The sequence below is a fragment of the Anomaloglossus baeobatrachus genome, chromosome 7 (genome assembly GCF_048569485.1).
Source record: "Anomaloglossus baeobatrachus isolate aAnoBae1 chromosome 7, aAnoBae1.hap1, whole genome shotgun sequence".
Taxonomy (NCBI): domain Eukaryota; kingdom Metazoa; phylum Chordata; class Amphibia; order Anura; family Aromobatidae; genus Anomaloglossus; species Anomaloglossus baeobatrachus.
Genome location: NC_134359.1, coordinates 61,258,127 through 61,330,215, shown reverse-complemented (window position 1 = coordinate 61,330,215; position 72,089 = coordinate 61,258,127). Strand labels below are relative to the sequence as shown.

Genomic DNA, 72,089 nt, shown 5'->3' with positions numbered 1-72,089 from the left:
TCACAATTGTGTCCCACTTGTTGTTGATTCGTCACCATAACATTAACATTTTTATCTTTATGTTTCAAGCCTGAAATGTGGGAAAAGGTTGAAAAATTCAAGGGGGCCGAATACTTTCGCAAGGCACTGAATATTAAGCACTAGGGCCTTATAAACTCAACATTTACTCTTGTCTGTGTACTGTCTGTTCTACAAACCGGATAAAAAAAATTGTTTAAAAGAACTGAAGTCTTCAGTGGTTCATACCTTTTAATGGCTAACTGAAAAGATGGTAATATATAGCAAGCTTTCGAGACTACTCAGGTCAGACAAGTTATGTGAAGCAGAACTATCGGTATTGCAAGGGGAGAAACTGGAGCACACTGACAAGTCTATACAGCTATTTACACACATGTATTTTCTCCATGATTTTTTTTTATCACAAATCATGGAAAAATCAGTCATGTGCACAAATTAAAAATTTGTCTGTGGTGTCTTAAAAAGCACTAAGGGTATGTGCGCACGTTGCTTTTTACCTGCTTTTTTGCTGCTTTTTCTTCTGCGCTGTTTAATGCCAAAATGGATGTGTTCTTCTATTCAAGCAAAGTCTATGGGAATTTGGGTTTCTTGTTCACACTATTGTTGTTCAAAATGCTGCCTTTTTGTGGCAGAACTTTGGTCAAAAACTCAGCTTTGCAGTGCAAAACCCAAATGACAAAAACAATTGACATGTTGCTTCTTTGAAAAGCTGAGTTTTTGACCAAAGTTCTGCCTCAAAAAGGCAGCATTTTGAACAACATAGTGTGAACAAGAAACCCAAATTCCCATAGACTTTGCTTGAATAGAAGAACACATCCATTTTGGCATTAAACAGCGCAGAAGAAAAAGCAGCAAAAAGCAGGTAAAAAGCAGGTAAAAAGCAACGTGCGCACATACCCTTATAGACAAAAAAGACTGACTACACTCCTCGACCTGACGTGTGAACAGGTGCATAACTGAACATGACATAAAATACAAAAAAACAGTTTGCACTCTGATAATGCTAAAGTATGGAAACCATGAATATGTGAACATGGACCATGCAAGGTGTCAATTCGTATTGAATAGATGATGCCCTACAATTTTTTAACTAACTTTTTTTCTCTATCTCGTTCCATTTTCGAGATAAAAATGCTAACTCTGTTGTTTTCCACCAGGTGGTGCTATAGGTGGTTTCATTGCGTAGGGCATGGATACTTTACTATACCTAGACACCGCTTCTATGCCTATAGCTGCCGCCGTTCTCAAGTTAATGGTGGTGGACAGGATATGGGTGGACACACTGCATGTAACACTGCTGGATAAAGCTACAGACTTCAAAGATTGCAGGGTTAATAAAACCCTTCCATACACATCACATGGCCGTCTCGCCATACACTGCCATACACAGGAACGCTCCTATGTTCTGGATCAGAGAACTGCTGTCAGACATCTCTGGTGGCAGCTTATCTCTAGAGAACAAAATGTTCAGCAGTCCAAAATCGGAAATGCTGGATCCTTATCAGTGTCCACATCTACAGATTGGGTTGGCTGAATCTGTCAATCTCAGCAGGTTTGGTCAACATTAATTTAATCTATATGATGTATATGAAGCCTTAAAGAGGTTTTCCCATGAATAAACTTCAGTTTAAAGTTCACTTTAATCAATATATCTTGGAATATTAATAATTTCTACAATTGGATGTATTTAAAAAAAATGTTCCTGTGCCGAGATAATGTTATATATGTGTCCCTGCTGTGTACTGTGTAATGGCCTGTCCAGGGGTGGGATTCAAATTTTTAACAACAGGTTCTCTGTAAACCCCGCCCATTTTGTAACTACACCCAGCGTGGGCCTGGCTACCGGAGGAATCTCCAGTAATGCCAGGCCTGGATTCAGATACCTGCATTTCACTCCGGAGCTCTCACCTGAGTTCCGGCGTGCAGCCAAGACTGTATCACGAGCGCCGAGTGATTGATTCCCCGGCGCTTGCGGTTCAGTTCATGTCAGTTGCAGACAGGCCGGGGTGATCTCCAGTGCTCTCACCTGAACTCCAGAGATCAGCCCGGCCTGTCCGCAGCTGTCATGAACTGAATCGCAAGCGCCAGGGAATCAATCACTCAGCGCTCGCGGTACAGTCTTGGCTGCACTCTGGAGCTCAGATGAGAGCTCCGGAGTGCAATGCAGGTACCTGAATCCAGGCCTGGCATTACTAGAGATTCCTCCGGTAGCCAGTCCGACGCTGACCACACCCATTTTGATGCACTTTCCTCAACCAAAAAATACAAGTAATTTAAAGTAAAATCTCTTTCCCCTTCTTACCCTCCTATACCTTCACTCTCCTGTCCAGTACCAGTTATTCCCATCACTGTCAGTCATATTGTATTAAACGTTTTTTTAAAAATTATTACTAAAGGAGCCCTGCTAAAATTGGAATGGACACACAGATCCCATCCCATGTGGCTCCTTTCCCCCTACATATCCCATCCCATGAGGTTTCTTTCCCCTGAAGATCCCATTCCATTATGGCCTCTTTCCCCAGCAGATCTCATCCCATTATGGCCTCTTTCCCCTGCAGATCCCATCTTGGCTTCTTTCCCCTGCAGATCCCATCATGGCCTCTTTCCCCAGCAGATCCCATCCCATTATGGCCTCTTTCTCCTGCAGATGCCATCCCATTATGGCCTCTTTCCCCTGCAGATCCCATCTTGGCTTCTTTCCCGTGCAGATCCCATCTTTGCTTCTTTCCCCTGCAGATCCCATCATGGCTTCTTTCCCCTGCAGATCTCATCATGGCTTTTTTCCCCTACAGATCCCATCATGGCCTTTTTCCCCTGCAGATCCCATCCAATTATGGCTTCTTTCCCCTGCAGATCCCATCATGGCCTCTTTCCCCAGCAGATCTCATCATGGCCTCTTTCCCCAGCAGATCCCATCTTTGCTTCTTTCCCCTGCAGATCCCATCTTGGCTTCTTTCCCCTGCAGATCCCATCTTGGCTTCTTTCCCCTGCAGATCCCATCATGGCTTTTTTCCCCTGCAGATCCCATCATGGCCTCTTTCCCCTGCAGATCCCATCCCATTATGGTCTCTTTTCCCTGCAGATCCCATCCCATTATGGCCTCTTTCCCCTGCAGATCCCATCCCATTATGGCTTCTTTCCCCTGCAGATCCCATCATGGCCTCTTTCCCCAGCAGATCTTATCATGGTCTCTTTCCCCAGCAGATCCCATCTTGGCTTCTTTCCCCTGCAGATCCCATCTTGGCTTCTTTCCCCTGCAGATCCTATCATGGCTTTTTTCCCCTGCAGATCCCATCATGGCCTCTTTCCCCTGCAGATCCCATCCCATTATGGCCTCTTTCCCCTGCAGATCCCATCCCATTATGGCCTCTTTCACCTGCAGATCCCATCCCATTATGGCCTCTTTCACCTGCAGATCCCATCCCATTATGGCCTCTTTCACCTGCAGATCCCATCCCATTATGGTCTCTTTTCCCTGCAGATCCCATCCCATTATGGCCTCTTTCCCCTGCAGATCCCATCCCATTATGGCTTCTTTCCCCTGCAGATCCCATCATGGCCTCTTTCCCCAGCAGATCTTATCATGGTCTCTTTCCCCAGCAGATCCCATCTTGGCTTCTTTCCCCTGCAGATCCCATCTTGGCTTCTTTCCCCTGCAGATCCCATCATGGCCTCTTTCCCCTGCAGATCCCATCCCATTATGGCCTCTTTCCCCTGCAGATCCCATCCCATTATGGCCTCTTTCACCTGCAGATCCCATCCCATTATGGCCTCTTTCACCTGCAGATCCCATCCCATCATGGCCTCTTTCCCCAGCAGATCCTGTGCCATATGCCTCCTTTTCCCATATAGTTCCCATCTTTATGCGGCCTCCTTTCCCCAAAGTTCCAATCTTCCCACTCCCTGCATCTTCGGCTTACTGAGCGCTTACCTGCTCCAAGCACCGGCGGCCTCTCCTCTGTCTTCTGTCCTCCGCGGCACTCTCCAGGCACACTGACGCCAGCAGGCGGCAGCAGGAGGAGCAACCTCACCACACTGTCGTAACCTCTGCAGCGTCAGCGTGTCGCTTCATGCCAAGTCAGAAGTGCGGCGCGTGCGGGGATTCATTTGTGTTAGTGTCTTAAAGACACTAATACAAGTGAATACAGGGAACCGAATCACTGGAGCCGTTTCTTGCCGGTTCGGGGAACTGGCTGCTATTTTAACAACCGGTTTGGCTGAATCCCACCCCTGGCCGTGTCTGACCATACAGGGACATGGTCTGATCATACCACAGCTCCCGGGCATCAGAGAGGACTCAAAAGAGAGTGAACAGATATTACAGCACGGGATCATAGCAGATTCTTTTTCTGAGGTAAAACATTTCTCTGCCTATTTAACAAAAAAAAATGTTTTAACTCAAATAATTATCTGTGATCCCATGCTGTAAATTCTGTATACTCTTTTACGTCCTCCCCGGCCCAGGAGATGTGGTGTGATCAGACCATGTCCCTGTACGGTCAGACACAGCCATTACACAGTACATAGCGCGGGGACACATATATAAGATTATCTCAGCACAGGAACATTTTTTTTAAACACATCCAATTGTGGAAATTATTATTATTCTAAGATCTATTGATTAAAATCAACTTTGTTTGTGGGAGAACTCCTGTAAGTCCACTGAAACACCTGATCAGATTACAAAATTCAGCACACATACCATAGCGGTGGGGGACAATAAGGAGACCTGAAATGTTCTCTTTAAAGTTAGTTTTGTATGCTAAATTTAAGGTAAAATGTCATTGAATTAAGGAATTGGCCTGGACTCCGCTACAGTAACAGTTGGTAAACTGACAGGTTCCCTTAAACAATAGTTCTCTTTCTGGTGACATAATCCCTTGAAGCAAAATTTTTTAAAGCTGCTTATTATTTTCTTACTTCCCTATTAAAGGACACCTGTCACCAGATGTGGCCCCTATAAGCTGCAGCCACTACCACTGAGTTCTTATATACAGCTTTGCAGAATACTGTATATAAGAGCTCAGGCCGCTCTGTAAATTGTAAAAAACACTTATTACACTCACCTAGGGGGCGGTCTGCTCTGATGAGTGTCGCTGAACTCCGGTCCGGCACCTCCGCTCTGCAGCGATCACCGACCTTCTTCTACCCAGCCCAGTGTGGATGACGTGTCTTATGTCATCCACACAGGCTGGCATTGCGGTCCTGAGCAAGCACAGCTGAGGGCAGATCAAAGTATTGTAGTGCACATGCACGGGCGATCTTTAACCTTTCCTCGCGCATGCACATTACAGTACTTTGATCTGCCCTCAGCTGTTCAGATCAATGTGCGCCTGTGTAGGACAGTAATGCCGGCCTGCGTGGATGATGTAGGACACGTCATCCATACTGGGCTGGGTAGAAGGACGGTGATCACCGCAGAGGCACCGGACCGGAGAGCAGCGACACTCATTGGACTGGACCACCCTCTAGGTGAGTATTATAAAGGTGTTTTTTTATGTTACACATAGCGGCCTGGGCTCTTATATATAGTAATCTGGAATGAGGTATATAAGCGCCCACTGGTGGTGGCTGCAGCTTATAGGCCCCAAATCTGGTGACAGGTTCCTTTTAACCTCTGATGTGAAAACTTCACATTTAGGAGGGGTGATAAGTGTAAGATCGGTGGAGATCCAGCTGCCATGACCATTTGTATCTCCCACAGTATTGTAGATTGCTAGTTTATATTCTGCTCCACTACACATGCAACTTGTCCGCACTGCCGAAATGAAGATTGGAAATGATGCCCTTGTTCTGTGCAGGGGGGCTGCAGTGCAGCGCTATTCAAATGAATAGGGCCAAAAGCACAGAATGACCACCACTGTGTGCAGAAAACCAGTGAAGGGAACATAGTGGTGAATAATTACTGCAGTCCCTTCACTTCTCCAGATTAGTCAGTCCTCTCTGCATGTTATCACACCCCTGTGGGCGTGATAACATGATTTGCAAGAGTCGGCGTCATACTCAGCTCTCTGCAAATCTCACACGAGCATGACTTTCTTCACTAACATCATCATGCCTCTGAAGCTGGGTGTATGCGTTCCAGCTTTAGAGAAGCAACTGCGCATGTCCAGAAGTGAAAGTGCCGTCTACTTCACTTTTGGACATGCGCAGGACTTCTCTGAAGCTGGAAACGCATACACCCAGCTTCAGAGGAACAATGAAGTTGTGAAGAAAGCCGCGTGCATGTGCGAAAGTTGCAGAGAGCTGGTAAAGACACCAGCTCTTGCAAATCATATTATCACTCTCACAAGGGTGTTAAGAGGGCCGAATAGTCTGAGGAAATAAAACGCCCCATTGACTAGTCAAAAGACTAGTTGGCATATTAAAAACAGGGTTTATACTTTTTTAAATATGCGATTAGATGTAAAGAACACTACGGGGCTGGTTAGGCTGGGTATGTTGTAATATTCTACAAATGTTGGTGGGTTACAGGGCATAGGGGACCTGTCAGGTTCCCTTTAAACCAGTGTGGCTGCCATCGGGTATCAGGCTCTGGTCACACGTGTGTTTTCAGATTTATATTTTTATATACTGTATGAACTGCACTCCCACCAGATGACAATGACTTAAAGGGAACCAAACATCAGGATTTTGGTATATAAGGTAAAGCTAGTGCAGTACTGGCACTATCAGGCACAGTGTGTACATACCATTAATGGGCAGCGCGGATGTTTAGGCTTTGAAATCCAAGTTTGTGAAGTTTAAAGATTCATCATCTTTTTGACTGACAGTTGCACCTCTGCTGATAATTTCCAGGCGGGTATTCATCTGGATTCCACCCCCCCCCCTCCGCCTGTTCCTCCCTCTCTCTGGCTCTATGCAAATGTTTCTATTTAGTAACATGGCGTCGGAGTTGGCGCCTGCGCATAGCGCTTATCTCTGGCACCATGTTTCTGAAGCCCCCATTACCTTGTCTTGTGCCTGAGAGGGCGGCGCATGCGCCCTCGCTTCTTCAGATCTCGTTGTGATTGCGGGAGCGCGCGCGGTCACAACAGGACTGAAGAACAGCTGATCTTACCGATTAGCTGCAGCAGACGTCTGCTACGATATCGTAGTAACAAACTCATGTGAGCCCCAATGCAGATATCACTTGAATAGCGGAGGAGAAGGGGGTATATTATTTTCATTTTACACTGGGAAATACAATATTTAAGTGGTATCCAGGTGTTAGAGAGGCCAAGTCAAAGGTCAAGACCTGAATCCAATCGAGAATCTGTGAAAGAGCTGAAAACTGCTGTTCACAAACGCTCTCCATCCAACCTCACTCAGCTCCAGCTGTTTGCAAAGGAAGAATGGGCAAGAATTTCAGCCTCTCGATGTGCAAAACAGATAGAGACAGACCCCAAGTGACTTACATCTGTAATCGCAGCAAAAGGTGGCGCTACAACGTATTAACTTAAAGAGGACGGATAATATTGCACGCCCCAATTTTCAGTTATTTATTTTTTAAAAAAGTTTAAAATAACCAATAAATTTTGTTCAACTTCACAATTGTGTCCCACTTGTTGTTGATTCTTCACCATAACATTAACATTTTTATCTTTATGTTGGAAACATAAAATGTAGGAAAAGGTTGAAAAATTCAAGGGAGCCGAATACTTTCGCAAGGCACTGTATATCGGCCCCTTCAGCATCGCTGTCATTGTATCGTTGGGTCCTGGTCAGAAAATCTGGCGCTTGCACATTCCATCTCCCGTTGTTCCTCCTCAGTGTTCTGCATTTCATAGTCATAGACTTCGTTTGGCTTCTGCACAGGTGCCGAGGAGTCACTGATTCTATCAACCCCAGTGTTCTCCGGCATGCAGAATCCTTGCACTACACAAGTTCCAGTCACTCACCGGCGCCTACGCAGAAGGAACAAGATGTCATGGAAGGGCGAAACAAGGAGAAACGATAAGAAATAGAATGCGCAGGCGCCAGATTTCTTGACAAGGATCCTTCCTGCTCAGACTTGTAGTTTTTTAAACCAGATAGAGGCATTTTAGTTAGGGTCCAGGTATACAGAGATATACCTTGCCGTGATGACCGGGCTCACATGCAATGGCCATACATAAGCTAAGTATCTCTGTTTTCAAATATTCCTATAGCAGTAATGCAATACAAAAGTTCCCTTATTCATTTTTAGAATTCTAGAGTGCAGATGTATGTATTTTGTAGTTATATTGCATATTCAGCTAGCACCTGTTCACACCTGTTGGATGTGCGGGTCAGTCTTTTTGATAAGATTTCTTGACAAGGACCCAACGTCGCAGGGACAGATACATATGATAATGAAGTGAGGAGCCAGCACTATCTACCGGTCAACTTCCTGTCCATAGTCTGGCGTAGCTCATTTACATAGAAGGTTAAAAGATGATTTATCAACAAGAAGGCATCTGATTTAAGACATACAGGTATCACTTCTTACAGCAGTCTATAACCTGTATTCCCATATTAATAGGCCAGATAGCTCAAATGTGGTGACTCCCGTAAAATATTGAAATTTCCCCCAAATGCCTTTTATGACCTTGTGTAGGAGCACAATGTTATAAAATAAATAAAAAATAAGAGAAAGCCTCCTCCACTTCAATTGGCTGTTTCAAGGTTGATAATAATTGAAGAAAAAAAAAAAAGTAAAAAATAAATCTAATCTGTCTGATATGTAACAGTTCAAAAATATTTCCTGGATCCGTACATTCCTTAACCAAGATTCTGCTAAAACACTAGTGCATGCCCTCATCATCTCCAGCCTTGACTACTGTAACGCCCTGCTGTGGCCTCCATTGTAAGGTTACCATCTCACTAAACGACGTACCAGCGATTCCGACCACGATACGACCTGGTCAGGATCGCTGGTACGTCGCTACAGGGTCGCTAGTGAGCTGTCAAACAGTCAATCTTCCCAACGACACACCAACAATACGGCGGTCGCTGGGACCCTGTCACATAGCACGATTCAAATTTTGATTAGTAACATAAGGCGTGCATCTACATTGCTTTTTCCGCGCCCCCTCTGCTCCGATTGGTGGTCGTAACTGCGTTGTGACGTTGTGGAAGCGGCCAAACCAAACGCAGTAGCGATCACCAATCGGAACAGAGAGGGCGCAAAAAACAACGAAGATGCACGCCTACGTGAGTCGCGAATGAGGTCGTTGTGTAAGGTGTCAAACACGCCGATGTGTGCTGCCCTGCGGGAGCCCGATGACCAAAAAATGAACCAGAACAGTGTGTAACGAGCAGCGATCTCACAGCAGGGACCAGGTCGCTGCTTAGTGTCACACATAACGAGATCGCTGATGAGGTCACTGGTACGTCACAAAACCTGTGACTCAGCAGCGATCTCACTATGTGAGAAGTACCCCTAACACTAACGCATGCATACAATCTATCCTAAACTCTGCTGCCCGACTAATTCACCTGTCCCCTCGCTATTCCCCCGGCCTCTCCACTCTGCCAATCCCTTCACTGGCTCCCATTGTCCAAAGACTCCAGTTCAAAACCTTAACCAAGACCTACAAAGCCATCTACAACCTGTCTCCTCCCTACATCTGTGACCTAGTCTCCCGGTACTTATGTCACAAGATCTCCTTCTCTACTCCTTTCTTATTTCTTCCCATAATCACATATAAGATTTCTCCCGTTTCTCCCCCATACTCTGGAACTTTCTAACATAACACATCAGACTCTTGCCTACCGTGGAAACCTTCTAAAGGAACCTGAAGACCTACCTCTTCTGGCAAGCCTACAACCGGCAGTAACCCTCAGTCCACTATAGCACCGCATGACCCAATCTACCCTCACCTACTGTATACTCACCCGTCCCTTGTAGACTGTGAGCCCTCGTGGGCAGGGTCCTCTTTCCTCCTGTAGACTGTGAGCCCTCGTGGGCAGGGTCCTCTCTCCTCCTGTAGACTGTGAGCCCTCGAGGGCAGGGTCCTCTCTCCTCCTGTAGACTGTGAGCCCTCGAGGGCAGGGTCCTCTTTCCTCCTGTAGACTGTGAGCCCTCGAGGGCAGGGTCCTCTTTCCTCCTGTAGACTGTGAGCCCTCGTGGGCAGGGTCCTCTCTCCTCCTGTAGACTGTGAGCCCTCGTGGGCAGGGTCCTCTTTCCTCCTGTAGACTGTGATCCCTCGAGGGCAGGGTCCTCTTTCCTCCTGTAGACTGTGAGCCCTCGTGGGCAGGGTCCTCTTTCCTCCTGTAGACTGTGAGCCCTCGTGGGCAGGGTCCTCTTTCCTCCTGTAGACTGTGAGCCCTCGTGGGCAGGGTCCTCTTTCCTCCTGTAGACTGTGAGCCCTCGTGGGCAGGGTCCTCTTTCCTCCTGTAGACTGTGAGCCCTCATGGGCAGGGTCCTCTTTCCTCCTGTACCAGTCTGTGTCTTGTATTTTTGAGGTAAGATATTGGCTGTTTTGACAGTTAGCCTGGATATTTATCAGGCGGTCTGTAGTAACCAATCACAGCTCTGCTTCAATTTTGCTTCAGGTCATTAAGAGGAGCTGTGATTGGTTGCTGTAGGCAATGAAGGACATTCTTAATATAACACAACTTTATATCTCAGTTAACATGGACAGAGAGTGGGAGAGACAGAGGCTTAGTAAGGCCGCGCTAGCATCAGCGGTATTTTGCCACAAAACCGGGTCTGTCATAAATGCATTTCAGTTCCATGATTTGTTTTCTCTTGCACCCATACAAGTCTATGGGTGCGAGAGAAACATTGCACTGCACTCGCACGACAACGGAGTGCAGTGCGATAGACGCCTCAGCTTACAATGGAGATTAGTCCCTCCCTCTCCTCCACAGCGTGTGCCCTCTCCTCCTCCCCAGCTGTGCGGTGTCGTATCACAATGGTATGACACCCGGCTTACACTCTAGCAGAGCAGGAGCCGAGTGTCATGCGATGCACTCGCAGTAGTGCTCATTAGTGATGTGTCGGTCGTGAACGATCTGACACAAAGATCCGGCTCCCTGCTGTGACCGACAGGAGCCGGAACACCAGTTAGCGCCGCTAAAATCTCTAAACGGCTCTTTTCGCCGCTGAAACCCCGCCCACCTGCAGCTAAACTCCACCTACTCAACAATCTAATTGGTCGCTTGTAAGTGGGTGGGGTTTAGCCGCGGGTGGGTAGGGTTTTGGTGGCGTGAGGTGTTTCACCATAGGAAAGGGCCGGAGCGCCTGAGACGCATGAGCAGCCATGATGGCGCGCTCCTCTGTGACTATAGCACCAGTGTGTTTTCAATCTGAACGCTGAGACAGAAAAATAGGGTTTTTTTTTTTAATAAAAACTTTCCACATTAAAAAAAATATAATAATAGGCCTCAATGATAAAAAAAAAAGTGAAAAAATATTTTAACATCAATTAAAAAACGTATTTACGAAAAATGCCCCAAATGGTTTGGTCCTAAATGGGGAACAGATGAGGCGAGCTGAGGGCATGGCGCCCATTTTGTGAGGGGAGACAGATTGTATCGATGGTTAATCGCACAGTAATCGTGGCGGTGAAACGCGCGGCGCTGCCTGCAGGCCCTGAGCTCGGGCACGTGGGCGGGCGGGAGCGCGCAGGCCCAGTCCTGGCTCAGCCTAGAGCGCAGGCCCCGGAGTCTACCGCCAGGCGCGCTCCCGTGCGCCGCTCTCATTGTCTGCGATAGTAAACACAAGGGGCGCGCACGTCACGCAAGCCTCACAGGAAGCCGGCGTCGTCTCAAGGAAAAGAAAAAAAATCCCCTCAAATGACTGACAACCGTTTTTACCAATAGTCGTCGTGCACCCACCTCTCTTAGACCAATGACGTTCAGGAAGAGAGGCGGGTCTTCCGTACGTCTGACGTCACACGTCCCCCGTACTGGCTGCAAGCCCCACCTTTTGTGTTTCCCGCACCGTCAATCAAAATAGGAAAAAAAAAAAAACGCGCCTGGTTCTCTCCGTCCGCAGCGCGCCTGTGATTATTATACTCTAATCATGTTACGCGTCTAATAAAGCGACCGCGGCCTGCGCAGCGCGCCCGCCCGGGCCTGGTGGCTTTCGTCTTGTGGATTGTACAGGTTTTTTTTTTTCTTTCCTTCCTCCTCTAATATCCTGCCACAAACACAATGACCGGTACGTAACCAAAAAAACTGCCGCCCGCACGTCTTTTTGAGTGACGACGGAGGAAAAAAAAAAAAAAAAGAGCGCGAAGACTCTGTAGCGCGCACTGGGGAGGGAGTGTGAGGGAGGGAAGCGGCGGAGACGGAGGGAGGAGGAGGGGAACCCCGCCGGCTGCAGTCATGGCGCTTGATTCCCTCGTTTTGTGTCTCTTCAGCTCCGGAACAGCCCGTTAAGAGGGAAGAAATGGCCGCCATGGAGGTGGACGGGCAGAGCGAGTATCTGCAGCACGGCAACAGCAGTGACGAGAGCGACCAAGGCGGCGGCGGCCAGGTAAGGACTAGGCCCCACAGGCCTCAGAGCGCGGCGGCCGCCCGGGCCTCGCCGTCCGCCTCCCCCTCCCGCGGGCACGGACCCCGGGCACAGGCCGGGGGCACAGGACACTAAAAGGCACCAAAATAAAGGGCACAAGAAGCGATACTTCCTGTGTCTGCTCCGGAGGAACGGCCACCCACTTCTCAGTGCAGGTGCCGCCCATTGTGGGTAGGACGCGCCGCCGTCAGCTCGTCGTGCCGCCCGGCTGCAGGCTCGGTGCTGGAGGACGGCGGCGGAGCGGTAAGGAATGAGCCGCGGCTGGAGCACAGACAACCCCCCGAGGGGGAGGGAGGCAGGGCAGATGTCCTCCTGAACCCCCCACCCTCCACCTCCCGGCTCAGCCTCCACCGCTCCTCCTCCCTGGTGGCCGGCTCCGGAGGGGGTCCCCAGCACCGGCACCGACCCCTCCCGGGAACCGGGGTGACTGGGGAGGGGCCGCACACGGGGACGGCCGGCACCGGCTCATACCGGGACCTGCAGCAGGGGCTGTCACCTTGTGCATAGCGCACAATGTCACCTCTGCTGCAGACTGTCATCTGCTCTCTGGTATCAGCCCATGCTGCTTGCATGGCTCATGAGATTCACCACCTCACCTCCAGATGTGCAATATGAAGTCATGTGACTTTCTAGTATGGGTATTTTCATCCCTCACCTGTCTACTGTTCCCTGGTATCAGCCCAGGCTGCCTGTAGTGCTCTTAGCATTCACCACCCCCCCCCCCCCGCCATCCAATATTCAACTGTCTGCCTACTGTGGTTCTGCTGAGATTTGTAGTGTCACCGTCTGAGTTATGTGACTTTCTAATATGGGCACCCCTCATCTGTTGTTCCCTGCTGTCTGCCCAGGTTGCCTGTAGTGGTTTTGGGATTCACCGCCCCTCCTCCATCCAATAATCATAGTTATGGGACCTGCCTCTCTTGGTCCTGCAGAAATCCTGCTGAGACTTGTAGTGTCAGAGCAATGTTGTGTTGATAGCGCAATGTTATGTGATCTTTCTAATATGGGCACACCTCATCTGTTTATTGTTCCCTGCTGTCTGCCCAGGTTGCCTGTAGTGGTTTTGGGATTTAACACCCCTTCCACATCAAATATACACAGTTATGGTGTCTGCCTACTGTGCTCCTGCTGAGACTTGTAATGTCACCGTCCCTCAGAGCAGTATGAAGTCATGTGACTTTCTAGTATGGGTATTTTCATCACTCACCTGTCTACTGTTCCCTGGTATCAGCCCAGGCTCACTGTAGTGGTTTTGGGATTCACCGCCCCTCCTCCATGTAATATTCAGTTATGGTGTCTGCCTCCTATGGTCCTGCAGAAATCCTGCTGAGACTTGTAGTGTCAGACCAACATTGTGGTGTTAGTGCAACGTTATGCTACTTTCTAATATGGGCACCCCTCACCTGTCTATTGTTCCCTGGTATCAGCCCAGGTTGCTTGTAGTGATCTTAGGATTCACCACGCATCCGATATTCACATGTCTGCCTACTGTGGTCCTGCTGAGACTTGTAGTGTCATAGTCCCTCAGAGCAATGTGAAGGTATGTGACTTTCTAGTATGGGTATTTTAATCCCTCACCTGCTTACTGTTCCCTGGTATCAGCCCAGGCTGCCTGTAGTGCTCTTAGGATTCACCACCCGTCCGCCATCCGATATATTCATGTCTGCCTACTGTGGTTCTGCTGAGATTTGTAGTGTCACCGACCCTGAGTTATGTGACTTTCTAATATGGGCACCCCTCATCTGTTTATTGTTCCCTGGTGTTAGCCCAGGTTGCCTGTAGTGGTTTGGGGATTTAACACCCCTCCTACATCAAATACACAGTTATGGTGTCTGCCTACTGTGCTCCTGCTGAGACTTGTAATGTCACCGTCCCTCAGCAGTATGAAGCCATGTGACTTTCTAGTAGTGATATTTTTATCACTCACCTGTCTACTGTTCCCTGGTATCACCCCAGGCTCACTATAGTGGTTTTGGGATTCACCACCCCTCCTCCATCCAATAATCATAGTTATGGTGTCTGCCTCCTGTGGTCCTGCAGAAATCCTGCTGAGACTTGTAGTGTCAGAGCAACATTGTGTTGATAGTGCAGCGTTATGCTACTTTCTATTATGGGCACCCCTCATCTGTCTATTGTTCCCTGGTGTCAGCCAAGGTTGCCTTTAGTGGTTTTGTGACTTAACACCACTCCTCCATCCAATATACACAGTTAAGGTGTCTGCCTACTGTAGTCCTGCTGAGACTTGTAGTGTCATAGTCCCACAGAACAATGATGTTATACAACTTTCTAGTATGGGCATTTTTGCTCCTCATCTGTCTACTGTTCTCTGGTATCAGCCCAGGCTGCCTGTAGTGGCTTTGGGTTTCTGCGGTTCTCAGTATACACAGTAACTGTGCGTCTGCTGCAGAAATCCTCCTGAGACTTGTAGTATCACAGTCCGTCTGAGCAATGTGAAGTTATGCAACTGTCTAATATGGGCAGTTTTGCCCCTTGCCTGTCTACTGTTCCCTGGTATCAGCCCAGACTGCCTGTAGTGGTATTGGAATTCACTATCCTTTCTCCATCGATAAAGTTATGGTGTCTGCCTATTATGGTCCTTCTGAGACTTGTAGCGTCACAGTCCCTCAGAGCAATATGAAGTTGTGCAACTTTCAAATATAGGCATTGTTGACCCTCTACTGTTCTTTACTGTCGGCCCAGTCTGCCTGGAGTGGCCTTGCACTTCGGCACCTATCTGCATACACAGTAACTGTGCGTCTGCTTTCTATGGTCCTGCAGAAATCCTGCTGAGACTTGTCGTGTCAGAGCAACGTTATGTTGATAGAGCAAAGTTATGTGACTTTCTAGTATGGGGATTGTTGCCCCTCACCTCTGTCCCTGATATCAGCCCAGACTGTTGTAGTGGTTTTGTGATTTACCGCCCCCTCTCCATCCAATATATACAGTAATCGTGTCTTTCTATGGTCCTGCGGAGACTTGTAGTGTCACAGTCCCTTAGACCAGTGTGAAGTTATGCAACTTTCTAATATGGGCATTGTTGCCCCTCACCTCTATTGTTCTCTGGTATCCGGATGCCTGTAGTGGTCTTGGGCTTTGTCACCTCTCAGTAATGGAGTCTGCTTACTATCCTTCTGCAGTAATCCTGCTGAGACTTGTAGTGTTGCAGTCTTTGAGATAAATGTTATGCATCTTTCTGATTTGCTTTGTTTCAAAACGAGTGGATTTTTTGCACTTTGCTTGTCGTGGTACCTTGTGGCTTACCATTTGAGCCCTTTTACTTTCTGCGATGTAATAGTCATGCAGCGATATTTGGCCACAAGACAGTTAGTGCTAAGTCACATTGACTTTCCAGCCTATATTGGGCTACCTGAAACAGCTGACTGTAATAATCACAGGTGTCTGCAACCTGCACTTCAGCTGTTGTCAAACCTCAGCTCTCAGCACTCCCCAACAGCCGCAGGTTGTATATGTATATATTACCTCATTGCATTGGATGGAAAAAACACTTTAGGCTAATATTACATGCAGAAATTTGTTGCATTTTTGTGGCTTTATTACCAGTGTTTTTAGTCAAATAGGTGTTATCTTAATGTGTTAAAGGTAATCTGTCACCAGGTTTTTGCCACCTAATCTGAGTTACATAATGTAGGGGCAGAGATCCTGATTCCAGTGGTGTTTCACTTATTGAGCTGCTCAGTGTCGTTTAGTCACTGTTTAATCAGCAGTAGATTATCATTAGATGACTACTTGGCGTGCTGCCAGGTAGTCCAGCATGTTCATGAGCTCTATAGAACTGCTACATCTGCAGCAGAGAAATCATTGATTTTATCAAAATGACAGTAAACAGCTCAGTAAGTGAAATATCGCTGGATTCTGAGTCTCTGTCTACAGTGAAATATTTAGTCATTTTTGACATTCTTGGGGTTGGAGACTTCATTTTGAAACGTTCAGGTCATGACATCTTGGTGGCCATTTTTTTTTTCTTGTATTTTTCTCCAGTTTTACTATACTATAGGGCTTGAAAATTAATTATAGTAATCGTTCCCCCAGTCCCCTCCACCAAAAGACACTTGAAATGTATTAAGTTTTTTTTTTCCAAGTGTTTGGAAATTTAAATAAACTGAAGGAAGCTGTAAATGGATTTTCTCAAGTCTTAAGGGACTTGTCTGATCATATGTATTTAATTGCCTTTCTACAGGATAGGTTTAGTTGCAGACTGGTGAGGGTCTGACACCCAGCTGGCCTCCGCCACCTGTCCTGTAGGTAGACCATCCAATACCTATGCCTGAACAACCCCATTAAATTAAGGTTTAAAGGGAACCTGTCACCACTTTTTTGGCCTATAAGCTGCGGCCACCACCACCGGGCTCTTATATACAGCATTCTAACATGCTGTATATAAGAGCCCGGGCCGCTGTGAGAACATAAACATTTTATAATACTTACCTAACGGTCGTGTGGTGGGCCATATGGGCGTCTCCGTTCTCTGGTGCCGGCGCCGCCTCTTTCGGCCATCTTCGTCTTTCTTCTGAAGCCTGTGTGCATGACGCCTGAATGCCGGCAATTGTGGATGACGTCGGACGCGTCATGCACCGCGGCTAGAGAAGGAGGACGAAGATGACCCAAAGAGGCAGCACCGGAGAACAAAGATGCTCATATGGCCAACCGCGCGACCGTTAGGTAAGTAATATAAAGGTTTTTTTCTGTTATACCCCCGGCCTGGGCTCTTATATACGGCATGTTAGAATGCTGTATATAAGAGCCCGGTGGTGGCGGCCACAGCTTATACGCCAAAAAAGTGGTTACAGGTTCCCTTTTAAGACGTTATCGTTCAGTTTAAATTGTGGCTGGACTTTTATTGTGACCCATCAGTCAGAGTTTGTCAATAGTATTAGACTAGTTTAACACTTTAGTAAAACACGGACCATGCTCAGATCAGATGACCCAGCCCAACAGCCGAGTCTTCTGACCTGTGATAACTGTATGATAGGCTTATAGGAGGGAGTTAGTTCAGGTCTAGCACCCTGTCAATCGGGCTGGGTGTTCTAATGAGTATGGATTGTGGAAATGTGAAACCGGGATATGCGCATCATGGTGAGAGTAATGAGGATCTTGATTTGCAGGTCCATGGCCACCACTCAACAGTCCTGCAAACCGCCCCCCGCTCTTCTAGATTCCGGGGACTAATTTTTGTGATTTGTATGCCCAACGCAATGAGATGCATGACACCAAAATGATGGTGCCAGGCCTACAAATCAGAGAGGGGTTTCCAGTGGGTAGCAGGCGGTTTATATGGCCTCCTTCTAATGGCCACTGATGTGACTACTAAACCAGGGTCCTTTTTGAAGCGATTCACTATTCTTTAATATAAAATAAACTTTAAGGGTTTGTCCAGCCCCCCAAAACATACAAAAATGAGCTTTATAAAGTAACTTGTGCTTATAGTTGAATTTTGCCAGGAACATGTGCCTTGTGTTGAGGCTCAGAAGCTCTATTTCTGGTGAAGGGGGTTGGCTGACCAGATTCATGTAGGCTGTGGTAGCCTTCTGTTATGTCTATTGGATTCCCTCTCCTGTGATGTACACAAGAGGGCCAGAAGTGGAGCTGCCAATCCCAGTAATAAGGCGGATACTTGATAACCATGTATATGTAACTTGATGTTTGGCCCAGTAAACACGTGCATTAGAAGCTTTAGGTTTATAAAGATCCTTCCAGATTATAAGTAGTCTCCTCATTACCATGTAACAGCATTCATGTCAGAAGGGGCGTCCTCCAGCCCTCTGCAGTGACGAGAGAAGGTGATTGGCTGATGATAGCATTACATCATCTATAGGAAACAGATTCATGTACAGCTGCAGCACACAAGGCTTGTAGTGGTGGTCACCCAATGCTTGTTTGCTGCTATGCGATAAACCAGGCTTATGCTGCCAAATATTTTATTCTTCTGATGCCTACAAGAAACGGCAGTGACATCAATGGAAAAAATCTAAATGTGCTCTGTTTTATAAGTCTTCCAGCAGAATGAAGAGCTGTAAACCTACATATGAAATGCGTGAACACAATGTGTTACCCACAATAATTCACTCTGGACGATTTTCTGCTTGGCTAGCTTTCAAGCCACTTCTAGGCGGCTTGGACACAGTGTTTGGATGTCCACTTGGCAAATGTGACATATAGACAAAGATCAGGTTATAATAGTACATCATAGGCTTAAAAAAATCATGCAATGTCATTTGGCTGCTTCTGAGGCCAGCGGGGTATTATGTATTGAAGCATGAAGTTAAAGGAAAAGGATATAATATCAGTTTATAAATCATTAATGTGGTCTCATCTGGTATATGCAGTTCAGTTCTGGGCTTCGAATCGTACAAAGTATGCCCTGGAGATGGAGGAATTCAAGGGAAAGCAACTAAACTGATTTGGGGGGGATGGGGAAACTTAGCTGTGGGGCTAGATTAACCACTTCTCAGCATTCACCGTACATGTACAGCGTATGTCAGGTCCCCATGTGTGGGACAGGGTCAGGAGCTGAGCCTGCACCATACCTGGATGTGTTAAACATCTGGATTGGAGCTGAGCTCAGATCTCTCCCATTAAATGTTGCTGCCAGTCTTTGACAGTGGCATTTTAAGGTGCCAGATCTGAAGAGTGCGCTATTGAGGGTTCTTGCCCCACGAACCTCCTCATAACGCGATTGGGGGTTGTCAATGGGGTTGGCACGGTAGCAGGAAAGTTGCTCCTGTGGGTGCCATGACTGTGCTCCTGTGAAGGACAGCCTGTGGCTGAGCTTCATAGCACATAGATTTTCTGTACAGATTAAGTTATTAGATGATCGTAGCTTCAATTTATCTCCTGTTTTCTAGTACATAATCCATTTTGTCAGACAATGTAATTCAGAACTAAAGCTCGTCCTGCAAAGATAGTCCCCATGTGGCTATGTGGGCAGAAAAATGAGGAAAGAGGTTAAAATAATTTGAACAGAATGATCAAACAGTGTCAGCTTCAAGTCCCCTTAAAAGCACCAGTAAATTCAATAAGTGTTAATAAAAAAAAAAAATTTGAATCACCCCCTTTTTGCCCCATTGAAAATAAAACAAAAAAATATGCATTTGGTATCGCCACTTTCAGGAATGCCCAATCTATCAAAATCTAAAATAAATTAATCAGTTCGGTAAAGGGCATAATAAGAAAAAAATCAAAACGCCAGAACTACGTGTTTTTTGGGGTCGCCACAGCATTGCAATAAGAAGTGATCAAAACATAGTGTCTACTCAAAACTGGTATCAGTAAAAAAAAAAAAAAAGCCAGCTCAAGTCCCAAGAAAATAAGCTGTTACTGATGCCCAGAATGAGAACATTACAGGTCTCGGAAAATGGCAACAGCGCAATTTTTTTTTTTTCTTTTTTTCCCAATTAAATAAATTTATACATGTTTGGTATCTACAAACCTGTACTGACCTGAGGAATCATGCTGCCTGGTCAAATTTACCATTAAATGAAGATGGCAAATAAAAACCCATCAAAACCATCATGGAATTGCACTTTGTTTGTAATTTCACCATAGTTGAATTTTTTTTTTCCTGTCTTCCACTACAGTATGTGACAGAATGAATGGTGTCATTCAAAAATACAATTTGTCACTCATATTGCTATATTGACTGAAAAATAAGTTATGGCTCTTGGAAGAAGGGGAGGGGAAAACGCCAGGTGATGAAGGGGCTAAAGGCGTTTTTTTTTTTTTCTCCCTTTCAAAAATCAAAACTTTTTACCTATACACAGGATTGCTGATTTCTGAGGTTTGACCCCCGGGCCTCACAGATCAGGTGAAAGGTTGTCCCCTGAATAATTAATGGGTTAGTATGTGTATAGCCAACCGCAATATGGTGAATGCAGTGGTGGTAATTGGTGATGAGTGAGCGCTACCATGCTCTGTACTCGTAATGAGCATGCGCTGCCCTCTCATGCACAATAATACTGTCGGCTTCAGAAACATGGCGCCGGAGATGAGTGCTATGCGCAGGTGCTAACTCCGACGCCGTGTAACAGAAGAGTAGAAATTTACATACAGCGGGAGGGAGGGAGGAACAGGCGGTGGGGGGCGGGAATCCACGTGCATAACCTGCCCGGACATTAGCAGCAGAGGTGCAAAGAGGATGCATTTTCAAACTTTATAAACTTGGATTTCACAGCCTACACACCCGAGCTGCCCACTAATGGTATGTACAGCCTGTGCCTGATAGTGCCAGTACTGCACTGGCTGCACCTTATACACGAAAATCCTGATGTTTGGTTCCGTTTAATGGGGGAACTTGAGCATTTGTCGGGAAATGTTCCTTGAAAATCGCTCGAGTTACCCTTTGACTTCCATTATACTCGGGTCCTCATTACTAGACTAGAGCATGGTAGTGCTCACTCATCACTAGTGGTTATGCATGTGCTCTACACCTTTAGTCATGCAGGTGACTTAAGGACCCCTGTTCCCTTGCTCAATAAGGGTCACAGAAGTTCATCTGAAGTAGTCTTTTGTAACAGAGTTCTGAGCACAGAACATTGTGAATCTCTTGCATACTGGCAATCCCTACTGCTGGATCAGTCTAGCGAATATCTCATCAACTCTTTTAATTTATTTTGTGCAAAATTTTAAAGGGAACCTGTCAGCAGAAATTTCGCCCAAAACCTAAAAGATTCCCCCTCTGCAGCTCCTGGGCTGCATTCTAGAAAGGTCCCTGTTATTATTGTGGTACCTTTTTGTATTCAGATACTGTAAATGTGACATGGGGGGCGGGCTTTCTGGCATCCGTTATTCCTGTATGCCACCCCCCCATCGCTCCTTTCCATAGCTGATGCACCGCCCACTGCTCCAGCCATCCCCGCGCATGCCCAGTGCCAGTCTCACGGGACTGAGCAGTGTGACCGCTGGTGATGTGTGCGCAGGCAAGTGATTATGGGCGGGGCTGTGATTGTTATCAGCAAGTATGGGATGACGTCCCTTTTGTCATGTGATAGGGGTGTGTTCAAAATACTATCACGTGACAAAAGGGACGTCATCCCTGGAAGCAGCCCATACAGTCTAGCATCTACCATGAGCACAGTGTGACCGCTGGTGAGGTTTGCGCGCTCACGAGATTATGGGCGGGTACTTGCTGATAACAATCACAGCCCCGCCCATAATCACTTGCCTGCGCACACATCACCAGCGGTCACACTGCTCAGTCCCGTGAGACTGGCACTGGGCATGCGCGGGGATGGCTGGGGCAGTGGGCGGTGCATCAGCTATGGAAAGGAGCGATGGGGGGCGGCATACATGAATAACGGACGCCAGAAAGCCCGCCCCCGTGTCACATTTACAGTATCTGAATACAAAAAGGTACCACTTTATAAAGTCTTTATTTTGGTTTCACATGGGGCACAATAATATCAGGGACCTTTCTAGAATGCAGCCCAGGAGCTGCAGAGGGGGAAGCTTTTAGGTTTTGGACGATATTTCTGCTGACAGGTTCCCTTTAAAGGAAGTTTTAAAGGGAAGCTATAATCAGAAAATGACCTATTGTTTGAGTCGGGCTTTTATTTTAAATGTTTTGTTTTTTCTTTCTTCCCCATATCATGACCTCTAAGGGCAATCTGTCACCAGGTTATTTGTTACCTAATCTGAGAGCAGCATAATGTAGAGAAAGATCCTGATTTCCTGTCAGTCCTCTTTCACACATCAATTTGTTTTTTTTTTTTGCATCAGTCACAATCCGTTTTGTGACTGTTGCAATGGATATGTCGCAGATTGTGGTAACACTGTTGTGACGGATCCTGTAAAAAAAAACCAAAAAAACAAAAAAAAAAACGGATCAGTCATACTTTTTTTTTTTTTTTTTTTTAACCCTGACCAGCAGTGATTTTACAACACTTCTGGGCATGCCTGGTTATAAAAAAAAAAGATGGAATCCGACGACAGATCCGTCATTTGACGGATCCTGCACCCATAGGCTTCCATTACAACAAACGACGGATGGCGACTGATTCGTCGCTGTCCATTTTTTCGACACACACAAAACATTACTATAGAGGTTCTCAGTCACATTTGTTCATGGATCTGTCGTATGACGGATTTAACGTGAGGCCATCCATTGCTAATGCAAGTCATTGAGAAAAAAACAGATCCGCACTGGATCCTATTTTTCACATTTCGACAGATTGTAACTGATGGCAAAAAACGGATGTGTGAAAGGGGCCTCACTTAGTGTAGTGTCCGTAGACAGCTGGTGAACCTGCTGCCGGGTAATCCAACACAACCCCCCCACCCCACCAGGCAGCTTTCTACCTATGCACACTGTGTACACAAAAAGCTGCTAATCAGTGATGTGGGTGGGGATATATAAAGCTCAGCATTCAGAGAACTGGAAGATCTACAGCAGATAAAACCGTTTTTAATAAAACAAAAAAAAAACTGCGGCAAGAAGCCTAGAAAGTGACACATTGCTGTAATCGGGGTCTACGCCATCATTCTGCTGATGTACGCCATCATTCTGCTGATGTACGCCATCATTCTGCTGATGTACGCCATCTTTCTGCTGATGTACGCCATCTTTCTGCTGATGTACGCCATCTTTCTGCTGATGTACGCCATCTTTCTGCTGATGTACGCCATCTTTCTGCTGATGTACGCCATCTTTCTGCTGATGTACGCCATCTTTCTGCTGATGTACGCCATCTTTCTGCTGATGTACGCCATCTTTCTGCTGATGTACGCCATCTTTCTGCTGATGTACGCCATCTTTCTGCTGATGTACGCCATCTTTCTGCTGATGTACGCCATCTTTCTGCTGATGTACGCCATCTTTCTGCTGATGTACGCCATCTTTCTGCTGATGTACGCCATCTTTCTGCTGATGTACGCCATCTTTCTGCTGATGTACGCCATCTTTCTGCTGATGTACGCCATCTTTCTGCTGATGTACGCCATCTTTCTGCTGATGTACGCCATCTTTCTGCTGATGTACGCCATCATCCTGCTGATGTACGCCATCTTTCTGCTGATGTACGCCATCATCCTGTGGCACACACAAAAAAAAATAATAAAATATTTATACTCCCCTTTCCTCGCTCCACGCAGCATTGCTCCTCCTCCCGTCTGTGTTGGCAGCGCTGTGTGGAGCCAGCCACGATCCCTGCAGCATCGCAATGTCATCCTGTCTGCGCTGGCGCGGCTGTGTGGACACGTGCGCACAGCGATGACCTCATCGCTGTGAGCACCGCTAGTCTCCACACACAGCGCGGCCGGCAGACAGGAGGAGTTCGCGATGCTGCAGGGGAACGGTGAGTGTACTGATTCACTGCCCCCCGCACTGATGATGATGCGCGGGGGGCAGTGAATACAGCTGCACATGATCGCTCCAGGCTGTAGTTGCCAGGGGTGATCATGCGGGCTGGCTGTTTAGTATGCGCGCACCCCCCGCCCATCATCCCGCCCACCTGTCAGCGCTGAGAGATGATGGGCGGGAGGATGGGCGTGTATATGTAATGAGCGGGCCCACGTGGTCACGGCAGGCGATGCTGCAGCCTACTCGTGCCCCCGATGACCCGCTCCACCGCAGCACCCTCATTCCCCGCAGCCCTCCATTCAGACTAAGACGCATCCCCCCCCCACTTTCCCACAACATTTGGGGGGGGGGGGAGCGTCTTATAGTCTGAAAAATACGGTACATGGCCACAATGGGCAGACCCCTTGACTCTATATATTTATATTGATACAGGTAAAATATATCTTTGTACCGTGTTAGCCAGTAGAGATAAAAAATTGTTTAAAAGAACTGAAGTCCTCAGTGGTTGAGATAAGAAAAATATACCATTCAACCACTGAGGACTTCAGTTCTTTTAAACAATTTTTTATATTGAATAGTCTAACGGTCTTTGCAGAGAGAGGGTCAGCTGTGACCTCGCAGATTGTGACTAGTGGATCCTCTGTTAACTCCTTAGTGACGGAGCTAATTTTCACCTTAATGACCAAGCCAAATTTTAGAAATCTGACCAGTATCACTTCGAGGTAACAACTCTGGAACGCTTCAATGCTTCAACGGATCCCAGTGATTCTGAGATTTTTTGTTGTTGTTTTTTTGCATATTGTACTTCATGATAGTGGTAAATTTAGGATAATTTTTGTTTGTGAAAAAAAAATGGAGGTTTCGCAATTTCCAAACTTTGAGCTTTTATGCCCTTAAACCAGAGTTATGTCATACAAAATAGTTTACTAACTTCCCACATGTCTGCTTTACATCAGCACCATTTTTGAGAGAGGGATGTTTTCTTTTTTTTTTTCTTACCAATTTCTCATTTTTCCAACAAAATTTACAAAGCCAGTTTTTTTTTTTTAAGGGACCACATCGCATTTGAAGTGACTGAGGCCTAGGTGATAGAAATACCCAAAAAGTGACACTAGTCTAAAAACTGCACCTCTCAAAGTACAGTGGAACCTTGGTTTAGGAGATCAATCCGTTCTGGGACTGTGCTTGTAAACCAAGTTACTCATTCAGCAAAGCAAGATTTCCCATAGGAAATCATTGCAATGCATACAATTCGTTCCACAACTTGTTAAATGTCCCATTCTGGTCCCCTATTGTGGCATTCCACACATCTACGAAGACACGCACGTGCGCGCGCACACACATTATGCTCACCTTACCTTCCGTTCCATCGCCGGTCTCCTGGAATTTGCTGTTCGCTGGTACCGGATGTGTATTGGAAAACCTCACGACGAGGAAGGAACTTCCGCTGCCAGAGCGCTGACGTCAAAGGCAGGAGCCACTTGCCTCTGGCCGGCGCGCGCTGCCTTTGAGTAGCGGCTGACAGGGGGAGTTCCTGCCTCGTCACGATGCTTGTCGAATGCCGATACAAATCCAGTACCAGTGAACTACAGGACCCAGGAGGCCGGCGTTGGAACGGAAGGTACACCTATTATGCTCACCTTACCTTCCGTTCCATCGCCGGCCTCATGGTTCTTGTAGTTCGCCGCAAGGATTCTCCCTCGTCGCAATGTACCGGTGCACTACAAGAACCATGAGGCCGGCGATGGAACGGAAGGTAAGGTGAGCATAATACTGTAAGTTCATGCGTGCGTGTTTGTGTGTGTTTTGTGCGTGCTTGTGTGGACTGCAAGTGCCAGGTCAGAGCGCGGTGGATGTACAGAACCGGAAGTGTGTGCGGTGAGGATTTTGTTTGTACAGCAAAGCTTTCTCGTAAACTGAGTTACAAATTTACAGCAAGCTTTGCTCGTTGGGCAAAATACTCGCTAACTGGGTTACTCGATAAGCGAGGTTCCACTGTACTCAAAACCACATCCAAGAAGTTTTATTAACCTTTCAGATGCTTCTCAAAAATTAATGCAAAATGAAATTAAGAAATGATGTTTTTACATTTTCCCTAATATTGCTGTAACCCTAACTTATTCACTTTGACAAGAATTGGCACAACAAAATAGACGCAAAATGTGTTACTCAGTTTCTTCTGAGCTTAGTGATACCCCCAGAATTCTCTGTATGGGTAAACACCTGGGCTCAGAAGGGAAGGAGCAATGTTTGAATTTTGGAAAGCTAATTTGGCAGAAATTTATTGCGGGTACCTAAACAGCAGAAACCCAGAGTTTTGGACACTTGATGCCACAAGGTTTTGTCTTTTTTTTTTTTTTCCCAGGGATATCATGAGCATTTGAAATGCACAGGTGCTTTTCAGAATTTGAATACATTAGATATCTATCTATCTATTTCTCCCCCCCCCCCCCCTCCCCGAGAAAAATATTGCTTTAGCATCAAATTTCTTATTGTTATGAGAGGTAATGCAAAAAAGTGCAGTTTAACCAATTTCTCATAAGCTCTGCGCTACCCCATATGTAGTAAAAAAAATTTTCTTTGTCGCTCTATTGGGAGACCCAGACAATTGGGTGTATAGCTACTGCCTCCAGAGGCCACACAAAGTATTACACTTAAAAGTGTAAGGCCCCTCCCCTTCTGCCTATACACCCTCCGTGGGATCACGGACTCCTCAGTTTTCATGCTTTGTGCGAAGGAGGTCAGACATTCCACGCATAGCTCCACTGTTTAGTCAGCAGCAGCTGCTGACTATGTCGGATGGAAGAAAAGAGGGCCCATACTAGGGCCCCCAGCATGCTCCCTTCTCACCCCACTTTTTGTCGGCGGTGTTTGTTAAGGTTGAGGTACCCATTGCGGGTACGGAGGCTGGAGCCCACATGCTGTTTTCCTTCCCCATCCCCTTAGGGCTCTGGGTGAAGTGGGATCTGATCGGTCTCCAGGCACTGAGGCCGTGCTCCATCCACAGCCCCCGGGAATCTGCTGGACATGGAGCGGAGTATCCTCAGGGACATGGCCCTGCTACGTTGAGGTACTCTGTGTCCCCGTGGGGACCGCGCACAGACACACGGCAGCACTGCTGGGTGTGTTAGTGCGCCAGGGACGGCGGCGCTGCCCGCACTGGTGCCATCGCACACTACAGCATAGCTGGGTGTGTTAGAGTATTGGGGGACTACCGCGCTAACCGCCGCTGCCATTTTTATCTCAGGCGCGGCTGCGACTTGTGGTGCGCCGGGGACTTCCGCGCCGACCAGGGCTTATATGCCGGCCGCGCTTATCACTCTAGTCCCCGGCTTGTGCGGCCTAGTCTCACTTCGTTACCGCCCACAGGCCTGCCAGTCAGGGTAAGGGCGTGACGCTGCACAGCACGGCAGCACTGAGAGCTGGAGTATGCTTTGCATACTCCACCCCTCTCACTGTATACACTGTGAAACCGGATTCCCGCACTTTCTGGGGCACGCCCACGGCCTCCTCCTCTACACAGGACGCCGGCAGCCATTCATGTCAGTTTTTTCTGTGGCTGAGAAAAGAGACAAGTTTGGGAAGACCCTGGCAGGGACTCTGATGGTCACTCAATCGCTGTGAGCGGGAGGTAACCAGCACCTGTGGTGCTGACCCCACTAGTGCCGAAGTGCACATATAGATATATGCTTGTACGCTGTACATTGCACTGTTCGGTCGCTGTTTTGTATTTTGGCTATATACCCTCCTTGATTGTTCGGAGGAGATAACAGCATATCGTCTGTGAAAAACAAGGGTGCAGAAGCACAGGTTTTCTATACAGCCTGTACAGCATGTACGGCTATACTGCCGGCAGGTTACATGGACCCCCATTGTATGATATGCTCGGCCCCTGTGGCACGTACTCAGCCGGAATCTATGCTAATAGTCCAGGTGACAGGGACGGAGTTTGCAGTATTTACTGACAAACTTTCTGGGACTATGGCTATGATACTAGAAGCCTTGCAGTCCAGACAGGTCTCTCAGACCATGGGCACTGTTCATTCATTGCCCCCTGGTCCCCCCTCCCCAGTTGGTACAACAATGTGCTCCGGGAGTGTCTCATAGATCTCAGGTGAGGGGTCTGGCTCGGACGCAGTCCCAGGCCCCCTAAGCGACCTCGCTGGGAGCATCCCTCGACATATTCAGGGTCTCAGCATGGGGACTCTCTCTATGATGAGGCGGAGGTATCTGATCAGGATTCTGATCCTGAGAACGTTCTCTACCTGGATACACCTGTTTGTGACACCGTAGTGATCGATCTTACGGCGTCCATCAATCAAATGTTGGTTTTTTCTCCCTCAGCTCCTACGCTTGAGGAGTCAGCTTCTCAGCAGGAGAAGTTCCGTTTCAGGTTCCCCAAGCGTACATTGAGTACGTTTCTGGGTCGCTCTGACTTCAGGGAGGCAGTCCAGAACCACCAGGCTTGTCCAGATATCGCTTTTTTCCAAGCGCCTTAAGGATACACGTTATTCCTTCCCTTTTGACGTTGTCGAGGGCTAGGTTCAGTGTTCCAGGGTGGACCCTCCTATCTCCAGCGGCTAAATCCTTAGTTGCAGCGGAAGATATGGCTTCACTCATAGATGCCGCTGACAGACAGATGGAGCTCTGGTTGAAATCCATCTATGAAGCTATTGGCGCGTCTTTTGCTCCAACTTTCGCAGCCGTCTGGGCGCTCCATTGAGGCGGTCTGCGCCGCAGACTGCGTCTTCCCTTCTCAAACGTCAGTGATTGCGTCATACGCCATTAATGCTGTCCTGGACTCGGCGAGCCGGAAGGCAGTTGCGTCCGACAATTCAGTGTTAATACGCAGAGCCTTGAAGTTGCGGGAATGGAAGGCAGATTCTGCTTCCAAAAAAGTGCTTAACCAGTTTGACAATCTCTGGCGACCGCTTGTTTTGGTGAGCGACTGGATGAATTCATCAAACAATCCAAGGAAAAAGATACATCTTTTCCTCAGGCTAAACCGACATACCCCAACAGAGGAGGGGACAGTCGAGGTTTCGGTCCTTGCGGGGCGCGGGCAGGTTCAATTCTCCTCGTCCAATAGGCCTCAGAAGGATCAGAGGAATTCCGATTCATAGCGGCCTAAATCACGTCCTAAAAGACCGCCGGAGGTACCGCCACCAAGGCGGCTTCCTCATGACTTTCGGTCTCCTCACACCGCATCCTCGGTCGGTGGCAGGCTCTCCCGCTGTTGCGACACCTGACTGCCACAGGTAAAAGACCGTTGGGTGAGAGACAGTCTGTCTCACGGGTACAGGATAGAGTTCAGTTCTCGTCCTCCAACTCGATTCTTCAGAACTTCTCCTCCTCCCGACCGAGCCGATGCTCTTCTGCAAGCGGTGTGCACTCTAAAGGCAGAAGGAGTGGTGTTCCCTGTTCATCTTCAGGAGCAAGGTCACGGTTTTTACTCCAATTTGTTTGTGGTGCCAAAAAAGGACGGGTCTTTCCGTCCCGTTCTGGACCTAAAACTGCTCAACAAGCACGTAAAAACCAGGCGGTTCCGGATGGAATCCCTCCGCTCCGTCATCGCCTCAATGTCTCAAGGAGATTTCCTAGCGTCAATAGACATCAAGGATGCTTATCTCCACGTGCCGATTGCTCCAGAGCACCAGCGTTTTTTCTACGCTTCGTTATACGAGACGAACACCTTCAGTTCGTAGCTCTGCCTTTCGGGCTGGCGACAGCCCCACGGGTCTTCACCAAGGTCATGGCAGCAGTAGTAGCAATCCTGCACTCTCAGGGTCACTCTGTGATCCCTTACTTGGACGTTCTACTTGTCAAGGCACCCTCTCAAGAGGCATGCCAACACAGCCTGAACGCTCCGCTGGAGACTCTCCTGAGTTTCGGGGGGATCATCAACTTTTCAAAGTCAAATCTGACCCCGACCCATTCGCTAACATATCTTGGCATGGAGTTTTCATACTCTCTCAGCGATAGTGAAGCTTCCGCTGGACAAACAGCGTCCACTACAGACAGGGGTGCAATCTCTCCTTCAAGGCCAGTCGCACCCCTTGAGGCGCCTCATGCACTTCCTAGGGAAGATGGTAGCAACAATGGAGGCAGTCCCTTTCGCGCACTTTCATCTGCGTCCACTACAATAGGACATTCTCCGCCGAGGGAATGGGAAGTCGACGTCCATCGACAGGAACGTCCCCCTTTCTCAGGCGGCCAAGGAATCTCTTCGGTGGTGGCTGCTTCCCACCTCATTGTCAAAAACAAAGTCCTTCCTACCCCCTTCCTGGGCGGTGGTCACGACAGACGCATGTCTATCAGGGTGGGGAGCAGTTTTTCTCCACCACAGGGCTCAAGGTACGTGGACTCAGCAAGAGTCCACCCTTCAGATCAATGTTCTGGAAATCAGAGCAGTGTATCTTGCCCTACATGTCTTCCAGCAGTGGCTGGAAGGCAAGCAGATCCGAATCCAGTCGGACAACTCCACAGCGGTGGCATACATCAACCACCAAGGAGGATCACGCACTCGGCAAGCCTTCCACGAAGTCCGGCGGGTTCTGACGGGGGTGGAAGACATGGCATCCACCATATCCGCAGTTCACATCCCGGGCGTAGAAAACTGGGAAGCAGACTTCCTCAGTCGCCAGGGTATGGACGCAGGAGAATGGTCTCTTCACCCGGACGTGTTTCAGGAGATCTGTCGCCGCTGGGAGATGCCGGACGTCGACCTAATGGCGTCCCGGCACAACAACAAGGTCCCGGTGTTCATGGCACGGTCTCACGATCACCGAGCTCTGGCGGCGGACGCCTTAGTTCAAGATTGGTCGCAGTTCCGGCTACCTTATGTGTTCCCACCTCTGGCACTGTTGCCCAGAGTGCTGCGCAAGATCAGGTCCGACTGCCGCCGCGCCCTCCTCGTCGCTCCAGACTGGCCAACGAGGTCGTGGTACCTGGATCTGTGGCATCTCACGGTAGGCCAACCGTGGGCACTACCAGACCGACCAGACTGGCTGTCTCAAGGGCCGTTTTTCCATCGGAATGCTGCGGCCCTCAACCTGACGGTGTGGCCATTGAGTCCTGGATCCTAGCATCTGCAGGGTTATCTCAAGAGGTCATTGCCACTATGAGACAGGCCAGAAAACCCACATCTGCCAAGATCTACCACAGAACGTGGAAGATATTCTTATCTTGGTGCTCTGCTCAGGGAGTTTCTCCCTGGCCAATTGCCTTGCCTACTTTCTTTCCTTCCTGCAATTCGGTTGGAAAAAGGTTTGTCGCTCTGCTCCTTTAATGGGCAAATCTCAGCGCTCTCTGTATTTTTTTCAGAAGCGCCTGGCAAGACTTCCTCAGGTACGCACGTTCCTGCAGGGGGTTTGCCGCTTAGTCTCTCCTTACAAACGGCTGTTAGAACCCTGTGATTTGAACAGGGTGCTGATGGTTCTTCAGAAACCACCATTCGAGCCTATGAGGGATTTTTTCTCTCTCACATCTTTCGCAGAAAGTGGTTTTCCTAGGAGCAGTCACTTCACTTAGGAGAGTGTCTGTCGGGGCAGCATTGTCGTGCAAAGCCCCCTTCCCGGTGTCTCACCAGGTCAAGGGGTTCTGCGTCTGGTTCCAGAATTTCCCCCTAAGGGGGTATCCCCCCTTTCATCTCAATCAGGGTACCCCTGTACCCTCTGTTTGTCTTCATCCAGTTCACCAATGTGAAAAGGATTTGCACTTGATTAGATCTAGTGAGAGCACTCAGACTCTACATCGATCGTACGGCGTCCCTGCGCCGCTCGGATGCACTCTTGTCCTTGTCGCTAGCCAGCGTAAAGGGTCGCAGGCTTCCAAATCAAGCCTGGCTCGGTGGATCAAGGAACCAATTCTCGAGCTTATCGTTCTGCTGGGCTTACGGTTCCCTCAGGGCTGAAGGTCCATTCTACCACAGCTGTGTATGAGTCCCGGGCTTGAGGCACCAGGCTACGGCTCAGCTTGTGTGTCAGGCGGCTACCTGGTCCAGCCTCCACACTTTCACGAAACACTATCAGGTGCATACCTATGCTTCGGCGGATGCCAGCATAGGCAGACGAGTCCTTCAGGCGGCGGTTAGCCACCTGTAGGAAGGGGCCGTTTTACGGCTCTATTACGAGGTATTATTTTACCCACCCAGGGATTGCTTTTGGACGTCCCAATTGTCTGGGTCTCCCAATAGAGCGACAAAGAAGGGAATTTTGTTTACTTACCGTAAATTCCTTTTCTTCTAGCTCTAATTGGGAGACCCAGCACCCGCCCTGTTTTTTTGTATACACATGTTGTTCATGTTGAATGGTTTCAGTTCTCCGATATTCCTTCGGATTGAATTTGCTTAAACCAGTTTATTGGCTTTCCTCCTTCTTGCTTTTGCACTAAAACTGAGGAGTCCGTGATCCCACGGAGGGTGTATAGGCAGAAGGGGAGGGGCCTTACACTTTTAAGTGTAATACTTTGTGTGGCCTCCGGAGGCAGTAGCTATACACCCAATTGTCTGGGTCTCCCAATTAGAGCTAGAAGAAAAGGAATTTACGGTAAGTAAACAAAATTCCCTTCGTTTGGACAAAGTCTAGTGCTCGGAAGTTATGGAAGGAGCAATATTTGAATTTTTTTAAACCAAATTTGTCAGAAATAGATTGTGGGCACCCTGTCACTTTTGCAGGGCCCCTAAGGTGTTAGGACAGCAGAACCACCCCAAAAGTGAACCCCATTTTAGAAATTGCACATTTTAAATCACTTATCTATGGCTGCAGTGACTATTTTGTAGCATCTATACCACATATTTTCTGGAGAATTACAGATATGCCAGTTTTGTGCCCAGCTTCTGGAGACGCGCCCTGTAAAAAAAAAAACAAAAAAAACAAAGGTAAATCCCCACTACAATAATGCCACACAGTGGCCGCCTACTGCGGTTTAGGCGCAGGGGTGCACAGCAGGGCGGGGGCATTTGGATTTGGGAGCGCAGATTTCACTGGATTGTATTTGGTTGGTGGGAGCTTTTCCAGAGTCTCTTGTTCTACCCGTAATGTAGGAGCCCCCAATTTTTCCAGTAACAGATAATGAACCAAAGTGGGGGCCAGTTTTGTGGAGGTAAGTTAGGTTAGGGATTTTGTTAGTAATGTTCCGGTGTAAGGCCTTGTGCCCAAATTGCTTTTTTTCCTTGCTTTTTAATCAGTAAAAGCAAGGAAAAAGCATCCCAGCAAAGTCTGAGAATCCTGTGGAAGGGGAGGGAGGGATTTATCTCCCTCTTTCCTCCGTTGCCAGCTATTGCCATTCTCGCCCTGCACTCATGATACACCATTGTACTGCGAGTGCAATACGATTTTTCTATCCATAGACTTGAATGGGTGCGAGAGAATCTAGGATCGCATTATACCCGCAGCATGCTGCGATTGTTTTCTCGGTCCGATTAGGGCTGAGAAAATAATAGCTCATGGGTGCTGGCACACAGGCTAATATTGGTCCAAGTGGAATGCGATGTTTTATCACACGCCACTCGCACCGCTTTTCATGCCGTGTGTCTCAGGCCTTAAAGCTCTACTCAAATAGTAAAATTAAGGTACCATTCCAGCGTGTTTTTTTTTGTTTTTTTTTTCTATTATATGAAGTAAATTGAAAAAGATGTAGAGAATAACTTGATTTGGTCTATGGGGTCACTGCGATATGAATGTTAGGGGGGCTTTACACGCTGCGACATCGCTAGCATCGGCTAGCGATGCCGAGCGCGATAGTACCCGCGCCCGTCGCACATGCGATATGTGGTGATTGCTGCCGTAGCGAACATTATCGCTACGGCAGTTTCACACGCACATCATACCTGCTCGGCGACGTCGCTGTGACTGTCGAACAATCCCTCCTTCAAGGGGGAGGTGCGTTCACCGCGACGTCACTAATCGGCCAGCCAATAGAAGCGGAGGGGCGGAGATGAGCAGGACATAACATCCCGCCCACCTTCTCCCTTCTGCATGGCCGTCGGGACGCAGGTAAGGAGATGTTCCTCGCTCCTGCGGGTTTACACACAGCGATGTGTGCTGCCACAGGAGCGACAAACAACATCGTACCTGCGGTCGGCCCGACATTATGAAAATGACCGACTCTACACAGATCACTGATTTTCGACGCTTTTGCGCTCGTTTATCGCCGCATCTAGGATTTACACGTTGCAATGTCGTTACCGGCGCTGGATGTGCGTCACTAATGACGTGACCCCGACGATATTTCGGAAGCAATGTCGCAACGTGTAAAGCCCCCCTTAGGGTGTGGATTTGTAGTCAAAACCAGAGATCGCTTTTGCAGCTCTGTGCGGTTAGAGTAAACTGTCCTGTGTGTATTGTTTTCATCAAGTTAGGTCCGTTTAGCAGCAATTAGATAGATACCTTGCCTACTGGATACAGGTGATTTTTTTGTTTTTTAGGCCAGAACTGCACAGTATCGTGTGGGAGTTGCAGTAAATTGGCAGCACTAGTGCAGTATTGCAAGCTGCCCACCAGCCAAAGTAATCTGTCATAGTTTTTGGTATTGTCTACAAAGTGCCTTGCAGTGTAAAAAGTAAATAATGACTTTCAGGAGGAAGTAATGCTTATGCCATAGTTTTACCATTAACTTAGTTACTGACATCTAGTGAGAAATTCAAACTCATTATAACAAACACAATGGTAATAGAAGTATTTTCCTGTTTTGATATTTACATTATCCATGTAAAGGTTTAATGTAAGTGTTTGATTTTGGCTTTTCTATAGTTTATGCTGGAAATCTTGAGCTGCATGAGCCAGATGTTCATAGAAGTCACCTGCTAAATGTTAATTGGGGAGAAAGGGCATGTGAATGTAGTCGTCTGTGTGCATGTGTAATACTGACTGATTATGCATTTAAGCAAGGGAAGAGGATTATGTTGGTACAGAGGTGAATGGGTGAACAGCTGTTTAGGTTGAATGGGAAGGTGTTGCCAAAACATTGAAATGGAGCTTGCACCAACATAATCTATGATCAATCTAACTTGGTTAATATTTTTTTTTTTTTTAATCAAATGTACTGTAATTATTGTTGGTTATCTAATGTTTGATTTTTCATTGTGATGCCAAGATCTGACAGAGAATAGAGCATGGTATTGGAAATCCACACAGCCTATATTGAACAGATGCAAGTAGTATTTCTCCCCCCCCCCCCCCCCCCCACCATAGCTAGTGGGCTGGGCAAATCTCACAAGCCTACTTGCCACTGTTTAAATATTTGTTGTTGTTAGTCCATTAAAATAAACTTTTTTATTTTTTTATGGTCTTCTCTTCATGCATGTAATTGTAAGGCACACTTCTTACAGATGTATAAATTGCCACGTGCCATAGCATATGGTTATGATGGTACCAAAGATACTTAAGTGCAATTATAAAAAAGGTTTTAGTTGCATTTACAGTGGCATGTGGTTACAGTTTAGTATTTTTTTTTTTTTAAACTCTAACCTTTTTACTGCCGAAGCTTGTGTTCAATATTTTGACCAGGGCAGATTTCTAATTTCTGACCAGTGTCCCTTTGTGGCAATAACTCTCAAATGCTTTAAGTTGCCCAGGCAATTGAGAGTTTTTTTTTTGTTTTTTCTTGTTTTTAAAACTCAGGCTATGTGCGCACGTGTGCGTAATTCATGCAGTTACGCTGCGCTTTCTAGCGCAGCGTAACTGCATGCGTCCCCTGCACAATCTATGGAGATTGTGCAGTGGCCGTGCGCACGTGGCGTCTTAGAGCGCAGCGCTTCGGCTGCTGCCCGAAGCGCGCGTTCTAAGAAGTGACATGTCACTTCTTCCGTGCGCTTTGCCGGCAGCCCCTGATCTGTCTATGGCAGGAGCTGCAGGCAGAGCGCACGTTCTCTGCCGGCACCATGCGCTTCAGAACGGAGCTTTTCAGCTGCGCTCTGAAGCGCACCTTTTAGGTGCGGTGCAGAGCGCACACATGTGCACATAGCCTCACACGTTGTACTTCATGTTGGTAGTACATGTCGGTTTTGAAAATGTTGCCATTTTTCTAATTTAACATTTAAAAGGATAAAAATTCTAACAGTCATACCACTCAAAATGATTAATAAATAACATTTGCCACGTGTCTACTTTATATTTGCATAATTTTTGAATCATACAGCTGGTGAAATAACTATTGGACACGTTACCAATTAAATATAATACAGTGGAACCTTGCTTAACGAGAACAATCCGTTCTGGGACTGGGCTTGTTAATCAAGTTACTCGTTCAGCAGAGCAAGATTTCCCATAGGAAATCATTGCAATGCTGACAATTCGTTCCACAATGTGTTAAATGTCCCATCCTGGTCCCCTAGTCTATCATTCCACACACGCACGCACAAGCACACATTATATGCTCACCTTACCTTCCGTTCCATCGCCGGTCTCCTGGGACTTGATGTTCTCCGGTGCGGGCCGTGTATCGGGTAACCATAACTCATAACGACGAGGGCGGAACTTCCTGCCAGAGCGCTGACGTCAAAGGCAGAGCTGCTTGCCTCTGATTGGCCAGCGCGCTGCCTTTGAGTAGCGGTGACAGGAACCTGGAAGTTCCTGCTTCAGTGGAGTGGAGTGGAGTGGAGTGGAGTGGAGTGGAGTGGAGTGGAGTGGAGTGGAGTGGAGTGGAGTGGAGTGGAGTGGAGTACTACAGGACCCAGGAGACCGGCGATGAAACGGAAGGTACACATTATATGCTCACCTTACCTTCCGTTCCACCGCCGGCCTCCTGGTACTTGTAGTTCGCCGCAATGTACCCGTGAATTACAAGAACCATGAGCCCGGCGGTGGAACGGAAGGTAAGGTGAGCATAATACTGTGTGCGTGTGAGTTTGTGTGGACTGCAAGTGCGGGTTACAGCGCGGTGGATGTATGGAACCGGAAGTGTGTGCATTGAGGATTTCGCTCGTACAGCAAAGCTTTCTCGTAAAGCGAGTTACAAAATTACAGAAAGCTTTGCTTGTTAAGCAAAATTTTCGTTAAGTGGGTTACTCGTTAAGCGAGGTTCCACTGTATAATATAATACCAAGTAAATATACTTCTACAGGTGCTTTTGACATGAAGTTTTCACCAGATGGTAAGAACCCATCTAATCTACGCAGGAAAAGAACTCCAACCATAGATGTCTATAAATGTAATGTGCAATGAGAAATGACAGTCTTGAACTGTATTTAATAATTAGCGCAAAAGCCTTTGTTGGTGATGACCGTTTCAACACGCCTCCTGTGTGGAGAAACTAGTCGCATGCAGTGCTCGGGGTAATTTTTGACCCATTCTTCCACACAAACACTTCAAATCCCCAGGTCTTAGTTCCATTAATAAATTATCTATTTGGGTACAGGTCAGTTGATTAGCCGTGCCTTCTACCAGCTTTATTTTCTTTCTCTGAAACCAATTGAGTTTCCTTGGCTATATGTTTGGAAACACCGTCTTGGTGAAATGTTTACCCTCGTTGTCTAAGTGCATTTGTCCACTCATCCATCCTTCAAGTATATGAAATTTGCCAGTGCCGTATGCTGAAAAACAGCCCCACACCATGATTGTTCCCATATCCAAACGTCACTGTTGGTATGGTGTTTTTGGCGTGATATGCAGTGCCTTTTGGCCTCCAAACATACTATTATGACATCCAAAGAGTTCAAATTTGGTCTCATCTGACCTGACTATATTCTCCCAGTATTTCACACGCTTGCCTAAATGCAAGCGCACAAGAGGAACCAGAGTATTCGTGCAAACAAATTACAATTTTATTGGAAAAGATCACAAACTGTGGTAAAAAACATGTTAAAAACAGCTACTTAGAGACATGGGGGATGTCATATAATTTAAGGGACAATGGCAGGGTCCCGTACTGAAAATACACGCGTCCAGTCTTTCCCTAATTCGGCTAAATGCACAAAGTTCTAGCTATACAAGGAGGAGAAAACACTCCAATTATAAACAATCATGTTTTTTAAAGGGTTATAGGTGGACAAAAAAATCAGAATAGAGTAGAATGACAAAAGTGGCCATAGTTACCTAAAGTGCTAGTGCAAGGGAACCACTGTAACAGCTTATTCATACCACATGACAAGACCCCAGGAATGGATCTAAGAACCACGAACGCGCGTTTCACGAGGATTCTCTTTCTTCTTCAAGGAGGGAAGATCCTAAATGCTGTTGAGCAAACACGCTTGTACATTCTTTGTGTATGAACTCTTGAGGTGAGCGTACATACAGACAGTGGAGGCTGAGATCATTGCTTAGTGTCTTTGAAAAAATTGTACCAGCTGATTACAGGTCTTTCTGTATCTCTCCTCGAGTGGTCCTTTGGTCTTGGACGACTTTTCATTCTTTTCACTCCCTGTATGAAATCTTGCTGGGAGCACCTGGTCGTGGCTGCTTTATGTTAAAAATGTTCTACTTCCAGATAATGGCCACAACAGTGCTAGCTGGAGTGTTCAGTAGTTTAGAAATCCTGTAACCAATGCCATCAGGTCATGAGACAGCTCACTGGTTTTACCCATCATGAGATGTTTCTTGTGTGGCACCTTGGTAATGACGCCTTTTTTATAGGCCATCAGTGAACCAGCAGATATTTTTCACTAAGTGACAGGATTGCTTTCTAATTACTGATAGAGTTCAGCTGGTGTCATGACTTTCAATGGCTTTTTACATCTTCTTGTGTTTTAATATTTCTTTTTTCTGTTTCTCATTACACATCTGTGGTTTCAGTCTTTGCCTGTATGGATTAAATGGGTTGTTACTGGCATCTGGTAAGAAATTCATATCAATAGCACCTTTAGAAATACATTCACTAAGAAAATGGTGTGCTTTTATTCTTGCTTTCATAGATACCCCATATGTGGTGAAAAGCTACTGTTTGGGTGCATAGGAGGGCTCGGAGAGGAAAGGAGAGCCATTTGCATTTCGGTGCCCAATTTCTGTTAGCGTAGAATAGAGTTTCTACAATGTCACATTAGCAGAGCCCTTTAGATGCAGAAACCCTCCATAAGTGACCCCATTTTGGAAACTATTTTTGAAAGGCTGAATAGGTGAAATTGCATAACAAATTGTACTGTCCATCCTCCCACCCCCTACATTTTAGGCACAGTGCAAAACTCAGACAGGGAGGAGCGCCTTAGAAATATGTGAAGCTGCCATGCTCTGGTTGGGAGAGCCGCTGCCAATCTGGGCATTACGGTTCTGTCTGATTTATATAGTCATCTGAATGCACCCTCACACTGAGAAAACGCTTTTTAGGTCCTGCTTATAGCAGAGCCTAACAGTCCACCATAACTGATCGGCCAGGAGGTCATTATTTGTTATTTGACCACCTGCTGTCATGGTAACCATTGATAGCCTGCGATACTGTCGCAGGAATGCCAATATTGAGAGGGGGAGTCTCTGCTCCGTTCTAAATATGGTTGCTATTGATCGCGGGTATGTAGAGGGTTAAACAGCTGGCGTCGGTTTGGGCATCGGCCCTGACTTTTACAGCAGAGGCTCCCGGACATGATTGTCCTCATGATCACCATGGCCAACCCGTACGATCATTGGCGGAACACACCGCAAAATATGACTTAATAGTACATCCTATGTTCTGGGACTAACATCCTGTAGGGGGGCGCAACGCAAGAGCTGCGACATTCACATTTCATCTGAAAGGAAAAAAATGCTTTTCCTCCTGCACTACACGAAGTAGAGTAGCTTATTGATATGGCAGATGATTGTCCTTTTTTCTCCACTTTTCTGGGCTTATTAACTCCTTCCTGACATCTACCGTACAAGTACAGAACAAGTCGATACCCTGTGTTGCCCAGCAAGCATCGGACGATATCAAGAGTCACTGTGACTGATCTTCAATTGCTCCTCTTAAATGCTGTCAGCCCTAGGGTAGGCCAACATGAGCATGGTAGTCTGTCCTTTGGATTCTCACTGATCCAGAGAGTGAAGGGCACACAGGGCTGCTTTAGCCAAAGTAATTTGCAGACAGCATGCATTTTTGCTCTTAATCATTATTTTATGTGATGTTGCGTTACATGACACTGATTTTTCCTGTCTGGAAATTTTTCATAACCAGGACAAGGTGTACATGGCGTTCTTGTGTTTTGTGTAGGTTTCCTCAGTGTTAGTTTCCTTCCACATTGCTTAAAACATGGTAATAGGTGAATTTGGCCTCCATGACACGCTACTGTGTTTGAGTTAGGGAAATAAGATTGTAGGAGGGACTGATATAAGCTGGGGCCAACTCTGTATAGACCTGTGCAATCATGTTGACTCTAAAGACACAAGAAGTCAGACATGCTTGGTGTAGGTACTGTTGCTCTAACAACCAGATAACACTGCAGAAAAAACTGTATCCCAAGATGCTCTGCTCTCCTACCCTCCACCCAGCTTATTCTTGTGTGTGACATACAGTGGTTGTGTGATGCTCCGTTCTGTGTGTGTCTGTGTGTTGGTGATAAATATTCTATTGATTTTGGGGGGTTTTCTCCGTTCCCTTCAATCTTCATATCAATAGAATAAATCTCTCCAGTGAGGCTAATATTGGGCTTCTCGGCAGTATTAAGGCCAGAAATTTTATGATTATAGAATATTAATATAGGATCCTTTATTCGTAATATTATCAAAGATCACCTCCTCCAACAGTCAATTTCTTTGCACAGATAAGATCGTGCATACACCATTGTCCCATAAAATTCAATCCATGTGGCCACTATTAAGCATGTACTGTGTGTGTGTATGTATGTGTGTGTGTGTGTGTGTATGTGTATTATATGTGTGTGTATATATGTATATGTATGTGTGTATATATTTATGTGTATGTATATGTGTGTATGTATATGTGTGTGTGTATATATGTATATGTGTATGTATATGTGTATGTATGTGTATGTATGTATATGTGTGTGTGTATATGTGTGTATGTACCGTATGTGTGTGTGTATGTGTGCATATGTATGTATATGTGTATGTATGTATATATATGTATATGTGTGTGTATATGTATATATATATATATATATATATATATATATATATATATATATATATATATATGCATACATACGTGTGTGTGTATATATATATAATATACACACGCATATATATACATATATATATGTATATATGTGTGTGTATATATATATAATATATATATACACACACACACACACATGTATGTATGTGTGTGTGTATATATATTATATATATACACACACATATATACATATATATATATATATATGTATATATATGTGTGTGTGTGTGTGTATATGTATATGTATATATATATATATATATATATATATATATATATATATATATATATATATATATATATATATATATATATATATATATATATATATATGTTGAGACAAGTTCAAGCAATATATTCACCCCTATAATCGTTTGCAGAGAATGGAAGAGAATAAGCTACAATGAGAACATGACCACGTATTTGTAAAAGTTGCAATATCTAATTTGTAATGAATGAAAACAACCATGTTATAAATTCAATATTGTGAGCCCAAAAGCAATGAGGGGAACTTTTTTTCTTAAATGCACATATTGTGAGCTCAAAACCATGTTTGCAACTTAATTAAAAATGTTGGACTGCTAGCCATGTTCACATGCAGCTTTCCTTTTTCTTTTTTTTTTTTCTTTTTTTTTTTTTGGAAGGGGTTGGCTGCTCTTCTTCATAGTACCAATAAAAACTGGGATTTCAGAAATCTCCTGTAATTTTTTTTTAGTGTGTTCCCCTGACTGAACTTGAGAAATGCAGAGGGTTTTTTTTCTGCACGGCCATACTTTCAGTTTTTGCAACGGCTTTCACCCACAGACAAAATGATAGACCACAAAAAAAAGTTTTGAAGTGTTTTTTGGGATATAAAACTAACTTTAATTTTGAACGCAGTGTTTTTTTTTTTTGTTTTTTTTTTCTTTTTTACAGCTTGGGAAGCATGTTTTGGCTGCATAAAGAAAACGCTGCTTGTGAACATAACTTTGTACAGGCTTCAATTCCCTGCACATTCAACTTTTTATATGGTCTTTGGTCATAGGCTGAGTGGAGCTCATTCTTAGTCTCCCCTGGCAGTGTCAGAATGAGCTGACGGATGGATGGATTCTCAGTTAACTCATGTTAGTGAAGTCCAACTGCAAAATTTTTAGTCCTAAACTTGAATTTAAATAAATCCCCACAGGTGGTCTGAGACTAAGTTTTCGTACGGCCATCTGAACACTGCCTTTTATGGAGTTTTCCGGGCAAAATAAAAATGTCTTGCTTCATAACAGGACACCTAACCCTGGGATTGTCTGCTGCCACCTGGAGGCTGACACAGATAATACATAGACCTAAAAATTAGCTCCTCGCCTGCTGGCATCCAGACTCCAGTTTTTTGGGTTTTTTTCTGTCAGCTGGAGTACGGTCTTTTTCAGACCCGTCTGGCAAATGTCTAAACTTTTTTTTTTTCTTTCTCTCCCCAGAGTACTCCGTTAACTGTGCAGTTGCCTACTGTTTCACCCACACTGGCAGAGTGTACAGTCTGTACCTTCAGTCTGTATCCTCTCACGTAGTTTGGCCATTTAGGTACTATTTAGGTACAGGGTGATGATCCTTGTGCCAGTAAACTCCTGGCTGCTTGCCCCACATAGCATTTGTGTGCATGGAGCAAAAGACAGTGCAGTCTTTAGGACAGTATCAATCACATGTGGGTTCCCCCCCCCCTTTTTCTCCCGCCCTTTGGGTGGTCTGTTCTGAGCAGGGAAAATGGGAGGGGGGCATGTGATGCTGCCTTGGGTACCTGGTGCTGGCGGGGTGCCCGGGGTTGCAGAAGCAGGCGCGTTTTTGGCTCTGGCATGTTCGGTATCGTTAGCCAGAACTATGCCTCCACACAATCAGTCAACCTGCTGCGACTGGCCAATCAGCGCTACTGCCAGTCACTCTCCGGTCATCGCCCTACCTCTTCAATCTACGCCTCCTCACCTTCTGGCGGCAACATCATTTTTCAGTACGCAGCTTGCTGGAACATTGTGTCCTCACTATTTCTACTGTGGAATCCCTATTTGGGCAGGAGGCTCAGTGGATCGCAGTCTGGGTAGGACTGTTTCCCCTTCGTGGCTGATATTGCTGCTCCCTAGCAGCATCCCTTCAATGCTCTGTTGTTCCCCCTGTCTTTATGATGTCTGAATTTAGAGAAAATGGTGCTTACCCTGGTGGCCAGGATGCACTAGTCACTTATTACTACAAACCGCATATGCATAAGGGTACGCTCACACGAGCATATGAATCGGTTAAGTGCAATGCGACAAAAATCTCTCATTGCACTCGGACCAATGTTATTCAGCGAGGCAGAGCAGTTGGTCAGCTTTTTTTTTTTTTTTTTCTCATCCAGATTCTGGATGAGGGAAAAGTTGCAACATGCCGCGATTGTCTGCCGAAATCGTGCGAGACTTGCCAATACAAGTTAATGGGTGCGAAAAAACAAACGTATGGCACACGGACCATCCTAGCGACATCCGTTTTTATGGATACAATTCTATAATGTATCATAGAACACTGTAAATGGTCATGTAAATGACTACTAGCTGCTGAGAAAAAAAACTGCACACATACAGCACACGGATGAGAAGTGAGAAAAAATCAGGCTCTCCTGCACGAGAATGGGACATACGTTCGTGTGATTCCAGCCTAATAAGTTCTCTTTTGGGCAATCTGTACCCTACCGTACTACCTGTACTCCTCCCTCTTGCAGATGCCTGCTCTGGGGGCCCAATGATGTCAGAAAATAGTGTCTGGCCTTCGCTGCCACTTGGGTGGAAAAGGCTGTTTCAGCTTGGGTGAAGTACCTACATCGTAGCCTTTTCACCGGGTCACAGGAAAGTGAGCTAGCTGAAATAGCAGATCGAATCGCTCAGGCAGCTAAGTATTTATAATCTGCATCTTTGGATGCAACAGAGGGCTCCACCCAGGCTACAAGCAATTGGACAGCTATCTGCCACATGTGACTCAAGGTGTAGAGGGCGGATGTAGCTTCAAAGTCTCTCATGGGATTTCCTTTCCAGAGAGTCATGTTTGGTTCAAAGTTGGACAAAATTATTGCAGATGCCATGTGTGGTAAGAGTACGGTTCTGCCTCATGCAAGAGCTAGCAGGCCGTTTGGAAAGCGCAGAGCTTTGCAGCTCTATGCCTTTTGCCAATACCAGATTCCAGCGGTATGCGTTCGCCAGAGCAGATTCTGTGTATCTCGGGGAGTTTGAAGAGCCCACCTCTTTGGACCAGTGCCCATAGAACTTTCCTTCGAGGCAGAATCTGGGTTGAAGCATGACGTTCCCCAGCTTTTCCCATTGTACGATCCATTTTATCAGGCAGGGCTAATTGTTAGTTTCCCCTTCAGAAAGGTTCAGAGGTTTTTATTAGAACCTTTTTGTTACCCCCAAGAAGAGTTGCAATCCTCCTGCCCAGCCCCGTGTGCATGATGCGTCGTGTGTCATTCAGAGATGCCTCCATTTCGCTTCTGCGCTTGTGCACTTTGCTTTGTCCTCAGCAGGTCAGATCAAAGTACTTTAATGCACCGGTGCGAGAAAAGGTTTTGTCCTTGCATGCGCTCCCTAGGTGTTTTTTTTTACCTTATGCAAAGTGGACTGGGCTCTTCTATACAGCATTCTAGAATACTATGTTTAGGGGCTCACTGATGGTGGCCGCAGCTCATAAGGGAAAAACCTAATGACAGATTCCCTTTTAATCTAGCTTCTAGAGCTACTTCATGCTCCTCCTGTCGAGCCTATCGGGAGATCCCGGCGTTCTTACGGTCTCAAAAGGTGGCTTTCCTTAGAACCATCTTTTCCATTAGAGTATGCTTCCACCTGCGTACAGCTTTCGATGCGAGAGCATCAGAAGCGATATGCAATGACCCTCTGCTATAGGTGTCAGCTTGCGATCATATCACAGCTGCGGAGAAGAGGGAGGGAGCACTTTCTCCCCATCTCCTCCGCTGCCTGTCTCTGCGTACATCGCCCTGCACTCGCATTACGTGCAAGCACAGTGCGATGTTTCACATGCTCCCATAGGCTTGCATGGGGGTGCGTGAGCTGAGACTTGCTGCCAAACACAGCGTGCTGCGATTCATTCCGCATGCCACTGCGGCATGAGAAATCTATTGCAGATGGACGCTGCCCCATAGTTTTGCACTGGTGTGAGTGCAATCCGATGTTTTATCTGATTGCACTCGCACATGAAAATCGCAAATGGAATCATACCCTTAAGAGACCGTCACACATAACGAGATCGCTAGCGAGATCGCAGCTGAGTCACGGTTTCTGTGACGCATTAGCGATCCCGTTAGCGATCTTGTTATGTGTGACACCTACCAGCGATCAGGCCCCTGCTGTGAGATCTCTAGTCGTTGCAGAATGGTCCAGGCCATTTTCTTCAAAGGCAATGTCCTGCTGGGCAGGACACATCGCTGTGTTTGACACTGTGTGACAGGGTCACAGTGACTGCTGAGATCGTTATACAGGTCGTTACTGCGACCTGTATTGTTCCTGCATCGCTGGAAAGATCTGGCTGTGTGACATCTCACCTGCGACCTTCCAGCGACTTACCAGCGATCCCGAAAACGATGCAACCTGATAGAGATCGCAGGTAAGTCGTGTGTGACTGGGCCTTTAGAGTTTCTGAATTGGTGGTGGTCTACTGCCACGCCCCCTACCTTGTTCTTCATCAAGACAATGTGGTTTTGAGGCCGGTTCTGACTTTCCTCCTCAAGGTTATTTTTGCTTTCCACCTTTCCATCCTCTTTAGGATGTATAGGTTTTGAAATCCAAGAAAGTAAAGTTTATAAAAGCAGCTTCTTGAGTGACAGCAGCTAAAGATCAGATAATAGCGGGGGTGGGTGGGGTGTATTAATACTTATCCCCTCCTCCTTTTAGAATTAGAATAAGTATTATACAATCGATTTAACTTTTCACTAGCAGGACCTGTGAGAGGTCATACCCATGTAACCAGAAGGGGCGGGGCCTCAGCCAACAGAAAAAGGTTTCTTCCTGGTATCAGCTTTGTTGGCTGAGGCCCCGCCCCTTCTGGTCACATGGGTATGACCTCACAAGGTCCTTTTTCGAGATCTGGGCTTCAGTGACTATTTGCATCTTGAGGTGACATTTTTTAATTATACCATTTTTGAGTAGATGCGATGTTTTGATCTCCTTTGGCGGTTTTTCATTTTTTTTTATTTTTTTTTTTTTTCCCCCCTCTCTCGCTACACCCTTTACCGATCAGATTAATTTTATATTTTGATCGGGCATTTCTGAACTCGGCAATACCAAATGTGTGGTGGGGGTTTTTTTTTGTTTTTTTTTCCCCAATCTTTTAAACTTTGTTTATTTTATTTTTAATTTACTTTTTAGTCCTCACAGTGGCCTTTATGCTTGCTATTTTTCAACTTATCAAGCCACAACTACTGTATGGTTGCAGTCAGTCGGTATCTGATTTTGAGGGCAAAAAAAAAAAAAAAACACTACCCCCCCTCCCCCCAAAGCATTGCCTCCATAGATGGAGAAATGTTCAGAGAGGATGATTAATATATAAAAAAAAAAAAACTTTTTTTTTTTTTTTTTTTTTTGCTGGATCCACTTCTTGCTTTGGTTAATAAACCAGCAGAGACTGCTGCTTCCATGAAATGTGCAACTTATCATTCTTGGGAGAACTAAATCCCCCATTTTTAGACATGATTGTATTTCTGGTTTGCTCCTTGGACAGCTTTGAGCGTTGTCTATATTTTACTTTTTTATATTTATGTTATGAACATATTAGCATATCTGGCATATAGGGCGGCACGGTGGCGAGCACTGCAGTCTTGCAGCACTGGGGTCCTGGGTTCAAATCCCACCAAGGACACCATCTGCAAGGAGTTTGTATGTTCTCCCTGTGTTTGCATGGGTTTCCTCCCACACTCCAAAAACATACTGATAGGAAACGTAGATTGTGAGCCCCAATGGGGACAATGCTGCCATTGTATGTAAAGCGCTATAGAATTAATAGCGCTATATAAATGAATAAATATTATATATTCTATACCAAGTAAAAGGTTTTGCAGACACATCTCTTTTTCTACTTGTATTTGTCCACTATTCCTTTTATTTTAACCCCATTCCCCCGAGCCCATTTTCACCTTTATGACCGGGCCATTTTTTTTGTAATTCTGACCAGTGTTACTGATAGGTTATAACTCTGGAATGCTTCAACGGATCCCGGTGATTCTGAATTTTTTTTTGTGTGTGTGTGACATATTGTACTTCATGATGGTAGTAAAATTAGGACGACAATTTTTGTGTTTTTGAAAATATCGCAAATTTGGCAAAAAAATTCACAATTTTCAAACATTTAAACTTTATGCCCATAAATTTGAGTTATGTCATACACAGTAGTTACGAAGTAACATTTACAAGCAAAAAACCAGCTCACCGCATAAAATACATAGGACTATTCCCACTTGATCCTGCACGGATGATCCCAGGTAAGGACTCACTGTTCAAAGAGAAGGCAAAATATCCAGCAGATCACAGGCGCAATGCATCCGAGTGTAGTGTGAGATACGCATCAGCTGACCATGAAGGAGATGGAGACCTTAATTCCTTCTCCTCCGCAGCTGTGATCTGATCGCAAGATTGGATCACTGTTGCGTGCCACTCTGCTCATGCTCGCAGCAGAGTGGGAGCTGAGGGTCATTAGCATATCACATCAGCTGCTGTACACTTTTGTGGCCCCTAGCCTAATACATGTAGTCTATGGCTTCCCAAGATGACCATGACTGCGCCTGCTACTGCACAGATGTGCCTTTACTGAATGCTCTTTACAAAACCCTCTCTCACTTGTAACTGCCTGGACTGCGCTTTGCCTGTGCAGACTGCGGACCATGGTTTTAAGCCGATATATCCTCACTGCAAAACCTGATGATTTTTACCTCCTTTTAAAGGGTATTTCCTGTGTAGTTATGTTACTGAAGTGTTTTATCATGTTCACACTGCAATGTCCTGACCGTGTGTAATGTGCTCACTGTTCAATTCTGTGCAATTTACACACTGTCAGGATAGTGCAGTCTGCAGTGAGAGAACAGCAAAGTTTGCATGTCTGCATTCCCTCTAAGAATTCCCTGATTTTAATTATAAAATTTAAAGACCAAGTACTACATATTATCGTTTTGCATTTGACATAGCCCATTGTAGTAGTTTTTTTTTCTTTTTTTTTTTTTTTTTTATCAATAATATAACCATTGCTTTCTTTACTTAACTGCACACAAAGGCTGAGTGTTCACACGTTGCAGTTTTTTTTTTTTTCTGCATCAAAAATGCAGTGTACAATACACAGGCTTTTGTTATTTGGATCCCCCCCCCCATTCTCTTAAAGGGAACCTGTCATCAGAAATTTAGCTATAAAGCTAAAAGTTCCCCCCTCTGCAGCTCCTGGGCTGCATTCTAGGAAGCTTCCTATAGTTTTTGTGGCCCCTTTTATTCCAAAATAAATACTTTACAAACTTGTACCATTTCGTATGCAAATTTCTTAAATTTTCCATGTGGGCGGGCTGCCTGATGTACGTTGCTGTCCTCCTGCCGATCTACGCCGCCCCCGAACGCTGAATTTCAAACCTCAGGACGCCGCCCCTGGGCGCCCGTGGTCCCGCGCATGCGCTGTGCTACTGTAGTGGTGCCGTGCACTGTGTGCACGTGTGACCGCTAGTGACACTTTGCGCGGGCACGAGGTTATGGGCGGCGCTGTGAGTGTCATCAGCAAGTGCCGCCCATAACCTCGTGACCGCACTTTCCCCTCTTCCTCCAGCATTCTGCGCAAGCGCTCGCTGGCCAGATGACCGGACGTCACCTCCTTCCCATCCTGCTCAGCAGCAGGAAATAGATGGGAGGAGCGGACGGAGCAGTCGGTGCCCGCGCAAAAGCATCACCAGCGGTCACACGTGCACGGCACCGCTACAGTAGCACAGTGCATGCGCGGGACCACGGGCGCCCAGGGGCGGCGTCCTGAGGTTTGAAATTCAGCGTTCGGGGGCGGCTTAGATCGGCAGGAGGACAGCAACGTACATCAGGCAGCCCGCCCCCATGGAAGATTTAAGAAATTTGCATACAAAAAGGTACAAGTTTGTAAAGTATTTATTTTGGAATAAAAGGGGCCACAAAAACTATAGGAAGCTTCCTAGAATGCAGCCCAGGAGCTGCAGAGGGGGGAACTTTTAGGTTTATAGCTAAATTTCTGATGACAGGTTCCATTTAAATGCATGAATAGCTAAATGTTAAATTTTATATGCTGCGTTTTGTCAAACAGGGCTGAAAATATGCCTGGAAAAGTGTATGAATGTGATTTCATAAATATGGATTATACTGGTACTGTAAAAACGCTGTGTATTTTATGGACCGAATAACATGCACACAAAGGCGCCCTGTGTAAATCCCTTATCAGTAGGTCTTTAAAGTGGGAGGCAACAATGCTAACCACTGAGCCACCTTGAGGAAAAAAAACACATTGATCAACATTGGTCATTGCGCTTGTCCGTGTGCAGTGCATTTTCCACATGGACACCACTTGGACCAAATAAATGTTTGTAATAATTAGGCCTAATTGTGATTTTTGTTTGACTAAAGGAGAGCAGATGCCATGAAATTATGGTAAATTCCTTGGTGTCTGCTTGTCTGCCATTATCAGTAGGTTATGGCCACTGTTTACCAAAGAGGCGTCTACAGATCTTGGTGGTAGTCATTTCTCCGGTCCATATGACCTCGCAGCACACCTAGCTATGAGAATTACAGAGACCGACCGCACTAGAGATTGCTTGATGCGTTCTTGTAGCATTTTGATCTTGGCTTGATCTTCTTGAGGGTATTTAGGAACAGGTCTAAAACATTTTTTTAACTAGAATTAAAAATTCTAATTGGAATGATGGAAACAAGAAATTCTGTTGTAGATTACCGATGTCCAATATTAAATGTTATCCTTTTTCCATACAGACCGAGGATTTGACATCCGTGCAATTGACAGCAGGCCCGAACAGATGGGAAGTCTTGACTCCTGCCCAAGCTGCGTTGAAAGATGAAGCTGGAAACATAGTTCAGCTTCCGGGTGGTGCTACGGTGACATCCAGCGGACAGTATGTGCTGCCTATTCAGACTCTGCAGAATCAGCATCTCTTTTCTGTAGCGCCAGGAACAGACACTGCTAATGGCACGCTTTCTAATGTGCAGTATCAAGTTATACCACAGCTTCAGACATCCGATGGTCAACAGGTCCAGCTTGGCTTTGCCACCTCTGCTGATAATGGGGGTTTAGATCAAGAATCCGGTCAGATTCAGATTATTCCTGGAAATTCTGCTAGTCTTTTGTCATCCAATCCAAATATATTAACCCAAGCTGGACAACTTCAGCAGATTCAAGGAGTTACAATCGGCGGCTCAACATATGGAGGACAGACCCAAGTCGTTGCTAACGTCCCACTTGGTCTTCCTGGTAACATCACTTTTGTCCCTATAAATAGTGTTGACCTAGATTCGCTGGGTCTGTCAGGTAGCACAGAAGCCATGACGGGAATTACTGCAGATGGACACTTGATAAGTGCAGGTCAAGCCATAGATGGCTCTGAAACTTCTGAAAGGACTGCAGAGCAAGAGCATGTTTCTCCTGAAGTCGGTGAAACAAACTCGGAAACAGATTTGTTTGTGCCAACCTCTTCTTCATCTCAGCTTCCTGTTACTATAGACAGTTCAGGAATGCTTCACCAGGGTGGAAACAGTTTGGCCGACAGTCCATCTGGGCACGTGCAAACAGATCTTCAGGGAAACTACATCCAGACTTCAATTTCTGATGATTCGCAGAACATTCAGGTCACCACATCCCAACCAATGGTACAGCAAATCCAGCTTCAAGATAGTCAGCAGTCCAACAGTCAAGCCCAACTAGTGCAGAGCATTGCACAACAGGCAATCCAGGCTGTTCAGGCTGGAGGACAAGGCATATCGTCACAAGCTTTGCAAAACCTTCAGTTGCAGCTGAACCCTGGAACGTTCTTGATCCAAGCCCAAACAGTGACTCCTTCTGGCCAAATTGCCTGGCAAACATTTCAAGTTCAAGGCGTGCAGAACTTGCAAAACCTGCAGATTCAGAATTCGTCTCCTCAACAGATAACATTGACGCCCGTTCAGACACTCACACTTGGCCAGGTTGCCGGAGGAGGTACGCCAGTTAGCTTAAGTGCGGGTCAGTTGCCAAATCTGCAGACTGTTACAGTAAACTCTGTGGATGCTGCAGGTATCCATTTGCAGCATGGAGAGCACTCTGATAGCCCAGGTAGGTTTGGTTTTTTTTTTCCTATCATAATTGAGGAAATCTGAACCAAATAATCGGCAAGTCTTAAGAGCACCTTTTGCTCATGTGTAGTTCGCGATCTCCAGGTGAGCTGTGCAAATCTACATGTGGCTTTCCTGGCGCCTCTTCTGATTAGTAGGCCTCTGTGATGTCAAGGGTACACCGCTAAGTAATGTCACAGCAGTCTGCTAATAAAGAGGCGCTGCGGGTAATAGAAGATTCTCAGGGCTCTAGACTGCCGATGTTTCCTCTCGATTAGGGTACTGCAAATCTTCTTGCTAAACTCTGTTCTGCTTATTCTGGCATTGGAAAGCACTAAAGTGATATTCCCATCTTTGACTTTTGACATGTCTGCAAGCCTGCTTTATTGCTTTAACGCCCATAGGTATCAATGAGAGAGCTGTTCCTATGTGCGGCTGCCTATCCATTCATTCCCTGTATAGACTCGATGCCTGAGTAATCTGATGGGATGGAGGTCAGGGAATCCGCATCTGTCTCCCTATTCTGGACACATATGCGGGTCTCCCTATTGGCTGCACTCCGGATCAAACATATACTCTCTGTGCTGCGTATTGCCTGTCGAGAGCACAGGAATTGGCAGTACCATGTAAAGGATGGCAGACTGCTAACCTATGCCAGAAGTGAATGAAGCTTTGTAATATATGTATTCTGGCTGGCATTGGAGAAAGTGCCCATTGTTTCTCCCTTGCCAGAGTGCAGCTTCGCTAGCTTATTTTAGCACACTTCGGTTCTCTATGTTAGGGCACATTGTGGCCAGCACTGAAATACACACTAGAGCTACAGATAGCGCTTTCAATGAGCTATTTACTTTAAAAAGTGGTTCTGCAGCAGTTGAACCACTCTAAAATCATTTGTGAGTCACTAGTCCTTCAACAAAAATATTGAATACATTGTAAAACGTTGGCAATTTTTAATAGCCTGAGTATATAGCAAGTGCCCCCCCAATTTGAAGGATTTATTTCTGTCACCAAGACATTCTTTCCATGTGCACTATTAATTTTATATAGGTATAGTCCACTGTTTAGGATACCAGACTGGCTTTGGATGTTGAAAATGATTAGTCTTTGATATAACCCAGAAATCTTTTTTAAAATGTCACTTGTAAAATCATAAAATTGGCTATGACTACATTATAAACCACTTAAAACATCCTTCATAGCATCTGGTATGTACTACTTAGGGATGGTTGTTTCCACCTCTCCAGCCTCCAAAAAAATGAAGTGTTATTTAACCTGAAAACCGTGTAGTGTACCTGACGGATACATCAGGATGTGCTGTACTAATCCAACATGCTTATCAACATCCAAACCACATATACCTTTCTATGCTGAATATTCTCAAAATCACAGCATTTACAACTAGAAACTCTTATAATTAGTCAGGGGGGGGGGGGGGGATATCCCATTCCTAGCCATTACTTTAAGAGGCCTACTATCCGTTTGTGTATACAGCTATTACGCAGATATGTATGACTCTGGTTCTCCAAATCGGACAAACCAGTGTTACTCCTTTCCTCCCGAGTCCTCTTTCTTGCCAAGTACGAGAAGACAGAAGAGTTTGAGAGTTAGGCCTAAGCCACACAGCATGAAAATCGGAGCGAGTGGAATGTGATGTTTTATTGCATTCCACTCGGACCAATATTACCCTATGTGCCAGCACCCATGAGCAATTATTTTCTCAGCCCTAATCGGACCGAGAAAACAATCGCAGCATGCTGTGGGTGCAATGCGATCCTTGTTTCTCTCACACCCATTGAAGTCTATGGGGCGAGAGAAAAATCGCACTGCACTCGCATTACACCGATGTACCACGAGTGCAGGGCGAGAATGGCAACAGAGGAGAGAGGGAGATAAATCCTTCCCCTCCTCAGTGCCGGCCCGCTCCCCACAGCTGTGGTCCAATCACATGATTGGACCTCAGTCACAGTGACACTCGCGTGACACTCGCATGACACTTTGCTCCTGCTGCACTGCCAGTAAGAGCCGAGTGTCACGCAAGGATCGCAGTAGATCCCCATGTGGCCCCGGCCATAACTGCAGGATTACACATTTGTCTAGTCTGTTACCAGGGCATACGCAGTACTGCAAAGGAGCTGTGTACACAAAACGGGATGATAATTTTAATTAAAATGTTTTTCTTTATCGTTCCTTATGGGAGACCCAAACCATGGGGTGTATAGCTTCTGCCTCCGGAGGACACACAAAGTACTACACTAAAAGTGTAGCTCCTCCCTCCGAGCATATACACTCCCCGGATGACAAATCCAACCAGTTCAATGCTTTTGTGTTCAGGAGGTCACACACACACATGCATCCTCCTGATTTTTGATTTCAAAGATTTGGAAGAAAAGCGGGTCCAATCTGGACTCCCGGCATGTCCCTTCTCACCCCACTGTGTCGGCGGTGCTGTTAAGGTTGATTTCAGGGCTGGAGCCTTCACATGCCGCGCTCCTTCACCATCCCTTGAGGCTCTGGCTTGAAGTGGGAGCCATCACGGTTCTCACTGCTTTGCAGGAGACCGGTCTCCATCCGCAGCCCTGTTCAGGATCCTGCCGGACGGAGCGATGACCCCCCAGGGACCTGGCACCTGCGTCTCAAGCTAAGTACTGAGACGTTTTTACCACAGAAAGTGGTCTTTCTAGGGGTCCCTTGTACTTTATTTGTGGGGGAGAATGTGTTATATGTATGTTTTAACATTTCCGGCCAGTTCTCCAGTTTTCACTGGAGAACCGCGCCGATGGTGCCTGCACGCTGGCCGCATGTTTAAATCTAGGCCCCGGCTTCGCCTGAGGCCTAGTTTCGATTCTATGTCAGTCAGTGCAGTGAGACAGGGTGGCTCCGCCCACCGGCTGCTCAGCACAGGGAAGGGACACTCCTCACTGAGGAAAGATTCCCTCCCCTGTATGCCTCATTTGCCCTCCGTCCTGCTCTCAGAGTAGGCCCCGCCCCCTCTCCTCGCTGCGGACGCCATTTTCTCAGCGTTCTAGGGCACAGATCAATGTCTGCAAACAAATTGTGACAAATGGGTGCCTGGGACAGAGCCCCCAGTTCTGGGGGATCTGGAGGGCACAGAGATGCCCCTATGTTAAACAGTATGGCAAGCCACAACCTCCGGTTGTGCAGCTGCTTATACACTCTGTTTATATACTCTGCTGGGGTTTTTTTTCCGAAAAGCCCCCACTTCTGGGGAATCTGGAGGGCACAGAGATGTTATGTTAAACGGTCTGGCAAGCCACAACCTCTGGTTGTGCTGCTGCTTATATACTCTGTTTATATACTCTGCTGGGGGTCTCTCTGGACAGAGCCCCCACTTCTGCAGCATGTCTCATATCAGTGCAGGGCTGCAAGGCTGTTTTTTATTATGCACCGCATGTTGACTCGTACTATCTGTACCGAGCACATAACCACATTGTGATGCCTGCTCTGACATAGTGGTGCCTCAGCCTGGAGGCTTATCCCCAGTGGTCCCTCCGGCTGCTCCGGCTCCGGGGTAGAATCCCTCTCTCCAGGGGACAGCTGTCCCGGACACTGCTGAGCATGCATCAGCCCCCTTCTCAGGGCGCTTCTGCTGCTACGGCTCGCTCAGCAAAGCTCACAGAGGATTCTTCATCTGGGAGCCCGTCCTCCTAAAATGGAGACGCAGGGTCCCCTTTCCCTCCTCGCCCCGCGGCTCTGGTTCACGAGCTGACTCGCAGGACAAGGAGGATGCCTTACTGGGGGCTCGGACGCTCTCCATGTACTATTGATCTGTTCGAAAGTGACGCAGATGCTAATGATTTGATTGCGTCCATTATATTTGTACTGGACCTCAATCCGCCTGTATCAGGGGAGCACCCCTCTCTGGCAGAAAAGCATCAGTATACCTTGCCTAAGAGAACAAGGAATGTGTTCCTTATCCACTCCAGCATTCAGGTCACTGTGACCAAGCCCAGAGCCTGTCCTGACAGACGCTTCCCAGAGCGTGGTTCTGATGACTGTTTTCCCCTTCCACCAGAGGTGGTCAAGGAGTGGGCTCATTCACCAAGGGTGGACCCTCCAGTGTCTAGACTTTCAGCCCGGACAGTTGTATCAGTGGCTGACGGCACCTCTCTGAGGATCCCACTGTCCGCCAGGTTGTCCTTCTGGCCAAATCTATATATGAGGCGGCAGGGGCCTCGTTCTCCCCATCTTTTGCAGCAGTGCGGGCTCTCAAAGCCATCTCTGCTTCTCGGGAGGAGATGCATTCCCTCACCAGGGCCTTTATGCCCGAATTGGTTGCCTTAACTTCCAGGCTTCAGTCTTTTCATCCTATAGCTGGAGACTGTCACCGCACTGCGGTGGCCTCGGCTACTTCCCTCGCTATCCGCAGGTTCCTGTGGCTTCGAGAGTGGAAGGCAGATGCTTCTTAAGAAGTTCCTTGCTGGACTCCCTTTTGCTGGGACCAGTCTATTCGGTGAACAACTGGATGAAATTATTAAGGAAGCTTTTGGCAGGAAGAGTACTTCCATGCCACAACCCAGGAAACCTTCCAGGGCAGGAACCAGTCGAGGTTTCGTTCCTTTCGTTTCCTCTAACTGCTCGTCCTCTAAGCCCTCGGCCTCGTCCACTAACTCAGCCAAGGTCCGTAATCCAACTGGCGCATGAAGCCGCGTCCTAAGTCGGCAGGAGCTGCTGCCACCAGGGCAGCCTCCTCTTGATTATCTGGCCGCGCCAGTAACGTCCTTGGTCGGTGGCAGGCTCTCCCTCTTGGGCGACGTGTGGTTGCAACACGTCTTCGATCAGTGGGTGTGGGTTACCATCTCCCACGGCTACAGAATGGAATTCTATCCAGCCGCCAAACAGATTTTTTTCTGACAACTCCCCCCTGCTCCAAGGCCGCCGCCTTCTCACAGGCCGTGGCATTCTTGCAGGCCAATGGAGTAATTGTACCAGTTCCCGACTGGGAACGGTTCTGAGATTTCTACTCAAATCTCTTCCTAGTCCCCGAAAAGGACGTTGCCTTCCGACCCGGATCTCAAGCTTCTCAACAAGCATGTTCAGGTGCGGCATTTTTGCATGGAATCTCTGCGATCAGTCAATGACCCAAGGCGATTTCTTAGCATCCATCGACATCAGAGATGTCTCTCTGCATGTGCCATTCGCAGTTTCACACCAGCGTTGGCTACGTTTTGTAATCGGAGAGGAACATTTCCAATTCGTGGCTCTCCCCTTGGGTTAGCCACGGCCCCTCGTGTATTCACCAGTTGCGGTTCTGCTCCTCCAGGGGTTGGTAGTGATTCCTTACCTGGACGCCCTTCTAGTCAGGGCTTCATCCAGTGCAGACTGTCAGCGGAGTGTCTCGCTCACTCTCGCCACGCTTGCAAGTCCATTCTGACCCCGACCCAGGAACTTACGTACCTAGGGATGCAATTCGAGACTCTGCTGGCACTTGTGAAGCTGCCCTTAGTCAAACAGCAGTCTCTTCATCTGGCGGTTCGCTCTCTGCTGAGGCTCCGCCGTCATTCCATCAGGCACCTCATGCAGGTGCTGGGTCAGATGGTGGCGTCAATAGAAGCGGTTCCCCTTGCCAGTTCCATCTGCGTCCCCTGCAGCTGGACATTTTCCGCTGTTGGGACAAGGGACTTCTTCCTTGCACAGGCTGGTGGCTCTGTCGCCACAGACCAGGAGCTCTCTTTAAGTGGTGGCTTCGGCCCCTCTCTCTGTACCAGGGACGCTCCTTTCTGGCCCCGTCATGGGTGATTCTCACCACGGATGCCAGTCAATCCGGCTGGGGAGCAGTGTTTCTCCACCACCGAGCACAGGGCACTTGGACTCCGTCCGAATCAGCCCTCTCGATCAATGTGCTGGAAATCAGGGCTGTAGTCCTAGGACTCGCAGCCGCCTAGCAATGTTGGAAGTTCAACATATCCTTCAGTGGACGGAGGACTCCAAGTCCACCATATCCGCAGTCCACATCCCAGGCGCAGAAAACTGGGAGGCAGATTATCTCAGCCGTCAAACCGTGGACAGCGGCGAGTGAGCCCTGCATCCGGCAGTGTTCCGGTCAATTTAGCAGGCGGGGCACTCCGGAAGTGGATCTAATGGCATCCCGGCACAACAAGGTCCCGGTTTACGTGGCTCGCTCCCACGATCCTCAGGCCTTGGCAGCGGACGCGCTGGTTCCAGATTGGTCCCAGTTCCGTCTGGCCTACGTGTTTCCCCCTCTAGCTCTCTTGCCCAGAGTCCTGCGCAAGATCAGAATGGAGGGCCGTCGGGTCGTACTCATCGCCCCAGACTGGCCCAGGCGAGCTTGGTTCCCAGACCTGCTCCGTCTGTTCGTAGAGGTGCTGTGGCATCTCCCGGACCGGCCAGATGTTCTCTCAGAGGGTCCGTTTTCCACAACAATTCTGCGGCTCTCAGATTGACGGCGTGGCTCTTGAGCCCTGAATCCTTACGGCTTCAGGCATTCCTTCCGAGGTCATCTTCACTATGACTCAGGCTCGGAAGTCTTCCTCGGCCAGGATTTACCTCAGGACTTGGAGAATTTTCCTGTCCTGGTGTCGTTCTTCCGGCCATGCTCCTTGGCCGTTTTTTCCTTGCCGACCATCCTGTCCTTTCTACAGTCCGGCCTGCAGCTAGGTCTGTCCCTCATTCCCTCAAGGGACAGGTCTCGGCTCTGTCAGCGTTGTTCCAGCGGCGTATCGCCCGACTGGCCCAGGTGCGCACCTTCATGCAGGGCGCATCTCACATCATTCCGCCTTACCGGCGGTCTCTGGATCCCTGAGACCTTACTTTGGTCCTCATGGCCTTACAGAAACCCCCCTTTGAGCCTCTTAGGGAGGTTTAGTTGTTTAGTCTTTAACAGAAAGTGGTCTTTCTGGTGGCCATAATTTCTCTCAGGAGAGTCTCTTATTTGACTGTGCTCTCTTCGGAGTCACCCTTTTTTTCACCAAGACAAGGTGGTTCTCCGTCCAACTCCGGGCCTTCTCCCTAAGGTGGTGTCTCCTTTCCACCTTAACCAGGACATTTCATTGTCTTCCCTTTGTTCGGCCCCTGTGCATCGCTTTGAGAAAGCGTTGCATGCTTTAGATTTGGTGCGGACGCTCCGGATCTATGTGTCACGCACCGCTGTTTTTTAGGCGGTGCACCTCTTTTTGTGCTGACCACAGGTCAGCGCAAGGGTCTCTCGGCTTCTAAACCGACCCTAGCTCATTGGATTAGGTCGGCCATATCCGATGCCTACCAATGTTCTCAGATGCCTCCCCCGCCGGGGATTAAGGCGCACTCGACCAGAGCTGTCGTTGCCTCTTGGGCTACGGCTCAGCAGGTCTGTCAGGCTGCCAATTGGTCTAGTCTGCACACCCTTTCGAAGCACTACCAAGTGCATGCTCATGCTTCGGCAGATGCGAGCTTGGGCAGACGCATCCTTCGGACGGCTGTCGCCCATTTGTGAAGTTAGGTTTCGCCTACTTCTCAGTTTCTGTTTATTTCCCACCCATGGACTGCTTTGAGACGTCCTATGGTTTGGGTCTCCCATAAGGAACGATAAAGAAAAAGAGAATTTTGTTTACTTACCGTAAATTCTTTTTCTTATAGTTCCGACATGGGAGACCCAGCACCCTCCCTGTTGCCTGTTGGCAGCTTTCTTGTTCCGTGTGTTTTCACCGGCTGTTGTTGTAGACAGAGGTTCCAGTTATTCTGGGTTTTACTCTATCTCTACTTATGGGTGGATGTCCTCCTTCAGCTTTGGCACTAAACTGGTTGGATTTGTCATCCGGGGAGTGTATATGCTCGGAGGGAGGAGCTACACTTTTAGTGTAGTACTTTGTGTGTCCTCCGGAGGCAGAAGCTATACACCCCATGGTTTGGGTCTCCCATGTCGGAACTATAAGAAAAAGAATTTACGGTAAGTAAACAAAATTCTCTTTTTCTGATTGAGCAGAAAAATCAAGTACTTTCCTTGATAACTGGGTGATATTTACATAAACAAAAAAAAATTACTATTTAGAATCCTCAAACTGCAAGCACCAATATTAAATGGATCAATCAGCACTGTCTATGCCAAATAACTGTAACCTGCATTGGTTGAGGCCCGTAAAGTTAAGTAACATCATGTGGCTATAAATGTCTGTTAGATGCGGGGCTCTCCTCTGGGATTCCCATCTGTCTCGAATGGGACCCAGTATATCGCCACTGAATAGAGCTGGCTGTCTCCATGCATGTCAATGGGAGGTTGGAAAATATCCAAGCAAGCGTGCATTCATATGTACTAGAAATGCTGTAAGTCTGTAAGATGGGAATACACTGAAAACTCAGATTTGACAAAGTTTCCACTGCTAGAAGTGAAGCAACAGATGTTTCGGACTACAACACACTTTTTACCATAAGACGCGCACCCTAGGTTTAGACCACAGAAAACAGGAAAAACATTTTTTCCTATTAAATAAAACTACAACGCCAGGGAAAAGTAGAGGGGTTATATGCGGTAAGTAGTAGATATTGAAACAGTTTTCCTCTGCTGACTTTTTTTTTTTTTTTTTTACATGGTCATGATTTGGCATCTTTTGTAATGCTATGTAAGATCTGACCGTTCATGAGAATTTGAAGATTTGCAGCTTCCCCTAAAATTATGCAGATTTTTTTTCTACCGCAAGTTTGTGTTTTGTGTTGATTTTTTGTTTCATCCTTGTTCCTAGACTGCACTAAGGGCTGAATTGCACCTAGGGCTGTGTGCCGCACAGGTTCATTATCAGACACCTATTACCTCCTATGTCCACATAATTGACCTCTGTGTGAATCTGATTATATGCAGAAGCTCAGTTGGTGGTTTGGGTTGTTTTTTTTGTTTGTTTTTTTTTTTACCCCCCCCCAAATTCTGTAAAAATCCAGATATATTCAATTAGGCCCCTTTCGCATTGCACTTTTACTTGCATTCAATGGTCCCCCCTCCACCACCCCGCAAAGCGTATTTCAGACGCATGTGCCGACAGGGCCATTGACTATAATGGAGCAGACTCCGGTAGCGTGTGCTCTGTCTTGCACCATTTTCAGGCATATACGTTTTTTGCAGGCGGACACCCGAACGTAGTCTACTACATTTTTGTATCTGCCTGCAGAAAACGTATATGCCTGAAAATGGTGCAAGACCGAGCACACGCTACTGGAGTCTGCTCCATTATAGTCAATGGCCCTATCGGCGCATGCGTTCGAAACACGCTTTGTGGGATGGTGGAGCGGTGGTTCGGACGAATGCCCCGATGGGACCACTGAATATAAGTAAAAGCAGTCTTATACTTCATCTCATACCATATTACAGAGGTATTCTCTTCTACAAGAGATGCTTCACATAAATAAAATAAAAATGTATTGGACTATATGGAGACTTTTTTGCTCAGTGCATTTTTGGATACTTTGCAGTCACAGTTGCTTACACTACAAAAACTCCTTACTGGAAATTAATATATTGCTGAACCCGCAGAGTGAGAGCTGTAGCATTTCAGGGAGCTCCTGTTTGCATTAAAGAGCTTTTTATTATTTCTGTATTCATTAATAAAACCCTTCCTTCACGTTTTCTATCATTTTATTTTTGCATTCTCCTCCATAGGTATACGAATTAAGGAAGAAGAACCTGATCCAGAGGAGTGGCAACTTACTGGGGATTCCACAGTCAATACCAATGATTTAACCCACCTCAGGGTCCAGGTTGTTGATGATGAACTGGACCAACCAAATCAAGAAGGAAAGCGACTCAGAAGGGTGGCCTGTACTTGTCCCAACTGTAAAGATGGAGCCGGAAGGTTTGTACCAGAATCTCTCACCAACATCAGATGGTGCTTTTCACAGTAACTTCAGTAGTACGGATTTTATCCTGTAGAAAGAATGTGATTATATATTATATCCCATAGGAATCTATATCTCTATAATTTATTTTAACTCTCAGGGGTACCAACCTCGGAAAGAAAAAGCAACACATCTGCCATATCCCAGGATGTGGTAAAGTGTATGGTAAAACTTCACATCTGAGAGCTCACTTGCGTTGGCATTCTGGAGAACGTCCGTTTGTCTGTACTTGGATGTTCTGTGGTAAAAGGTTTACACGAAGTGATGAACTACAGCGACACAGAAGGACACATACTGGTAAGGCTATATTGTGTATCTTTTTTATTTATTTTTTTTTTCCCCATCACTTGCATCTATTAATGTGGCAATGCTTTTGATAATTGTACATTGTTTTTGCTCGTTTCCCCAAATTGCCTTGTTTACGTGAATCTTTTTAAATATTTTTTTTAAATATTATACTTCAATAGACCTGAGCGAAGGGCAAATGATAAGCGATTCTTCAATTAACAGGTACCTTATTTCTTTAGGTTGCCTCAGTAAGTGTGCAGGGTTTTTCATTTTTAACCAGTCCTTTTTTTTCCTGTTTTTTTATCGGACTTTTTTTTTTTTTAATTTTTTTTTATTTGTTTGAAGAGCAGCAGAATTTTGTTGTTCTTATAATTCTTCTCAACCCCCCAAAATAAGTGGGGCCAAATTACCGTATTTTTCAGATTAGAAGACTCACTTTTGCTCCCAAAAATTTGGGAAGAAAATGAGGGGTACGTCTTATAATCTGAAAGTTGCTTACTGGGGATGGTGGAGAGCGGCCGCAGGAGCAATACTGCAGGCACTGTGCTGGGACTGTGGGCGCCAGGGCTGTGGAGTCGGTAAGCCAAACCTTCGACTCCGACTCCTCAAATTCTCTTGCACCGACTCCGACTCCGGCTCCGACTCCGACTCCTACATATATTGCTTATAGTTAGGTGAAAAATTTATTGTAGTACATGAATATGTGTAAGTGAACATCAGACATTTAATAATTTTTATGATACAATAATCAAGATATTTGGATAGAACATAAAATATATTTATTGGAATACAACTTTAGAACACAAAAAACTGTAATAAATTGTAAATATGTAATACACTATGTAATATACAGTAGATTACATATATATCTTGTGTGTGTATATACACTGTGTATGTATATGTATGTGTGTGTATATATATATATATATATATATATATATATATATATATATATATATATATATATATATATTACATATTTACAATTTATTAGTTTTTTGTGTTCTGTAGTTGTATTCCAATAAATATTTTATGTTCTATCCAATTATCTTGATTATTGTATCATAAAAACAATTAAATGTCTGATGTTCACATTGTACTACAATAAATTTTTCACTTAAATATAAGCATTATACTAAATGTTATTATTTAGTAAAATATTCAGCACATTCTGCATTGCACTCCTGTCCCCAATTTATTATATATTTTAGGAGTCGGAGTCGGTGCATTTTATACCGACTCCGACTCAGACTCCACCAAAATGAGCTCCGACTCCGACTCCACGACTCCGACTCCGACTCCACAGCCCTGGTGGGCGCAGAATTAAAATAATTGCGCCCAGAGTAGGCACGTGCGCAGATAGCTCTCCACTCAAGATCTAATCTGCACACGCACCGCCTCCGGCTCATTGATTTCCAGCAGTGTACTTGTGTAAATGTCGCCTGGAGGTGGCACATGCTAGATGCGATCTTGAGCCTAGCACTCTATCCGCGCATGTGATGACTTCGGGCACCATTTCTTTGAAGCCCACACCGCCGACAGTTTCTGGAAGTCGCCTGCAGCGAGCATCTGGGACACCCGCCGCACCGCCAGCAGCATCTCCCTACACCATCGCCCCTGTATCCTGTCATTATCCCCTCCCCTTCTTCCCGATACACCACCGCTCCTTCCTGCTCTCGGTAAGACACCACAGGATTGTTAAATGGACTCAATTTTTTTTTCCCCCACCTTTCTAAATTGTGTGTATGCGACACTTGGCGATCACTAGCATCCAACCATCTGACAGCAGGTACCTTGCTGCAGGATATCTGAAGCTGCTGTCTCTGCAATCTAAATTGTTATTGTGTTATTGCAGAGACTTGAGGGTCTCTATTTGGAACTCAAATTACATGGTACTAAAAAACGCGCCATAGCCACTCCATTTTAGCAATCAATGGGCGACTTCAGCATGGGTGCCACATGTGACCATTATATTTGAAATTAATTTGCACACTTTTCATTCAACAGGTGAAAAGAAGTTTGTCTGCCCAGAGTGTTCCAAGCGATTTATGAGAAGTGATCACCTTGCCAAACACATTAAAACCCATCAAAACAAGAAAGGCATTCATGCCAGCAGCGCTGTATTGGCATCCATAGAAGCTAAGCCTGAAGATACGTTGATAACTGCCGAAGGTACAACCCTTATCCTTGCAAACATTCAACAGGGGTCTGTAGCCGGCATAGGGACTGTAAATACAGGCACCAGCAGTCAAGATCTCCTCTCCAATTCGGAGATTCCCCTACAGCTTGTCACAGTTTCTGGAAATGAGACAATTGAGTAAATATCATGCAACACCTATTAATTGTGGTTATTTTTATACAGTAGTGAGGGGGAAAAAAAAACAAACAACAAAAACCTTGTTCTTGAGTTCCTAGATATCTTTTTATTGATGTGCAAACTTTTTTGGATTGACAGTAACTTGGTTATACACGACACTGAAATGCCTTACTTTGTATGCTATTCCATAAGTATGAAGAATTGGTAAAATTGCATGGCTTTTGTAGGTACTTTTGGAATCTAGAATTGATGAAATTTTACCATGACACATACGAGTACAAATAATATTGACGGAGATGGATATGGTAGTCTAACCAAATGCATCAATCCTGTGTGGTTTAGTGTAAAAAAAAAAAAGAGGAAAAAAAAAAAATCAAAAACAAGAAAAAATTAAGAACATGTTGGTATTTATCTATTGTAAGATAACAAAGTTGATGGGTAACAGAAATTATGTTATGGTATGATATTTTGTAATTTTCTCAATGACTGGAATTTTTATTATGCATAACTGACAAATCACGTTTCCCAGCACACACAATAACCGGGTTTGGGTTTCACCACCGCTCACCAACTTACCAAATTTAACAACCAATTTGTTTTAACTAGGTGAACCTCTGTACACAGTTTTAAAGAAAGTAAATAAAATAAAAGTTTCTCTTTGTAAAAATATGTACAACAAGGTTTTTAACCTGGCAGCCGCCACTGTCTGGATTGTCTAAAAAGAAAATAAGCCATGCTCAAGCGTTAATTTGCCAAACCAAATCTTGTTAAAGTTGTCGATGTCATGGAGGCAATATAACCAATGTAGAAAGACTTTGCAGGCTGGCACATTTTTTTTTTTTTTTTCCTTTTCTTTTTGTTGAATGGTTAATTGTTTTGATTAAGCACCCATGTTATCGATTATACTGGTGGACCAAAAATAGCGAACCGTGTCATTCAGCAGCACATCTATCAATTTTGAGTACTCGGACATCAAAACGTTGTAAATGAAGTAGTCTAGCATATGCAAACATGATTGGAGTCCTTTCCATAGTGACAATGAGGCATACAATTACTAGTCATGGGTTAAAGGGGAAAATATAAGGGTGGGGTTTTTTTCCTTCTTTTTTTTTTTTTTTATACTTAGTTGGTGAATCAGCATTTAAACAACCTCTTTGCTTCTACCCATTAAAATTGTATGTATCTAATACATGTACCTGATAAATATGTATATGTTTTTTTTTTATGTTGCTGTATTTTCGTTTTATTTTTTAATAATTGTTTATATTTTCAACTATAGAACATGTACAAATACAAAGTTACATTGCAGGTATGTATGGTCTATACCATTTTTTTTTTTTTCTAAAGACGTAGTGTAATGAAAAGACGAGAAAAAAAAAAAAATAAAAACTGCAGCACCTACAACAGTTCACCTATTTCCCGGCTTCATTTGGGTCTATTTCTTATTGTACTGACCACCTCAGATTTAAAGAAAAAAAAACAAAAAAAACCTAAGAAAAAAATAAATAAAAAGCTACCTTTAAAATAGAAAAAAAAGTGTATGTTTAAAAGTGTATTATATCAGTGTGGTAGTTTAATAAAACACTATTTTCTTTCTTTTGACTTTGCTGTTTTCATACTCATTGAATATATTTGTCCGTTCCAAATATAGTCCTCTAGCGTTATATTCTATTCTCACGTTGGCTTCAGCACAGTTGGTGAAGTTAAACTGCCTTTAAATCACTGAATGTATGTATAATAAGAACAAATAATGGATCACACATTTAGGTTGCTTTACGTTTTATGGCAAGGGTTTGGGGTTTTTTTGTTTTCTTCTTCCCCTCTACTGGTGTATGCTCCAACTTTCCAACCCCTCTGCCCTAAAAATAAATTCTTGTAAAATGGACAGTTCAGAATTACCAAATTCACTTTTAGTTAAAAAAATAAAAAAAGTTTCAGTATGGCTTATTACTTGTCCTAAAAGTAAGATCAGTACAGATCTCGCATAAGGAACCTCTATTGACTTTGACTATCTCATTAATGTATTATAAAGATATGTTTGGATTCCAAACTTTAAGTGAACCTGACTGGAGAGATTCATGATGCCCAAACCCATAGGTAACATGATTCAGACACTGGCTACGGTATTACTACTGTATATGTTTTACTCTGAAAAGCTGAGCTTTTTTTGAAAAACTAAACTTTAGATCTGGGAACCATGTGTCTCAGAAGACTTCTCCAAGAGGCTAGTCCTGACTTCTCCAACTTACTTTCCTAGACTGATCGTTCTCCATGTGTTTGTGTCTACATAGCGAGAGATCTGTCAGTCTTGAGTAGCAGGGCGACGAGAAAGATGTCTGCCTTGGACAAATCATCCAAAACGCTTTGGCCCCAATTTGCCAAGGCCGACGTCACTTTGGCCCCAATTTGCCAAGGCCGGCGTCACCTTGGCCCCAATTTGCCAAGGCCGGTATTGTTCGCACCGAGCTGGATGAATCAGCGGAGAGAAAGGCGCCTGATTCACCCAAAGACCGGAGTAACATTTGTGAGATGAGGTACATCACAAGCTGGCATCACCTTGCCCCCTGTCCATCTCAAAGTCTGCCCATTTTGGAGACTGATGAAACTGGCATAAAAATGCCAACAATCGCAACATTTTTTGTATTGCAAAAAATTTTTACTTTTCAAAGTGCTATATACAGGATTGTTGACACTGATGAATCGTGGCTATTATCTCAGGTCAGCTTTTCAAAGTAATACCTTTTTGGCAACTAAAAACATCTGTGCAACTTGTCTGCGACTATTTTTGAGCTGTGATTTTCCTGTTAAAGAAAGGCCAAATTGTAGGTAATTTGCAGTAAAATGCAACTTGCATTGAAGCCTGCCACAAGTGTATTGTGCAGCCAACAACAAAAAAGACAACACATTAGGAAACCTATGCGACTGTTATAGTAGATCGCAAAGTGACACCATAAGTGTGCCGTATCGGTGTCGCACATCACCTGTAGTCATAGAGTTAAACATATACTCTGCTCCGATACGGCAGCCAGTGTCCGAATTCATGCTGTACTTGGTTCATGCACCTTGGATCTCCTGTCAGGATACCTTTAACGAACTTTACTTTTCTGAATGGCCCAATCGTCATAACGAGTTGTTCTTCCCAGTGGCTCCAACACAGGGTTTTCTTATTGTGGACATGTACATATAATCTAAAAAATATACATTTAAACTAGTGCAAAATAAAATATGTTTTGTTAAAGGAAGAAAACCAAAAGTCTCTTCACTTTGTGGAGATGGTGGCCTGTGATCTGCTGTTGCTGTTTGTGTCCTGCTTCTGAAACTAAACATTCCCCCTAGCGTCCTACCTGTTCCGGTTTATTTTTAGTATTTCTTTACGTTAACTAATTCAATTCTTTACTGCAAGCCCCAAACGAAGTCCAAACATTTTTTATTTTTTTTTATTTTTCAGTGATCTGATTAAATATACACCTTTTTTAATATTGAACTGTGAACTGTCATTTTTTTTTTTGTCCGCACCTTTTGCAGATACTCACCCAATTAAGCTGTAACGACCTTTTATAAAGTTGTATATGATGTTAAATTGTGTCTTGTACACTCAAAAAATCTGGCGTCTTTTTTTCTTTTATTTTCTTTTTTTTTTTTTTTTCTTCCCATGTGTTTCTTTCTTGTTTTTAAAATTATACTCCCATGATTATTTTTTTTTCTCTTCTGCCATTAAATAGGTTAAGATTTATGTCTTTGTTTAAAACATAATGCATTTTTATACTTGCTCCTATGTGTTTCGTTATGGTATATTTCTGTAATATGCATGTAGGTGGAATTTTGCTGCATAGGTAGATTTAAAGGAAAAAAATAAAGTACAAATCTGTAAATCTGTAAACGTTTTACTTTATATCGGCCTTTGAGTTTTTATTAAATTACTGTGTCTATTCTGATTTTCAGCATTACATGTTTGTTAATTAATGCATTGAATATAGACCCTCCACAAGCCATAGCTATTCATCATCATTAAATGCTCCTATTTGTCTTCTCCACTCTGGTCACGCCGTACACAAATCGAAAAATCATTTATACCAGTGTATCGTTCACTTGTATTGCAAATACAAGGGTTGTGTAAGGTTGTTTTGGTTTATTTGCCTAAACTTATGTAACTATTTTGCAATAAAACAATGTAAGTGAAAAATAATTTTCTAAGAGATACTGTTTCCTCCTTTTGGAGGCCGCCAGCTAACTCAAGGAGACTTATTGACCGGTCAGTGCTCCCTGCAAAAGGTATGCAAATTCCCTCTAAAAGAGGAAGGAAAGTGAATAGTGAGAGTCCTGTCCACAAGAATAAACATTACCCCCTGGACCACTATGGGCCGTTTCACATCTCCGATATTTTGCCGGAAGCCGGATCTGGCACACACGCAGTACAGTTACATTAATTTACAGTGGAAGCGCGACACCATGCGGTTGTGTGCTTCATACACAACCGCATGTGTCCGCATGGTGTTGCACTTCCACTGTAAATGAATGTAACTGTACTGCATGTGTGCCGGATCCGGCTTCCGGCAAAATACCGGAGCTGTGAAGCCGGCCTATAAAAGGCCTTACACCCAGTCTACTGTCAAGGGAGAAATTTGGGTATGATTGCTAATGGAGTCTTTGTTCATGGCAAATCCAGATGTACTGGCCAAATTAGCTATCTGTACAGATATTATGAGACTCTATAATCAATGAACACAGGACGTGTTCTCTGAGCCCAGGCTTGCGTCTGAACTCGTGTATTGAATTGCTCAAGCATGAACACATCATTTCAGCCTTGAAACAGATTTACAAACCTTCTCCATTTCCTCACACATACTGATAAAGAATAATTAGGGGGGAGTGCATATAGGTAGCATTTGGGAGAATGCATGAGATCATATATCATCCCAGATGGTATATTCCTTTCTCACACTTTGAAGACGGTAAGCGAAGATGAGATTCTGTAGGAGTGACGCATGGGAGTATGGAATCACCTACCTCATCCTACAGATATTACATTCTTTCTACTTTTTGAATTTTACTGATAAGGCTCCCAATTAACTTAATGAATATCTCCCTTGTTCATAGTTCGTTCATTTGTACCTTGGCTAACCCTTTCTTGAACATACAGCTAAGAATTATATTATGGCGTCTGTGTGATTGTCATATAGACACAGATAATTATGCTACTACATCTATATTTTGATTATTTACATACACAGATAATCTTATTACGTTTGAACAAACCTATAGCCCAGGCTACCTTCACACTACCAGTTTCTTAGGACCCATCATAGAACTGTGGTCGGCATGTCTGAACACAACCGTGGACAACTGCGGTTGGCACATGTAAACCCAGCATTAGTCTGTACTCTACCCTGAAACAGATGTGGGGGGTTTTTTTTGCGAGGTACTATATGCCAAGGCTCGTTATAGGATGCACTACTAGATACTCCTCTTTCCTTTTGAAGAAGGGCTACTTTGCATGGAAAAAGTATTTGGAAGTAATTGGAACCAGCTTTTTTTTTTTTTTTCCCCTCTTTCTGAGAAAACATACCGGAGGATAAAAAGTAAATTGCTGCTAGACGGTAGCTTATGTTCCCTTATGACAAATGTATCAATCATATTGAAATTAGTCATGCTCATTAGTGATGAGTGCACACGAAGAGGCTCGCGTGCTCTGTACTCTGATGATCGGATGGACTCTATTCGATTACTGAATATAATAAAGTCTATGGCAAACACTAGCATTTTTCCAGAAAAAATGCTCTCGTTTCCCGTTTACTCCCATTATACTCTTTTAAAAGTGTCGCAAGTATCCATCCTGTTCGTGCTAAGAAGTTGCTCATCACTAATGCTCATCCCTGCCTTTTGATGGGCAAGAATTGAACACTTAATTGCTGATATTCATCCTTTGGGTACAGCGACTTTAAGACTATTGACGACCTAAAGACTGCCTTCTCAAGAAATGGCACTGGAAGTATCACTGGTTTCGTAAGTCCCATTAATTTTTCCATAGGTTATATCTGAAGTGCTATAACTCGTTTGCTCCTACCGCTTTCCGTACCTCCCCTCTCTAAGATTGGAATCATATGGGAAGAAACCATTAACTCTATGTATAGCTTTAGATTGATGGAAGCAAAAAAGAAAAACATTGATACTGCCATGAAAGCTTCATCTCACAAACATGGCACAAAAGGAGTTAAGAGCAAAGTAAAGAAAAAAAAAGACATCTTGGGGGTGGGGAGAGGTGAGTTGGAAAACTGTGGGCTTTTTGTCACCTGTATGTGTTTTATTAAATCTTTTATGGCATGTGTGTGCGAAGACATGAGTAATGCCCAACCTAGTGCAGGGTGCAGAATGAGAATCTGTTAGGGAGCTCGTTTTTTTCAATATACAGTGCCTTGCGAAAGTATTCGGACCCTTTTGAATTGTTCAATCTTTTCCCGCATTTCAGGCTTCAAACAAAGATAATTTGAAATTTTATGGTAAAGAATCAACAAGTGGGACACAATTGTGAAGTTGAACGAAATTTATTGCTTATTTTAAATATTTTATTTTTATTAAAAAACCTGAAAATTGGGGCGTGCAATATTATTCGTCCCCTTTTACGTTAATACTTTTGTAGCGCCACCTTTTGCTGTGATTACAGCTGCAGTCGCTTGGGGGATGTGTCTATCAGTTTTGCACATCGAGAGACTGAAATTCTTGCCCATTCTTCCTTTGCAAACAGCTGGAGCTGAGTGAGGTTGGATGGAGAGCGTTTGTGAACAGCAGTTTTCAGCTCTTTCCACAGATTCTTGATTGGATTCAGGTCTGGACTTTGACTTGGCCTCTCTAACACCTGGATACGCTTATTTGTGAACCATTCCATTGTAGATTTTGCTTAATGTTTTGGATCATTGTCTTGTTGAAAGACAAATCTCTGTCCCAGTCTCAGGTCTTTTGCAGACTCCAACAGGTTTTGTTCAAGAATGGTCCTGTATTTGGCTCCATCCATCTTCTCATCAATTTTAACCATCTTCCCTGTCCCTGCTGAAGAAAATCAGGCCCAAACCATGCTGCTGCCACCACCACCACCATGTTTAAAAGTGGGGATGGTGTGTTCAGGGTGATGAGCTGTGTTGCTTTTTCGCCAAACATATAGTTTGGCATTGTGTCCAAAACGTTTGATTTTGTTTCATCTGACCAGCGCACCTTCTTCCACATGTTTGGTGTCTCCCAGGTGGCTTGTGGCAAAACTTAAAGAACACTTTTTATGGATATCTTTGAGAAATGGCTTTCTTCTTGCCACTCTTCCATAAAGGCCAGATTTGTGCAGTGTACGACTGATTGTATGGACACTCTCCCACCTCAGCTGCAGATCTCTGCAGTTCATCCATAGTGATCATGGCCTCTTGGCTGCATCTCTGATCGGTCTTCTCCTTGTTTGAGATGAAAGTTTGGATAGACGGCCGGGTCTTGGTAGATTTGCAGTGGTATGATACTCCCTTCCATTTCAATATGATAGCTTGCACAGTGCTTCTTGGGATGTTTAAAGTTGTGGAAATCTTTTTGCAACAAAATCCGGCTTTAAACTTCTCAACAGTATCACGGACCTGCCTGTTGTGTTCCTTGGTCTTCATGATGCTATCTGCGCTTTAAACAGAACACTGAGACTATCACAGAGCAGGTGCACTTATACGGAGACTTGATTACACACAGGTCGATTTATATTTATCATAATCAGTCATTTTGGACAACATTGGATCATTCAGAGATCCTCAATGAACTTCTGGAGTGAGTTTGCTGCTCTGTAAAGGGGCCGAATAATATTGCACGCCCCAATTTTCAGTTTATTCTTTTTTTGTAAAGGTTTAAACTAAGCAATAAGTTTCGTTCAACTTCACATTTGTGTCCCACTTGTTGTTGATTCTTCACCATAACATTAAAATTTTTATCTTTATTTGAAGCCTGAAATGTGGGAAAAGGTTGAACAATTCAAGGGGACCGAATACTTTCGCAAGGCACTGTATTTTATTAATAGGAAAGTCACATGACAGCTCGATCAAAATCGTAACTGGAGGGAAGGCCTTCCTATCTAATACGGTTTCAATTAATAGTATTCACATAAGTGTCATATATTCTTCTGTAAGATACATAGAGCTAAAAGGAAGGTCAAATACAGAACGCATCTAGAATTAGAGAGGTGAAAGACAAGAAACCAGAGAATAGAATGTCATAAACTGAATTAAATGGTGATGATACATTGAGGCAGTCATGACAAAGTGTTTAGATTCTTTAATTTGGATCCAAGGGTACCAAGCTGTAAATCGCCTAAAATCAGACTTATTAAAAGCCCTAAGTTCTTCCATGTTCTGGATATTGAGCTTGTTTTGAAGGGGGCTTTTATAATTCTTTTTTGGCTCATGACTAAAGTAATGCAAATTGTTCATGTGGCCATAAATCAACTACGAGTAGCTCAGAAGAGGCAAGGCAAGAGTTTGTAAAGTCTCTTTGCAG

The 72,089-nt window shown here is 45.4% G+C and overlaps 1 protein-coding gene across 2 annotated transcripts; it reads left to right on the top strand.

Moving 5' to 3' along the window:
* Positions 1-11,880: 11,880 nt before the first annotated feature.
* SP3 (Sp3 transcription factor) lies at positions 11,881-67,458 on the top strand. 2 transcript variants are annotated; one of them, XM_075317349.1, is made up of 6 exons: positions 11,881-12,127; positions 12,330-12,445; positions 49,805-51,023; positions 60,738-60,930; positions 61,074-61,270; positions 63,269-67,458. In XM_075317349.1, the coding sequence occupies exons 1-6, from the start codon at positions 12,121-12,123 to the stop codon at positions 63,580-63,582; spliced, it is 2,046 nt and encodes a 681-aa protein (XP_075173464.1). In that variant the 5' UTR covers positions 11,881-12,120; the 3' UTR covers positions 63,583-67,458. The 2 variants fall into 2 exon arrangements, with proteins under 2 accessions (XP_075173464.1, XP_075173463.1); XM_075317348.1 differs by having other exon boundaries at positions 49,805-51,137.
* The last annotated feature ends 4,631 nt before the right edge of the window (positions 67,459-72,089 follow it).

Coding starts and splice junctions, on each gene's coding strand:
- SP3 (XM_075317348.1), top strand. Junction 12,446..49,804: donor ACCAAGGCGGCGGCGGCCAG/GTAAGGACTAGG, acceptor TTTTCCATACAG/ACCGAGGATTTGACATCCGT. Junction 51,138..60,737: donor AGAGCACTCTGATAGCCCAG/GTAGGTTTGGTT, acceptor TCTCCTCCATAG/GTATACGAATTAAGGAAGAA.